At 45.7% G+C, this 71,145-nt stretch overlaps 2 protein-coding genes across 5 annotated transcripts; one reads left to right on the top strand and one right to left on the bottom strand.

Moving 5' to 3' along the window:
- Window positions 1-7,489: 7,489 nt before the first annotated feature.
- On the bottom strand, window positions 7,490-23,304 carry LOC111942877 (maestro heat-like repeat-containing protein family member 7). 4 transcript variants are annotated; one of them, XM_086898885.1, is made up of 17 exons: window positions 20,563-23,304; window positions 13,267-14,024; window positions 13,018-13,167; window positions 12,599-12,663; window positions 12,354-12,470; window positions 12,017-12,165; window positions 11,536-11,683; window positions 11,150-11,337; window positions 10,923-11,060; window positions 10,531-10,645; window positions 10,236-10,373; window positions 9,831-10,007; window positions 9,543-9,698; window positions 8,910-9,004; window positions 8,433-8,535; window positions 8,101-8,157; window positions 7,490-7,820 (listed from the first exon to the last, which is right to left on the bottom strand). In XM_086898885.1, the coding sequence occupies exons 2-16, from the start codon at window positions 13,394-13,396 to the stop codon at window positions 8,137-8,139; spliced, it is 1,890 nt and encodes a 629-aa protein (XP_086755011.1). In that variant the 5' UTR covers window positions 13,397-14,024; window positions 20,563-23,304; the 3' UTR covers window positions 7,490-7,820; window positions 8,101-8,136. The 4 variants fall into 4 exon arrangements, with proteins under 4 accessions (XP_086755011.1, XP_086755009.1, XP_086755010.1 ...); XM_086898883.1 differs by lacking the exon at window positions 20,563-23,304 and having other exon boundaries at window positions 7,603-7,820; window positions 8,903-9,004; window positions 13,267-13,485; XM_086898884.1 differs by lacking the exons at window positions 13,018-13,167; window positions 20,563-23,304 and having other exon boundaries at window positions 7,603-7,820; window positions 8,903-9,004; window positions 13,267-13,485.
- Window positions 23,305-30,276: 6,972 nt separating this feature from the next.
- LOC147652083 (uncharacterized) lies at window positions 30,277-31,192 on the top strand. Its single transcript, XM_086898012.1, has 2 exons — window positions 30,277-31,098; window positions 31,187-31,192. The coding sequence occupies exons 1-2, from the start codon at window positions 30,277-30,279 to the stop codon at window positions 31,190-31,192; spliced, it is 828 nt and encodes a 275-aa protein (XP_086754138.1).
- The last annotated feature ends 39,953 nt before the right edge of the window (window positions 31,193-71,145 follow it).

Here is a 71,145-nt window from a genome sequence, read left to right on the forward strand (position 1 = left end):
ACCCACTGTTGTTAAAATCAGTATGTCTCCAGTTTTGTTATTTCTAGTGAGCATTTTAAACACAAACAACCTCTGCCTCTCTGCTCACCCATGAGAGGCAGAGTTACCAGTTTCCCTGATTCTGAAGCTGTTTGGGCTCCACTCCCAGAAGCTGAGAAGGAGACTGCTTTGGCTGACAGCCCAGAGCCTGTGGAGGTGTGCTGGGTTATACAATGGGGCATTTGATACAATGGACTTGGGACAGTGCCAATTAGAAACTACTCAACTTTTAAGTGATAAGCCGTCCATTACATCTCTGGGGACCCCTTTCTTTATCTCTAGTGACCACCAATACTGGCAGTTAGAGATCTGTTTTCTCTTTTCTGGGTTTTTGTTAAGAGAACCAATGTATCTAACACCCTTTGCTTTCTCTGATTTTTCTTCTGGGATTTTTACAGGTCCATAATTTCTACTGTAATTAATTAGCTCTTTTGCAACTTTGTTCCATGTCCAAATTTTATGGCTCCTAGCAGGAGAGCGCAATTGTGAACCTGTTGGCTGAGAAGGGGTGGTGAAGGGAGCAAACCCAGGATCAGTGGAACCAGATCGAACAGTGGAACAGCTGGGTTCCCAAGAAATCTGTCTAGTCTATCCACAGGGGTATAGCTGCTATGGTTTTTGGAGAAAAAATTGCTGTAGGTTTAAGTGATTCTGGAAGGCCTTGACTTAAAGGGGTCATCATTTCAGTTTTCACAGGTAACAACATTGGTGATTCATAACCAGCAATTAATTTTCTTTTGTGTATCATTTGCAAGCAGGCAGCTTTGTGAATATTTTCCAGTAGTTGGTCAGGGGTACTCACTATAGCAGTCAAGTCTCCCCTTTCCAAGGGATTAAGCCCTGCTGCCCAATAAGCTGCGTGCTGAGTTAGGGACCATGGGTTACATCTGTCTCCTGTTGTTAAGAAGATTCCGTGTCCCCAGTACCCACTGGCTTCCCGTTCTCTCTACCAAATTTGATCTTCTCCGGTGAGAGACACTCAGAACACGTATTCTGTCTCTGTCTCGTGTGGGAGATGCCCAAACTCCTTTTTTAACTTAGCCAATTCAGTAGCAGTGCACGGGGTTTCTTGAGTGGTTATATGTGGATCAAGATCTTCATCATTGATATAATTATACTGTTTTAATTAGAGGTTTCAAGCTAAGACTGTAGTGTTCCCCACAATTTTTATCCAAGTTAGCTCCTTTTGAGGGTAAATTTGATTAATGAGAGGGGTTTCCCTCTCTTCTGTTTCTTTTAGTGAGACAGCATTTTTTGAATTTTTTTTATGGAGGGCTGCTCACAACAGACTGATCTTACTCCTTTCTTCACCCCATTGTTTTTGCAAAATTTTAACTAGGTTTTGGAGGGAGTCCATTATAGGTCTTTGCTCACTTCTTTGCTTAAAGTGAGTTTCTATAGCTGCTGTAAGACAAGCTCCCAAAACTGAGCAGAGTATAGTTTTATTTTTGCCCAGTTTAAATTTTGTTTCATGTTGTAAAAAAACATACTCTATCAATCACATTTTCCAAATTAAACCAATTATTAAGCGCACACTCTTCCCCTCCCAGAGAAGGTCTGGCACTGTGTTTTGCTAACAGAGTATAAAATGCAGCTTTAACTTCTGCACTGCCATTTTCAGTCATTTTTACAAAGAGAAAACCACTACAGGGAGGTATAAACTTAAATTATGCACAAATACACAGCTTTTTGCTTCCCTGAATGGGTGAAAAGACCAAATCTGCTTGGGAGGCACTCTCTCAGTTTAAAATTCTGGTTGTCTCTTTGCTACACCAAGCAGTCAAAATTCATACACACAACGACAACAAAAAACAATAGTCCCGCCCTTTTGCACTAAGAGATCTTTTGCAAAATTCTGCAGACAGATCCCTCAAGTGAGCGTGGGGTGCTTTTCACCTCACTGTGTGCAGTTTGCGGGAAATTCGAGTCGCCCCCCTTGCTTTCTAGACACCGCTCACTCTTTTGGGAGTGTCGGGCTGGGTGTGGCTGGAGCGAGAGGTCCTTCCCCTAATACAGACTGCACAACAAACCTGCAGCCCCTTCTGTCTGTCAGAAATCCTGTCCGTGACTCCAGTTTAAATGTCACAATTCACTAACACAAGTGGGAGTCATGAGAGGTTTGTTTGATCTCAGAGTGCAAAAAGGACACCAAGGGATTTCAGTTTAAATCACAACAGCAATAATGTACCTTTATTTTAGTGCCAACAACAAGGGTTATGTGATAGAGGAGAGGGAGAGAGAGAGGGAGAGATAAAGAAAACAAAGAAAGACAGAAGAGGTTATAGCTACCAACAGACGAGACGGGGTCACTGGGTTCTTTTTCTGTGGGGAGATCTCACCAAAATTAACTTAGCCTTACTTAATTCTTCCCCAAAGTTACCTTGTTTCCAATATGCTAATAAGTAGCCCAAAGGAGAAGTACCTGGAACAGGAGCATTGCTGCCCAAAACCCCTTTAATCTTCTCCATAATACAACTGCAATACACCATAAATGCTGAACCTGTGACGCTTTCGCAGTCATCTGACTGACGGCGCCTAAACAATACCACCAGGAATTCCTTTAGCCCAACCAAGCGTAGCTGTGTCTGCATCTTATTGGCAGGCACCCAAACCAAACCAAACCAAACCAAACCAAACCAAACCGAAGTAAAAGCACCTTACCTCTTCTCCCGGAGACGTTGTGAGCAGCAGAGATGGTTGTGGCTGATGGGCTCCCCAAGAATCCCTCGGTGCCGGCTGGAGCAGGATCGGGTAGTGAGCTCACTCAGCAGCACTCACAAGGTCCCACCTGGGTCGCCAAAATGTTAGAGTTCAGGAACACATAGTCACAGAATGATTATATGACGGTGCTTTATTAAGAGCTCTGGGTGTTAGGGGTACACATACCCAAATCTGACCTGACTTCGTTTTGAGTTGAACATGTTTTATACTCTATCGTTATACAACTTACATATTAATTATTAAACTTACATTGTTCCATTGTATGCATTGATTTTACCCAAGCATGGATTTCTTGTGATCCCCCCAAACCCCTAACATAGTTGCTCATGATTCGTTAAACAATAATTATATCTAATCCCATCTAACAATTATATCATTTATCATATACTGACTACACAGGTGCAATTTCACATGATCTTAGCAAGCACAAGGCCTAACATTTCCTAGGGCCTACTTTTAACACTTTACCCAGGGCTTGCCAAGCCTAACTTTCTTTCTAACTCCTGAATTTTCTATGATTTTGAAATCTTTCACTATCACCACATCCTCTGAAACCTGGATTCTCTCTTCCTTGTATTACTACCAAAAGATTTTGCTGCTGCTTTTTACTAGCTTCCTTTTCCCTGTTATTGTATACTTTCCAAGCCACTTCAAGTAATTTATTCAAATTCCTTAATTCCTCTCCTTCTAACCTCTGCAATTTTCTCCTAATATCATCCTGCGATTGCCCAACGAAAGTGAGAGCAAGCTGACCATTCACTTGTTCTGTTTCTAGTTGAAGATCTGTATACTTTCTCACTGCCTCCTTAAGCCTTTCCAAGAATGCAGTAGGGGATTCTTTCTTTACCTGTCTGATAAAATTTAGACCAATTCATAGTCTTAAGCATAGCATTCTGAACTCCTATCTGGACCCACTCTTGATATCTCTTCAGCCTCCATATGTGTCCAAAATTGGGACCCCACCCTGGATCCTCGGTCAGAAAGTTCTCACCTAAAGTCCCTGTCTCAGAACCCAGTTCTGAGATCTTTTTTTGCTCTCTCCTTGGCTGCTCTAAGCACCATCTCTTTCTCAGCAGAGTCCATTAAATTATCCAATATTATTGTATATCATCCTAATCCAGATTCTGAGTTTTCATAATCATTTTTACCACCCCTGCTACTTGATCAGGATTTTCTCTATAAGTTCCAGATGATTGTTTCCAGATTATCAAGTCTGCAGGGGAGAAAGGCACTTTTACAAACACCGGCCCCTCCACTCCTACTCCTTGTCTCAAGGGGGCAATCACAGTCCGCCTTTGCCCAAATCTTTTCCCATTCTACCCAGAACCGGAGCAAGCTGTGACCGAGTCCGATGGGATACCGGTGTCTCTGATTTATTATCATCACCCCTGCTACTGCTGTCTTCCCCCCCGCAGCATTTTTCACATTTTCTTGTATCACAGTTAGATTTTGATCACTTCCCGGAGAAGAAGAATCAGGTGTAGGCGGGAAAGGAGGGTAAAGAGGGACAGGTGAAGTAGGATTCAGTGCAATAGGGTTAGGTGAAATGGGATTGGGTGAAGTGGGGGCAGATGAAATAGAATCAGGTTCTTTTGGTTCCGCTAAAGCCACTTGTCAATCAACATCCATATCGTTCCCCCAGTGCAAACTTTCTTTTAATGCCAGGTGCTCTAAACAACTCTTTCCTTTTACACAAACCTCACATTTATCACTCATACGTGCCTTAGCTGCCATCAATCCACACTCAGCCTGCCATTCCGGCTTGTCATGCAAATAAAAGAACAAATCAACATACAGAACTTCATCCCACTTTCCCTCTGGCTTACGGAACAACATCAACTGTAAAATGGTGTTATACTGCAAAGATCCATTTCTCGGCCACTTTTCCCCACTGTTCAGGTCATATCCTGGCCACCATCTATTACAATAATCAGTCAACTTTACATAAATCTTGCCCAAAATTACCCTCTTTTCAATGTGCTAATAAGCACCCCAAAGGAGAAGTACGTGCTATAGGGGCATTGCCACCTCAAATCCCTTTAAGCTTCTCCATATTACAGTTACAATACACCACACACCACTGATGAGGAACCCTCAACGCTTTCGCACTTGTCTGACAGACGGTGCCCAGGCAATACCAGGAATTCTTCTAGCCCAACCATGCAAAGCTTTCACTGCATCTTATTGGCAAGCACCAGAGCAGACTGAAAAGCACCTTACCTCTCAGAGGGATGTCGTGAGTGGCGGAGACGGTTGCGGCCGGATGGGCTCCCTGAGAATCCCTCGGTGCCGGCTGGAGCGTGATAGGGTCATGAGCTCGCTCAGCAGCACTCACAGGGTCCCACTTGGGTCCAAATGCTAACCAAATGTTAGCATTCATTATGATTACATGCAGGTGCTCTTTATTGAAGCGTGCGGGAACTAGGGGTCTCAGCAACCCAAATCTAGCTGCATCATCTTTGTCCAAAGTGCACATATTTATACAATTTCAGCTGTAGCAGTAATCACTATAACAATCTTATTAATATTGCTTCATTAACATTGCTTCATTAACTTTATCAATATTGCTTCATAGAGTTAGCTCATCTTTGTACGAACATGTACGAATCTTATCTCTGAGTATCTTAGAGAGCCCAAGTACCAGTTCCCATTACCATAAACATTTTAGCTTGCTAAACTATCCCTAATAGCAAGCATTCTTGTGGCCTACTTCTACATGATTTTCAGAAACATTTAACCCCCATAGTAACACCAGTACAACCTTTATATCCCTCCTTCTGTCTGTGATAGGTCCATTCTTGATCCTCTCCCTGAGTGTCTTGTTTCTAGGGTTCTCATTGGTCCTTATCAAGGCGCATTCCAGACCAATCATTTCTCCTGGGCGTAGAGTGATTGGTTAACCCTTTCACCAATTGCTGTCCGAGGCATGGATGTCAAGCCTATGAAGTCATGTTCTGGAATGTTCCCTCGGTTTACTGAATCCTCCATGACATAAAACAGCACCCCATTTACTTTAAGTTAACCTTGATTCCATTAACGTATACCCACACCGATTACTAGACTTCACCCCCTTGCCCATAGGGCCACAAACCCACCAACAACAGATACCAACAACCAATTAGGCGCATGTATTAATTAAAAGTCAGCTTATAATTAAACATTAACTATTAACCAACTTGTTATAACCATTGATTTACCAATAACATTGTCACAGTACAGCTGGCCTGGACTGGACAAAGTAAATCTGATCGTAACACAAATCCAATTCAGCTATCCTAATTCATGCCTGAACATGTCCCTGGATGAGTTACAGGGGACCCTCAGCTGGCTCCATTCAAGATGAGAATTAAGCATACCACAGGCCAGGAAGCTGGGCAGGGAGAGAGATCTCAGACAATGGCCGTATAGCATGGGAGATTTTAATTGGATATTTAAGTTATGAATAATAAATGAGGTTGTTTGTTTCATGAGCATCTGGAGCACGAGCTGTGGAGTTTTCATCTCCCTACCCACGACCAGCACCTTATGTTATGAAGAAAAACCATTTTCAAGCAATGTATGTGTTATGATGTAATGTTGGTGTTGTAGTATAATGTTGGTTACAATGTCTACCACAAAGTTAATAATGCTGTTGCTGTTTCTACCCCGATGTTAATTGTATTGAGTTCATCTCTTACCCGAGTGTTCCAATCCCTTCCGGTCGGGTCTCTGCCGCTGCTCCCTGACACGGCGTAGCACCAGCCTCAGTGTGCAAATGAGGTGAAAAGGGTTAGGAGTGCTGAGAGAGCCCCTAGATCAAGTGGACCAGATGAAAGACAGACAAAAGAGCCTCATAACCCAACTGGCAGAGAGACCAGGATGTTCCTAGTCTCAACTCAGAGTCCGCGCCATCATCAGGGAAGAGCTTGACTGGGATGACACCCCTACACAAACAAGTCACGAGAGATCTTCCACGGATTCCTGTGAGGACGGAAGCCCCAGGCCTGTCGAGGGGCAGGACTGAAACACCTCCTTTCTGGCGACCTCGTGGGAGCAGTGGCGGCATGCCACTCCTGAGCCCCCACCCCAGAGCTGATATCTTCATAAAGGCACAAAAAGGACTCAGGTGTCCTGCCCATTCATTTCACCTTACACCCCACTGCAAGAGGAACAAGACTCAACACCCAGGCGATCGAGCTCATGGCCTAAGGCTGAGGGGTGGGGGGCTCCAGTCCCAAAGACAGGGATGGCACTTACCCAGCCCCACAACTTCTGGGCCCACATCTCTGAAAGGCCCAGACCAGGGTTACACACTTGATTACACAGGGTCCCTCCAAACTGAGGGAAATGCTGGCACCTGAGCAACCAGGTGTCACGGACAAGGTAGCTGCCTGAGAGCCTCTGACACCCAATTCCTTAAAGCTTCCCACAGCCCCTCAGGGTCTCCCCCAGCGTGGCCCGACAGCAGCGCCGCAGCCCCACAGGAGCTCCAGAGGAGCTGCATCAAGAGGCACCTGGGAGCCCTCAGCAACCCAGCCAGCACCACACGGGCACGAGGACACAGATGGCGCTTCCTGGCTGGGACAGGGCTTGTGCCTTCAGCAGAACTGCCAAAGGCCAAGGTCTTCTGGTCATTTTCCCTGCACCGCTGCACGCCTGGGCAGCTTGCCGAGCACAAGCACCCTTTCCCCCGTCTTCCCCCATGCCCTGCAGACCCTGGGCAGCGAAAGAAAGATCCTGGGAGACTGTCTATTATAACATATTATATATTTACATACTACCAAAAAAAACCCAAAATAAAACGAAAGACAATCTTAAAGAAAATAAAAGAAAAATCCCTGCTGGCTCTGGTGACCCCAGCAGACAGTGGCTACAAGATCAACTCTCAACAGAACTCCATCAGCAAAGCCAGGCACTGCTGCTGCACAGACGGGGACGTTTCTTCCATGCCTTGCAGAATTGATCTCGCAGCATCCGAAAGAAGGAGTAGGGAGCTCTCTGTACTGCCCGGAGTACAAACGCTACTTCAATTACAAGGTTTCTGATGGCAGGGCTGCTATTATCCACCATATTCTCAAGGGCTGGAAGAAAGACAAACAGAGGCACGGGCAGATCCCAGACCTGCCCGGGCCCACGGAGAGCCCCCTGCCAGGGCCATCCCAGCCGGCTCTTGCCATGGGCAGCAGGGAGCAGGGATCAGCCCGAAGCTGCTGGCCACGAATGCCCCACGTGCCCCTGAAGTCTCGGTGGGCTCTGCCCACGCTGCCCCTCATCCGCACATTGAGCAGAGCCCTCCGCAGCCAGGCCAGGGATTGCAGCTCCCCCCGCCAGCCCCGCTGACAGCCCGCTGCCCTCACTCACCCTCACAGATGAATTGCAGCTCTTCCTTCTGCCCCCTCATGTGCTCCCCGGCCATCCCTAGGAACACAGAGCCTTGTCAGGGCCCCGGCGGCACAGCTCCCTGCCAGCGGCGCTGCCAGCCCTGGGGCCACACGCCCTCCCGCCCCGGCAGGGCTCAGCCCCAGCCCTTGCCGCATCCTGACTCAGCCCAAGGGCACGGCTGCCAGAGGCCGGCAGCAGCCCCGAGGGCAGCCGGGGATCCAGGGCGCCAGGCCCGGGTGCCGCTGCCGGGACAGCAGCAGCCAGGCCCGAGCTGTGGCGGGGCTGGGAGGGAGCCCGGGCTCGTGGCTCACCCATGAACCTGATGGCCGCCGCTCGCAGGGACTCCTGTGGGCTGTCCAGATACAGAAGGGCCCGGCGCAGGTGCTCGGCCGCTCGGCTCTCGTCCTGTGCCAGCTGCAGAGAGCGGCAGGAGGGAAGGGCTGGCGCGGGCTCTGCCCCTTGGCCGGGCGCTGCCTGGGGCCAGCCCGGGCCTCCCGTGCCGGCCCAGCCCTGAGGCACCGGGCAGCAGCCGCTGGCGCCGGGCTCTGGAGGGGGCAGAGGGCCGGCTGCTGCCCAGGGAGCCGCGGTGCCGGCCCACCCCGCAGCCCCAGTGGCTCGGGGCTCCATCAGCAGCCGGCTCGGGGCCACAGGAGCTTGGAGAAGAAGCCGTGTGGCCCCGGCTGCGGCACTGGGCAGGGGCCCAGCTGCCAGCCCCATGCACCGAGCGCCAGGGACAGGGGGCTTCTCCAGGCTGAGGCTGGGCCTTCCAGGCCGTCCTTACCAGGCACTCGCCGAACCTCCATGTCTGGTCCACCTCCAGCATCTGTTCAATATCTCTCCTCCTCAGGAATCTGGCTGAAGAATGCAGAGTTTCCCGGGAAGCCTGGAGAGCAGCAGAGACCCTCAGATGGCCCCACAAGCCAGGGCACAGGACCCGCATTGGTGTGCCGAGGCCTGCAGGAGGCTGCAGCCGGCAAGGTGCCAGGCCTGCAGGAGGCAGCCGAGCCCCCTCCCCGGGTGACAGCAGCAGCCCTGTATGGATGCTAAATCTGAACCAGAGTGCCTGTAGTTATTACAGGCCACATAGCTCTCAGGCCTGACTGAAGGCTAGCCTGAGAAATTCATGAGAAGGAATTAAAACAATTCTCAGAGACACTAAACAGCCTTGCAGGTGTTGTTTTGCAGCTTCTTGTTTCTCCTTGCAGGAGAGAGTCAGGGGGGGCAAAGTGCCCCTGACCAATGATGGTGATGTAGTACTTTGTTAACCAATAAGAGTTTCCTTTCTGTACTTTCCACGTATCTGTCTATAAGACAGGGCTGAAGCAATAAACTAAGGAATTCTCGTGTTGTGACTCCCTTGAGAGTCCATTGTCGTTCTTTAAAGCCGTTCCCAATCGGAATGACAGCACTGGAGTCCTCACCTCTGCCACCTGCTGGTTCTCGTCGTGGCAGTGGAAGAAGAGTGGCAGCAGGCTCTGGTGCACGTGTGACTTCAGGGCCTTTCTTCCCTCTTCCATGAATAAATCTATCATCTTTTGAAAGACAAACATGGATACCAGCTGCACCTGGCTATCATCCTGTATGAAAGGAACAAAAAAAGACTTCAGCTTTGGCTGCTTCCCACCCACTTTTGACTGGCCTGCAAATCCACAGGGCACAAAATGTCTGTGCAGCACCCAGTGCCTGTGGCTAGAGACACAGAACCTTACATTGTCAAAAAGTGCCAGGAGCACCTCAGCCAGCTGCTGGGCGATGGGGCTGGCTATCAGGGTGCTATTATACAGGAACAAATATTTGAGAAGAACTATGGTCATCCTGACCACACCACTATCATCTTCCTGCAGGAGCTCCAGCAGGCTTTCAGTCAGGCTCCACATTTTCTTGGCCTGTGGGGAAGAGAAGTCTGTGAAATCCCACCCTGCTGCCACAGGGCCCAGAGGCCAAAGGCACTGGCTAAAGCTCATCTGCCCGAGGCTAAAGCACTCAGGCAGATGAGCTGGGAGGAAGGAGAGCTGGGAGCAGCTGCCTCGGTGCCCGAAGCCCAGCCAATCCCAACAACTGCATTCCCCATCCCTACGCTGCCCACATGGCTTCAGCCACTGCCCCCTTCTCACCATGGACGGATTCTTGGCAAGCACTAGGAGGCCTCTGAGTGCCAAGCAATGCCTCTCTCTGCACTCGCTCTGCAGATTCTGTGACATGATGTCCAGGATGCTGTCACAGCATTCACTCAAGTCCAGGTAGTCCAGGATCTGAAAGGCACAGGGCAGTGACAGGGGAGCTGGCCAGCAGGAAGCTGTAACCGCACAGAGCTGGGCCCAGGCAGCAGCACAGGGCATGGGCACCGTCCCAGACAGCTGCAGCTATGAGAAGGCAGAGAGGTGGAAGGCAGCTCGCCTTCAGGCTCACCTCTACAAGGAATGCCAGAGCAGCGAAATCCCACAATGACAACTCTTTGCTGAGCAGCCTGAGCAGGTAGAATGCTACTCCGGAACACAATTGTATGGATGAAGAGCACATTTCTCTGACAAGAGAAAAAAGGAAGGAAAACTCTGAGCCAGCGGCTCTCCCAGGAATGACTCACAGACTGACAGAGGGCTGATCTTTCCCCACCAGCCTGCAAGGGGACGTGGGCCCTTGGGGAGGTGGCTGCTCCTGGACACCCTCCTCTCCCAGCCTTTTCCAGTCTCCTTAGCCGTCCCTCAGTGATGAGGCCCTCTGGCCCACGACAATGAGGACTATGTGGGGCAACCTCAGCACGGGGCACAAATGCCAGAGGCAATGGGGAGAAGGGGTCTCACCTGGCCAGCAGACCCACAGCATGATGGTGGGTGTCAGCGCAGAGCAGCATATCCCAGCCACGCTTGTGTTCCATTTCCACCACTACATGCTTACACCGGAGAAGGCAGAGCAAGGACTTCAGGATCTGCACTGCAAACCTGTGTGCACAGCAAAGCCCAGGTCACGCTGGGAGCACTGGCTCCTGCCCTGGGGATGTGGCAGGGACAGGAGGAGTGGGATGGAGCACCTGTTGGGGCTGATGGCAAGGCCGTGTTGCTCCTGGCATGCCTTCCAGAAGGTATCAACCTCCTGTGGCATCTCCAAAGTGCTGAAGAGCACTTGAAAGACCAGATGCACAAAGAGGCGAGGGAAATACACATTCAGTACACATGGGATGCAGGGCATCCGAAGGAACTTCCACATCACCACTGTCGCCTACAGAGGACAAAGAACCCAGAGACAGTGCTCAGTGCTGAGGTGTCCTGGTGGCAGGGCCTGAGTGTGGCAGTGAGCTCCAGGCCTGGTTTCAGCCCAGTGCCTGAGGCAGGGAGATGCAGTGGGGGAAGGAAGAAATGGAGCTGCTGAAGAGGCGGTCGGCCATGGGGTGAGCAAAGGCCTGTTCCAGAAACTCACAGCCAGGGCAAAGACACCTGTGTTGTCCCCATCGGAGGTGCACGTGCTGTGCTCTGGCCAGATTCTCAGCACATCAAGGAGTTTCTGCACCACTGGCTCCACAGTCCTGCTCGAGCACATGATGGTCTTCCACATGGTCATTGCAGCTCTGTGGGGTGACAGCTCTGTCTCACGGGGGTCTCAGACACATCCCCGTGGCCTGGGCAGCAGTGGCGGGGGGAACTGAGCTGGCTGCCAGCTCTGCCTCTGCCTGCTGCCCCTCGCCGGCAGCAGCACCCAGGCAACCCAGCCCTGGGGGGAGACAGGGCCCTGAGGGGGCATGGCATGGCAGCAGGCTCGGGGGCCAATGTAGCAGGGCTGGGAAAGGTCCCAGGTAGGTACACAGGACCCTGGAACTCTCTGTTGCTCAGACACCTGGGCAGGGCTGTGCAGGCTGATGGGCTGGGGAGCCCTGAGCCCTCTGGGCACGTGGGCCCCGTACCTGTCACACGTTGGGGCCACACGCAGGAGAGCAATGACCACGTCAGTGGGCTGTGCCTCGCTCAGATCCAGCAGGGTCCTGCCCAGCCTGGAGTCAGCAGACTCATTGGCCATGAGCCACTGGTGGATGTACCTCACCACGGCAGGCACCTGGAGAAGGCACAAGGGGAGACTTGGAAAGCTGCCAGAGGGAGTCAGGAATGTCCCCAGCTTCTCCAGAGAAGTGCTTCCCTTGTCACCACGCTGCAATGGCCTCAAAGGCTTAGAGTGATCAGCAGGCGTGGCTTGGGAGGCCAAGCGATCCCTGGAGGATCAAACCACGGCCACAGGCTGCTTACTTGCTCTGGAATGGAAACACCCTCCTCCAAAATGAATTCCAGCATGGCAGCATTGGTGTCGCTGGTGTAGACGTCACCGTCTTCCATGGACCCAGTGCCCATGACGCTGGTCTCTTCCTGCCAAATGTGCTTGATGAATTTGCATGTTGGGTAGGAGAAGGAAGGGTGGGAAGAGAGGGATATTGCATGGAGTGTTCCAAGCATGTGCCAGCAGGCCCAGGCCAGTTGGGGATGGCTGCAGGTACCTGTGCTGTTCCATGGAAGAGGCCACAGGCAAGGTCCTGCTCTTGTGTCTGGTCCATGGCTGCATCTGGCAAAGAGCGAGAGCAGCCAGAGCTGAGGGGCTGCATGAGCAGCTGGAGAACGCAGCCCAGCCCTGTGATCCCCAGGCAGGGACAGCCCAGGGATGGCCCAGGGGATGGAGCACGGCCACTGCTGGGGGAACAGCCCCAGCTCCACTTGTATACTGTCCCTGGGTGTGTCTCCACATGATAGGGTGAGTGGGATGAGATAAGATGGAATGCAGTGGGATGCGATGGGATGGGATAAGCTGGGATGGAATGGGATGGTATGGGTTGGGATGGGATGGGATGGGATGGGTTGGGATGGGATAGGATGAAGCTGGTAGAAAGCACTAGTGCTGTGGCCCAACTCTGCCACTCACCTTCCTGCATTGGCTGGAACTGCTGCACCTCTTCCGTCTCCTGTTCTGGATCAGCTTCAGGGCCTTCTTCCTCTTTCTCCTCCTCCACCCAGGCCAGCTTGGTCACTCTTGGGGGTTGCTGCTCCAGATCTTTTCCAATACTCTCCCATCCTTTCCATTGGAACAGCACCAGGGGATGGCATGGAATGCAATGGGATGGGGCTAAGGTGGCAACAGGCACTAGCCCTAAGGCCGAGCTCTTCAACTCACCCTCCTCCAGCGGCTGGAACTCCTGCACCTCTTCGGTCTCTACTTCTGGGGCAGCTCCAGGGCCTTCTTCTTCCTTCTCCTCCTCCTCCACCCAGGCCAGCTTGGGAACTCTTGGGGGTCGCTGCTCCATGGCAGTGCCTGGATTTATCGTACTTGCAAGAGAGATGCCTCAGAAAAGCTCTGAGGCAGCAAGTCCTGCAGTCGTGCCTGGAAGGCACCTGCAAGACTCAAGTTCTGTCAAGACTGCAGGACAGCAAGTCCTGCACTCGGGTCTTGAGGGCTCCTGCCACAAGGACAGGAGGCTCCTCGTCAAGGATTGTGCCCTGGTCTCAAGGGCAGTGACTGCAGGGATGGGCGATGCCTCGGAAAAGCTCCAGGTCACCAGGTCCCACAGTCTGCCCTCGAGGGCACCTTAAGAAAAGAAGCCTCGGCAAGGCCACAGGTCACCAAGTCCTGTGGTCTGGCCTCGAGGTCACCTGCAAGAATGACGGCTCAGAGAAGCTCCGGGTCAGACACAAACGAGTGCGCTGTGCGGGGGCTCCTCACAGCACCGCTCTGGCGCGTCCTGTCCCGTCGCGTGCACCGAGCACTGTGGCGTGGACCTGTCGCTGTGGCCAGCTCCTCTGTCACCACGTGTCACAAAGGGGGGCTTCTGTGCCAGAGGGCAGGCAAAGCCTATGTGCACTGGGGGCTGAGCTCCATCCTGCAGGGGCTTCCTGGATCAACTCTTGATATCTGTCAGATGATGTTGCTCCTTCCTGAAATGAATTTTTTTTCTATAGAAGGGATTGGCAGTAGCACCAGAACACCATCAGTTTCTGGGTTTCCCCAGGCAATTCAATTGTACTGAGGTTCTCCCATGTTTCATTCTGCTTTTCTTTCTTGCATCCTGGAAAAAAAATTGAATCTACACAGCCTCTGATATTCTACATTCCTCTTGCTGCGTGTCTGGCTGTGGCAGCTCATGTCCAAACACAACTGCATCCCTGCTGAGCACGCGAATGGACGGCTACAACCAGGAGGTTCCCAGTGAACCTCAAGGCAGACCCATGGGGAAGTGCAGACTATTGGGATAACTCTGCGAAGAGAAGCTGTTCTGTGTCTCTGATTATGGTGCTGCTGCCCAGAAACTGGGCAAGGAAACCATACTCCTTAATATAAGACCTATGGAGCAGATATTTGTTTATTCGATTCCGAGATTTAGGGGCGTTGCTTTACCCATTCATCCATTCTTCATACCGTACTACCTTTTATACATTTTTTTAGTTAATGTGCACATGATACTTTCCTAACCTTCATATTGCAGCGTATTTTCCAATCACGTGGTTATGTAAGCCCTTGTAGCACATGTGCGGCTTCTGCACGAGAGGGTCCTCAGCCTCCTGGTGGTTGTTTTGGATGATGGCTCATAAGTCTTCCTCAGGCTTGAACTTTTCACCCCTCCTTCCAAGGCATGCTCTATAAGATTGTCTGCTCACACAGTCAGTGGTAAGTTTTTGCAGTTCACTTGTTCTGCTAAATTTGCTGATTTCTAAAAAGTGCTTAATTTACATACCCTGTTACAACACTACTACTTACTGCACAGCTCCAGCTTTTTGTGTAGCTCAAACATTATCTCATTGCCTTTGCAACAAGTCTGCCCTTTCTTTTATCCTTTGCAAATTCTTTTGCAGCTATAGTCTTGTTGTGGTCACAAAATATTTACCTGTTTTGATCCTGAATGTCATTTTAATTTGCTTCCATTTGTGATACGTGGTGACAGCTTGGCTACAATACCATATGAAACTCTGGCTCATCATGCAGGATCCTAAGATTATTATTCCAATTCCTAAAATTCCTACAAACAGTTGTGTTAGCCAATTCATATAAGGTAGCCAAGATGTTAGAGCTCCCCACAAATGTTTACTCCAAGACGTATCATCTTTGGTTACTTCAGGGAGCACCTTTGCACGTTGCCAAACGGTATGGAAATCCATTGCTCCTTGCCCTGACTGATCTATCGAAGTGCAACAACTGGTATTAATTAGAATACAAACTCTTCCCATTTGGGATGTTATCATCTCTAACACCATGTGGTTTTGAAAGACTGCTTCTTCTAGTGAGTTTATTTCATTTCGTAGTCTTAGTAAGTGTTGTGCTTTTAAAGCATTTACCAAAAAATCACTAGAGAACTTATTCATTTCTTGCTGTGAGATATGGATTAGAAGAAGAGCAAAACAGGCTTAAAACTTTAAAGGAATAAACAAAATGTATGAACAAAACTACAAGAATAAGAAACCAGAATAAAACTTCCAGAGCTCCTTTTTCCCCACTACTCAACCATTCTCTCGTTCACATGACAACACAGAGACAACAAACTTTGGTGGTTAAAACAGTCCCAACTTTGCTATAGTCTCTTCATCAGTCTTTGTAGAGAAAAAGAACTTCTCTTCTGCTAATCTATGGAGTTGTTCACAAGAAAACCATTTTCCTATTGTTTTCTATTGCTCTGATGCCAGCCACCTGGAAAACTCTGTCATCAGTTCTCTCCTCACATTTTTGACATCACGCTGAGGTGCGTTATGGGTCATGGCTCAAGGGGTGTCATTTTAAGGATGAGTTATTCAAAGGTAAAAGTTCTCTTCATCTGTCTCTGTGAGTATCTCTGGAAACAGAAGTTTTCTCTTTGCCTCCTAAGGCCACAAATTTTCAACAACTCTCACTTCTCCGTTTTTGTTCCAGCATCACATAAGATCACAACTACTTCACCATTTGCTTAAATTCACACTTTGAAATACTCTATTCCCCCAAAATACTCTTTCATGAATTAAAGGAGTTTTTCAGAACACTATTGTCCATCTCTATAGTTTTAGCAAAAGAATATTTCAGCTTATTAAAGCTTCTCTTTATTTCTCTCCCCCATATGAAGCTTAATTCCTTTCTTCACTGTCTTTGATAGTTTATGTTGTCTCTTTACCTGTTGATCACTCTCTCTTTTCCTCTCTCTCTCTGGAAAAAAAAAGGATTAATCTGCAAGTCTCAGCTGGGTAGCGAAAGAGTTAAAATCTTGCCCAGGCTTTGTAGATGGTTCTGTGATCTCTGCCAGAGCAGCTGCTGGACCTGTCTGCAATGGAAGACTTTTTTCATGGTTACTCTGGAAAGTGTAGTCTCTGTCTCAGCCCACTGCAAGTCAATGGCTTTCTCTCTCCTTACTCGGCAGTCTCTGATGAAACTCAGCAATGGCAAAAACTGCAGCTGAGCCAGGGACCGGCCTGGCCTGGCCAGAGCCCAGGGTGAAGCCCTGCAGGCCCCATCTCCTGGCCGGGAGCTGCAGCAGGCCCAGCCCAGCCCCTGCCCGGGCCACATGGTCTGGGCAGGGGAACGGGAAGCCAGCTGGAGCTCTGTTACCTTTCACAGCCAGGAAACAAAGAAACAAAGAAATTCCCAGGCTTAGGTCTTAAGGTGGTGTTCACAGGTTGATCTCACTTTTCAATGGTCAAAACTGCTGTCAGTTCTCAGAAATGGCCAGGAGAGAAACTCCCATCAGCCTCCAGCAGTTTTAACTTCTTTAGGTGTTTCTCTTTGTTTTCTTAAATGCCAGTCTGTCACAGTAAGGCATCTGCTGTTGAGTTAGCAACCCTGTTTTGGCTGAGATGTTTGAAATTGCCTTTTCCAGTTGTGCAATTCTTAAAATTGGGAGCCCTAACAAAACTGTGAATCCTAGTGCTGCATCACACCAGTGGGCTATTGGGTGTTCTCTTAGTGAGTCTGTTCTTCCATAGTCCTTGAATAATAACTGTCATTTCATTAGTTTGATTTATAACCTGCAACTGAGGGATAAGGCATCCCATGGGTACATTGGCCAGTGCAGTCACCTGGTAATTGCTTTAATGCTATTCCATTCCCACAAAACCAGCAAGATGCATCAGTAAGATCACAGCTGGTATCAATTCTCACAGACTCGTTTCTGGTTTGTCTATCAAAAAGACAGGTTTTCCACCTTGGCTGAGTGACATGGACCCACCCAGCTGTGTTACCGGAAAAGTTGCCGAGATCTGTCCCAGACTTGTTCAGCCCTGTGTATGTGACTGACTCCTTGATAGGTAGTAATTGGAAAAGGGGCTTTCCCAGGGAAGATCCTGCCTGCCTACATTGAGCACTAGTATTGTGTAAGCTGTAGGAGTTCAAATATGACCAATTGCTTGATGGTATCCCTGTTAAGGGAAGGTTCCATTGGTGCACCTCTCTGCAAAGACAGAAATCCCTGAGTCCTGTGTAATTAGCTGTGGCCCCTTTCAGTGTTACATAGGTGTCAACATTGAAGGCAGTGACAGTATAATCAATGAAAAAGACAGTGAAATACAATATTAATTTAATGGTTTATGAATGAATTTCCATTTTAGTCTATGATCCCCAACAGGTTTGGTCATCCAGGGTTTACTTGGTGATTTCTTCACTGGGGTGTAGTGAATCGAGGTAGTCTTTCCTTTACTCAAACGGATGTAAAGGCAGTCAGGAGCACTTGGAACAGTCCATCCCACTTTTCTTGCAGAGGATCACCTGTAAAATTCTTACCATACACTCAGTCACCAGGATCAATTACATGCAATTTATGATCTGGCTGCTTAGATTGAATCTCAAACACAGTGTTAAACTTCTGGAGCAATTGTTTGTTTATAGCCATTAAATAGTCATAGATATATTGATTACCAACTTGCATCAAATTTTCATCACAAGGAACATGTCATCCATAAGGTCTGCCATAAAGCATTTCAAATGGGCTAACTTCTTCCTTAGATCTAGGTTTTATTCTGAGTCTGATAAGGGCAATAGGTAAAGCTTGATACCAATATAAATTCATTTCTTGACCAATTTTAGCTGTCTGTTGTTTGATCATATGATTCAGCTTTTCTACTTGACCACGAGCTTGTGGTCTATAGGGCGTGTAAAGCTGCCATTGGATTCCTAATGCTTTGCTGAGAGCTCGCACCATTTGTGCACAGAAATGTGATTCTCCATCAGAGGATATTTCTCTAGGTGCACCAAACCTAGGTATGATCTCATTCAACAATGCTTTTGTCATTTCTCTAGCTTTATTTGTCCTACAAAGGAACGCTTCTGACCACCCAGAAAAAGTATCAGTAAGTACCAGGAAATATCAAAATCACCCCCTGCTTTCTTGGGAGTTCAGAAAAGTCTATCTGTTACAAGTGTCCAGGAAATGCTCCTCCTAAAAACTCCTTTTTCTAGCCTAACTGTTGGATTTGGATTATTCTTCAAACAAGTCACACATTGTGATGTTACTTCTTCAACACTTTCCTGCAAGCTTAGGCCTGCAATTTCTTCCCTTAGGTATTGGTGTAAGGGCTCTGCTCCCCAGTGAGATTTCTCTCCCCACGTTCAGACTTCACATAATGTCTCATAAACTTTTCTGGTGGTAGTAGTTGACCTGTTTCTAATTTTCCCCAACCATTTTCTAGAAGTTTTCCTTTATTTTCATTAATCCATTTATAATCAGAAGGTTGGTATTTTACAGGCTGCTTAGTTGATACTGCAGTAGGTATTAGAGCTGCCACAAGTGGTTCATTTCTTTTGGCAGTGATTCCAGCTTCAGAATCTGCAAATTTTTTGTTGCCTGCTTCCGGGAGGCTGTTACCTTTAGAGTGCCCTCAGCAATGTATAATTTCCACTTGCAATGGGAGTTCCACCGCCTCGGGGAGCCTGAGGATTTCAGCTGCATGTTTGACAATCTCCTTTGGTGAATGTAGTCTGGAGTCCCCTTTCCCTCCTTATGGCTCCGTGGACATAAACAATTCCATAAGCATATTTGGAATCAGAGCAAATAATATTTTTCTTTTCCATTGCCATTTCTAATGCTCAAGTGAGGGTGTCCTGGTTTAGGGCAAATTTGGGAAGAAACCTCCAAATGCGGTCCCTCTTGCAAGCAAATGCAAGCGGCCCTTCCCCCAATTGGTTTGGGAAAAGATTTCTTTGGAGAAAAATGGACAAAATGTTTATTTAGCAGCCAAGTATTCACAAGTATAAAAAATGAATAATATTAAACAATAAAACTTTTCACAGTTCTGAAGAGATGGTAAATTCAGAAAGTCCTTTTTGTGGAGTGTAACTCGGCTCACTCAGTCTCTTATCAGTCCCTCTGGTGCTGGAGTGCAGAGTCCCAGGCCCTGGTGGGCCACAGGCATGAGCTCCTGGTATTTCTCTGCGTTTTCAGTTCAGAGCAGGTTTAAACCATTCCAAGGAAAAGAAAAGCCACAGTCCAAGGGACTTCTCTGCCTCAGCTAGCTAAAAAAACTAACTAAAAGCAAAGGAGACCTGTCTCACTGTCCATTCATAATGCAGACAACACAGTCCAGGAGCAGGATGCAGGGGAGTGAGGGCAATTTCTGAAAACAAACTGCGTGCTTCCTTTTTTCCTCTCTTTGCTCTCAGAACCAGTCTTAAACATGCGGAAATTAATATCCAGCGTCAACAGTACAGACGACTGGGGGTACAAGCATCATAAAGTCACCCCAGGACAGAGGGCTATTAGCTCAGCCTTTTGTGCTGAGGCTCCTGCTGGTCACGGGTTTGACTCGATTACCTCCAAGACTGTAGTCACAGTGTAGCCCACCCTTTGCACTCCCTGTCTCACAAAACTGCTGCCAACAGTGAACCACTTCATGGCACCTGGGAGCAGCTCCTCCTTTAGATCTGGGCAGCTGGAATACACAGCTCTGATGGTCTCTAGGCAGTCACGTACTACAGGTTCAGCTTCAGACCTTCCTTGCAGTAAAGAGGCAGGGTTAATAATATTGGTCACTTGAATTTCAGTATCATCAGATTCGGCCAGGACTGCTTGGTAGTTTTGGAACCTCGAGGAAGACAACCAATGGTTCCCTTTCTGTTCTAATACAGGTGGCACTGTGTGTGACACTAAGACAATCGTCTTTTGTCCTAGTGTAAACTTCTTTGCTTCTTCAATGTTTGTGATCACTGCTGCTGCTGCCCTAAGGCAGGCAGGCCAGCCTTTGGCCACAGTATCAAGTTTAGAAAAATAGGCTACTGCCCTTTTGTAAGGACGCAGGTGTTGTGCCAGAACTACTAAAGCTATTCCCTGTCTCTCATGGGGGAATAACCAAAATTACTTCCTTCACACAGCTACAAAGCAGGGACCCTCATGAGTTCAACGCTTCCATTTTTCAAAGACCCTGTTTGCTTTGGGTCTTTGCCATATCACGGCATTTTCAGAGATTTTCACCAATTCATATAAAGGTTTCTCGATCAATCCATAGCTGTACACCCACAGTTGGCACCAACCTGTCATTCCAAGGAAGAGTTCTCTTAAGGTTTGTGGTTGATGTGTCTGGCAAATTGCTTTCTTCTGGGCAATTCCCAAGGACCGTTGTCCTTCGGGGGCCTCATATTCGAGTTAGGTCACTTGTTGCTGTTCCAGCTGGGCTTTCTGCTGAGATCCTCAATAACCATTCAATCCAAGAACATTCAAACTGCCCATTCAAAACATTCTTTAGTACTTGCAGTGGCAATCAACAAATCATCTGCATACTGTGGGAGTGTTCCTTCCCCAGGCAGAGATTGCTATTGCTCTAATTCTTTAGCCAATTGATTCCTGTTATAAATGACTCAGACCATAAGCAGGAATGAGTAAATAAAATTTAGTTAGATCCTGTTCAAGTTACAAAGCAAAGTGGGGACAGGGCTGGGAGCATTGTGAGACTCTTCCTGCTCACCAGAGGCTCAGCCCACAGAATGGTGTCTCTACCTTTCATACACTCAAGGTTGCACCAGCTACATTAATATTCATAAGCAGTCCCTATATTTCCTCCCAGCACCTCCCGCAGTCAGTGGCTTTGCCCATATATGTATACTTGGCTCCTCCTAGGGTCCGTGGCCTCATCCCTAGAGGTAGATTTGGCTCCTCCCAAGGTCTGTCAGTCAGTCCTCTGTGCCTTTTTTCGGTGAAGCCCTTCTTGCATCTTGACTGGTGGTGAGCTGTTGGCCTGCCAAGCCTCCCAGCACCCAGTGTCCCCCACTCCCTGCCACCTCTTGCCAGGGACAAGAGTACGCCCACCCTGACGTGTTTTGACAGCCCTGCCGGCCAGAGCTGCCAGGCAGTAACCACAGAAAGGAAGGGGAGGATTGAGGGGACAACGGAAAAGGGTTCAAAACCAAACTGGAACAACAAGAGTACCTGTCAAAAGACCTATAAATCTTAACAGAATTTCTTCCCAACATACTTAATAACTCCTCCTCATTTGTGTGGGTCAATCACTATACCTTATTCATTGCAATTCCCAAAAACTTTGGGAATTTTTTTGGACCCTTGAGGTAATACCCTCAATGTGTCCAGGTAATGTTGGTTTTTCCTGCCTGTGCTATGATTCTCCCATGCGAAAGCAAATGTATTTTGACTTTCTTCTGCAGATGGAAGACAGAAGAAAGCATCTTGAAGATCTATCACTGAAAACCCCTTCCAGCCCTTGAAGACATGATGGATGACATCAGCCTGGCAGTCAAAAGCCTGGGAATTCAGACATTGTGCTGCTGAGGGCAGGAGACCCCACTCCGATCTCCACATTCCAGAGGCTGCGAGATCAGCTCCGCAGGGCATGGAGATCATGACCTTGTCTGTTGGGCCTCGGCTGGCTGCGCTGCTGGAGCTCTGCAGAACTGATCTGGCAGGCTCTTTCTGCTGGGGCCACATGAGCAGGCGAAGATTTCCCTTTTCTTCAAGATTGTTTGTTTCTTTTTGTTTTTCTTTAGTATATAAATATAGGATATATTATAGTAGACTCCCAGGAGCTTTCTTTTGCTGCCCATGGTGCACAGGGCATAGGGGAAGAGGGTGAAAATGGTGCTTGTGCTCAACAAGCTGCCCAGGCGTGCAGTGGTGCAGGGAAAATGGCCAGAAGCCCTTGGCCTTTGGCGGTTTTGCTGAAGACACAAGCCCTGTCCCAGCCAGGAAGCGCCATCTGTGTCCTCATGCCATGTGGTGCTGGCTGGGTTGCTGAGGGCTCCCAGGTGCCTCTTGATGCAGCTCCTCTGGAGCTCCTGTGGGGCTGCGGCCCTGCTGCCAGGCCACACCAGGGGAGACCCTGAGGGGATAGGGTGGTTGGAAGCCATGAAGGGATGAGGGACTGTGGTGGCCATGACAGGACAAGGCTGTGGGAAGGCACGAGGGGGATGTGTGGAGGCTGGAGGCTCCAAGGGGACAGGAAGCTCTTGAGGAGCTGGGGCAATAGGAAGCCCTGAGGAACTGGGTGTCAGAGGGATAAGCAGCCCCCGGACAGCCGCCTTGTTCCTGACACCCAGCAAGTCTGACGCTTCCCCAAAGTGTCTCCCAGACCTGCAGCAGAAGCCATCAAGGCTGGGCCTCACCAGGGTGACGGGGACACCCCGAGGTGCACAGGCTGGGCTGGCTGGGGACAGGGAGGGCAAGTCCCTCCTGCTGGAGTATGGCACAAGGTAGTGGGGAGTCAGATAACCTGGTATTTTACTCCCAAAATGTTCTTCCTTTCTCCTAAAATTTATCTCAGATTTTGTCACAAAATTATCTCAATGTGCTCTCTAGCTATTACCTGACTTTTCCTCAAATATAATTTTGTCTCTTCGAGGTCACCTCTAATTATCTGCCAAATGTCCACTAAATGTACTCCAGAGATTGCTTCCAATTTCATAATTCTCTCAGCCCAGTGATTACCTCAACTTTAACCCCCAAATGTTCATTCTGTGCCCTACAGGTGACACCAGATAATGCCAGCATTCCTCTGCTATGAAGTTCTCTCCCTCTGAGCCACTCCAGGTTTACCCCTCACAAACTGAAACACTCCCTAGTCCTGAGACAATCCTGCCCCATTCTCCTCTACGTGTATCAGCGCTGGGCTGCCCCAGGGCACCTCCCACACCGCTTATGGAAGGCCGCCCAGTGCGTGGCCCGGAGGGGCAGACACAGCGGGCTCGAGTTCCCGCTCCGCGGCTGAGGGGAGCGGCGGGCCGGGGCCGCCCGCGCCTGGGCGGGAAACGCCCCCTGCGGCCGGGAGCGGCGGCGGCGGCGGCGGCGGTGGCTGCGCAATGGGGATGCGCCCGCCCCTCCCGGGTCCCTCAGGGAGCGCCCACGTCCCCTCAGTGGCCCTCAGGTACCTTCAGCGACCAGCATGTGTGCGCAGCCAAACCCGGCGTGCCCAACTCCCCCTCAAATGTGGCCCACGTTCCCTCGGTGACCCCGACATTCCCTGAGGGATTCAACAGACACCTGCCTCTGCTCAGTGACCCCCCATGTCAACCTCAGTGCAATCCTGAGCACCTGCCCCCCTCAGTGACCCTCATGGCCCCAGAGTGGCATGCAGGGCACCTTCATGACACCTCAGCAACACAAAGGGCATCCGTCTTCCCTCAGTGACTCATGAGGCACTTATGCCAGGAAAATTAGTCCACAAACACCAGAGGTTTATATCCAAAATAAAGACAGAGGCGTCTTGTTACTTTATTTGAATAAAGGGTCTAATAAAATATGTTTGTTCATTAAAGTATGTTGCTTGTTGAGTAGGATTTGGTTACTAATGGAAATGTTTGTTCGTTAAAGTCTGTTCGTGGTTAGCTTTTTGTAAAGGTTAATACGTTTATATGAGTGGTACTTTCCTGAGTGGTACTTTCCAGAAACCAAGAGAAACAGAAGATGCCCCGGCAACAACCTTAAAGCATGCGCAGAATACTCCAGAAAAATTGCAACGATAGGCTCGTGAGCGGCTTAAAAGGACCGACTGGAACCCCAGTCGGCGCGGCAGTTGGAAGGACGGAGTTCCCCTGTCGCCCAGCGCTGCATTGCCTCTTTGTTTTGCTTTTTCCAATTAATAAAAGTCTTTGTTTGGCTTTCTCGACTATTGTTAATTAATAAAATCTATAACAATTGGTGCCGTGACTCGGATGGGATTATTGGTGAGACACTGAGGTTTGGGGAGGGTGCCCCCACCGAAGTCGGCAGCCCCGGCCTCTGTTACGTGCCCTACTCCCACACTCCCACCGACGAACCCAAATTAAAAACAGAGAGGCAAGGAAGAACCGGTTAACCCCTTAAATTTTGTGCACAGAAGTCCGGACGAAGACGCGGGACGCGGACGCGTAAGTAACTGCCCGTTTGGCAGGGGTATCCGTTCGGTCGGGGTTGGGTTCCCGGAGTGTGGCAATTCTGTGTGTTTGAGAGGGGAACCGGTAGCCGGATTCCCCAAGTGAGTGTGGACCCTCAGTAGTGCATTTCCCATTGTCCGCGAGGACGTGGGTCACGAACCAGGGGAAGCGAGTGAAATGAGTGAGACGCACACACGATCGAGAGAAGGCACTCCGGAAGATGGGACAAGGGAAAAGCAAACACCTTTTACCCATGAAGCGATCCCCAGTACCCAGGGACTCCCCACTGGGATTTATGCTGGAGATGTGGAAGTATTATCCCGGGACTGGGAATAAAGATAAAGCAAAAATGATTTATTATTGTGTAGAAGTTTGGGGAGGAAAGCAAATTGATAAGACAGTATGGTGGCCAAAATTTGGTTCTACTGAAGATTGGGTGCAGCAAAAATTAAATATTTGGGTGAATACTAAAGTTCCTTTGAATCAAGAGGAGAGTGAATATGCTGCAGTCTGGGTTACACGCCCAGGGGGACCAGGGGTCCCAATTTTTAAACTGTCAGAAATAGATCCGGAAAGTAAAAAACAAAAGCCCCGACCAGAGGAGGATCTTCCCGTTGGACCCCCACCATATGTCCCACCACAACCTATGGCTCCTCCACGGCCACAGTTTGAGCCAGAAGTAGATAATCAGGAAGATCAAGGGTTACAAGAGAGATTGGATGGCCAGGAAGCTGGCCGAGGACACGGACCCAGAACTAGGAGCCGTGCGCAGCAGCAAAACTTGTTTCCGTTACGAGAAGTTCCCATGGGGGATCCTAACCCACAAATGGGATTTATTTCGGTACCTTTAAGTTCAGGGGATGTTAGGGAATTCAAAAGGGAGATGGGAAAGATTTTAGAAGATCCTCTGGGGGTTGCTGAACGAGTAGATCAATTTTTAGGTCCTAATATTTACACTTGGGACGAGCTGCAGTCCATTTTAAATATACTATTTACCACCGAAGAAAAGAACATGATTAGGACTGCAGGAATGCATATTTGGGATGCCCAGCATGCACAAGGACCCCAGGCGGATATTAAATGGCCCCTACAGAGGCCCCAATGGGATCACCAGAATGTAGAACATAGGATGCACATGCAAGATTTGCGTACAATAATTATTCAAGGAATTAGGGAAGCGGTTCCCAGAGGTCAGAACATCAATAAGGCCTTTAATGAAAGGCAAAAGAAGGAAGAATCCCCCAATGAGTGGCTAGAAAGATTGCGTAAAAACCTGCAAATGTATTCTGGGTTAGATCCAGATACACAGCTAGGCCAAGCCTTATTAAAGACCCAGTTTGTTGCTAAGGCCTGGGATGACATACGGAAGAAATTAGAGAAAATTGAAAACTGGCAAGACAGAGGGTTGGATGAACTTCTTAGAGAGGCACAGAAAGTTTATGTTAGAAGAGAGGACGAGAACCATAAGAAACAAGTTAAGATGATGGTGGCGGCCGTCAGAGAAAGTAGGGAATTAGATAGACAGGGGAGGCGGCCATTTCGGAGAGCGCCCCCGAGCCGAGAAGGAAACGGAGGAGTGAAAGAAGGAAGAGAGGAAAGGAATTGCTTCTATTGTGGAAGAAAGGGACATCTAAAAAGAAATTGCAGAGTTAGGATGCAGGATGAGAAAATGTTCAAGGAGGATTAGGGGGGTCAGGGGCTCTATTTATATTTGTTGGGGACCCAGAAACATCGTGAGCCCTTGATAAAATTAAAGGTGGGTCCCCACCGAGAGGAAATAGAATTTTTGGTAGACTCAGGGGCTGAGAGGTCTACCGTACAAAAATTGCCCTCTGGATGTAAACTTTCCAGAGAGACAGCCCTTGTAGTGGGAGCGAAAGGGGAACCTTTTAAAGTTGGAATCGTTAAAGATGTAGCCGTAGAAACGAAGTTTAAGATAGGATTAGGGAACCTTTTGGTAGTACCTGAAGCTGAGTTTAATTTATTGGGTCGGGACTTGATAATTGAACTAGGGATAAACTTAGAGGTGGAAAATAAAGAAATAAAGATAAAGCTCTGCCCCCTTAGAGTGGAAGATGAAAAAATGATTAACCCTGAGGTCTGGTATACCCCAGAAACTGTGGGACGACTAGAGATACCCCCCTTTACGGTAAAAATTAAAAACCTGGACTTTCCGATTAAAGTCAAACAATACCCTATTTCACTAGAGGGTAGAAAAGGGCTGAAACCGGAAATAGAGAGACTCATAAATCAGGGACTATTGGAACCCTGTATGTCCCCATTCAATATTCCTATTCTGCCGGTTAAGAAGCCAAATGGAACATATCGATTGGTGCACGATTTGCGGGAAATAAATAAAAGAACTATTTCCCGGTTCCCCGTAGTGGCCAATCCTCATACATTATTGAGCAAATTAGGCCCCGAGAATTTATGGTATAGTGTGATTGATTTAAAAGATGCATTCTGGGCCTGTCCTTTAGATGAATCACGCCGGGATTATTTTGCATTTGAATGGGAGGACCCTGACACTGGAAGAAAACAACAATTAAGGTGGACGGTTTTACCCCAGGGCTTTACTGAGTCCCCTAATCTATTTGGACAAGCGCTAGAACATATCTTACAGGAATAGAAGCCCGCTTCAGGTATAGCTCTCATCCAATACGTGGATGACTTGTTGATTGCAGGTAAAGAAGAAGAACAGGTTAGAGAAGAAAGCATTAAACTTCTTAATTTCTTGGGGCTTAAAGGTCTCAAAGTGTCAAAAATCAAATTACAGTTTGTAGAAGAAGAAGTAAGATATTTGGGACATTACATTAATAGAGGAGAAAAGAAAATAGACCCCGAACGCATAAAAGGAATCTTGTTATTGCCACCCCCTAAGAGTAAAAGGCAAGTCAGACAAATCCTAGGTTTGATGGGATACTGTAGACAATGGATCGAAAGCTATAGTAGAAAAGTTAAGTTTTTATATCACAAGCTGACTATTGGAGGTTTAATTACTTGGACTCAGGAAGACGAGGAAAACCTTCAGGCATTACGAGAAGACCTAATAAATGCCCCAGTTTTAAGCCTGCCTGACCTGAATCGGCCTTTCTATTTATTTGTAAATGTGGATGACGGAACAGTGTATGGAGTCCTGACCCAGGAATGGGCTGGGAAAAAGAAGCCTGTAGGCTACTTGTCAAATTTATTAGATCCTGTAAGTAGAGGATGGCCTACTTGTCTGCAAGTAATTGTAGGATGTGCTCTATTAGTAGAAGAAGCTAGAAAAATTACCTTTAACAGCAACATAAAGGTATTATCCCCTCACAATATTCGAGGTGTGCTGCAACAGAAAGCTGAGAAATGGATATCAGATTCCCGTCTGCTCAAATATGAGGGTATTTTATTGGAAGCTCCAAATTTAACTTTAGAAACCACTAGCCTCCAAAATCCTGCACAATTCCTATATGGAGGGTCTGAAGAGTCAGAACTAACACACAATTGCCTCCAAACCATGGAGGAGCAGACTAAAATTAGGCCCGACCTGGAGGAAGAGGAATTAGATGATGGAGAGAAGATCTTTGTGGACGGATCTTCCAGGGTGATTGAAGGGAAGAGAAAATCGGGATATGCGGTTATAGATGGGGAGACGTTTAAGACTCTAGAATCAGGACCACTGAATAGTTCCTGGTCAGCACAAGCTTGTGAACTATATGCTGTACTACAAGCTCTAAAGAGATTAAAGGGAAAAGTCGGGACAATTTATACGGACTCCAAGTATAGTTATGGGGTAATACACACCTTCGGAAAAATTTGGGAGGAAAGAGGGTTAATTAATTTGCAAGGGAAGGATTTGATTCATCAAGAGCTGATAAAAGCAGTTTTGCTTGCTTTGCGGGGGCCCATAAAACTAGCTGTAGTACATCTAAAAGGACACCAGAAGGGGATAGATTACAAATCAAGGGGAAATAATGCGGCGGATCAGGAAGCCAAGCGGGCGGCATTACGAGAACTGGTGTTAAAGGAGAAAAGAGTGGAGTCACCAGCGCCCAAATCGGAAATTCTTGTATTCACTCCAAAAGAGGAGCAAAAACTTGCTCAGATGGGGTGTACTAAAAATAAGGAAGGGAACTGGCATTTAACCGGTGGGAGAGAAATGTTATCGAAATCAGTAGCTTTTCAAGTCTTAGACAATCTACATAAGCAAACACATTGGGGTAGCCAGGCTCTAGTAGACCATTTTGCTGCTAAATATATGTGTATAGGGCTGCATGACCTGGCCAAATATATTACTCAGGGATGTTCCACGTGTTTAAAAGTTAACAGGGCTGTACAAAGACAAATGCCAATGGGACGAAGACCCCTAGCAGTAAGACCATTTTCTAAAGTCCAAATTGACTTTACAGAGCTCCCCAAGGTAGGAAGATATAAATACATGCTAGACCTACATTGTAGAATAGATCTACATTGTAGACCATCTTACACATTTCATAGAAGCCTTCCCGACCACCAGGGCCACCGCACAAACAGTGACAAAAGTTTTATTAGAACATATAATTCCTAGATATGGAATAACCGAAATTATCGATTCGGATCAAGGACCACACTTTACGTCCAAAATAATACGAAATCTAGCGGAAGCCCTGGGAATAAGGTGGGAAGAACACACTCTGTTGCATCCCCAAAGTTCTGGCCTAGTAGAACGAATGAATGGAGAACTTAAGAAGCAGTTAACAAAATTGATGCTTGAGACCAAACTTTCATGGGTTAGATGTGTTCCCTTGGCATTGTTAAATATTAGAACCCAACCCAGGGCCGATATAGGAATATCTCCTTTCGAGATGTTGTATGGAATGCCATATGATGCAGGGATTCCCATGAATCACCCGGGAATCTCAGATAGGATCACCCACGCGTACATCCATAAACTGATGCAATATCGTCAGGAGCTGTGGAAAAAAGGGCAATTAACACAGAGACCTCCTCTTGATATTACATTACATCAGGTCAAACCAGGAGATTGGGTTCTCATAAAAACGTGGAAAGAAACTACTCTACAACCTCACTGGGAGGGACCTTATCTAGTGTTGTTGACCACCAACACGGCTATTCGAACTGCTGAGAGGGGATGGACTCATGCCAGCCGTATTAAAGGACCAGTGAATAATAAAGAATGGACAGTTACTAGTCCTGCGGGAGACTTGAAAGTTAAATTGTCTAGAAAACCACGACAATAAGAACGGACATTAAGGGTCCTGGAGTTTGATGGACAGAAGTGATCAAAATAGAACTTTTAAAATTAAATATCTGTTTAATGTACTTAAGTATGATGAGCAAGGAAACTTTTATAACAAAAATGTGAGTATAATATGTACTGATATTAGTTGTGGAGGAAATTGTTATCCCTTTGTTTGTTTTATTTGCTTAGTTTGCAAAGAAAAGTGGTGGACCCATTGCAGGAACGGACATCCCCCTCGAGGGGTGTGCCGATCGTGTTGGACACTCCAGAGAGAAATAACCGATTGGGTACTAGCTCAAAGGGTGAAAGCAGGAAATCTAGAAAAAGGGTCGGCTGAGTGGTGGAATATATTTACAAAAGGGGTAAATCCGGACCTGTACTGCTATCACCCAAACGAGCCTCGACCCTTTGTGGCCCGGCTAATAGCAGGACTGTGTCGCCAAAAAGTGGCACCAGTAAGCTGCAGGGCCCCGGAGGTGAAAAATCGTAATTGGCAATCATATAGACTAAGGCTCACTCAAACAGAGAGAAAGTTTCCTCCTGAAGAATATCCCTGCTGCCGAGAAGATGGTTCACCCCGTGGCTCGAAGCAACCGAGTCGACGGGCGAGGCAGAGGAGTAATGAACAGTGGAGGAAATTCTCCTGTTGTCAATGGGATCTCGATGTTATGGTCCAGGAGATGCCTCAAAATGGGAATAAATTCTTTGGAAAATGGGATCTCCGTTACTGGAATGGGAAAGCCACGGGTTTGTTGTTAACCTGGATATTGTCCTGGAATTTATTGGAAGTTTACGGAAATGATGAAGTTACGCATGAACCCTTTAAGTGGTCCCTAATTAGGGAAGAAGAACAGAAAGTAGTTCAATCGGTAATCACTTCAGGGGTGCCCACCTTCAAATGCCGGTTTCTTGAGTTAATCTTGATAGATCAGCCAAGACGACCAGTTTATATGTGCCCAGCCTCGAATCCTGGGAAGGGATATTGCAATTACCCCGGGGAATTCTACTGTGGATATTGGGGCTGTGAGACCATGGCATTAGGATTCACACCCGGAGGGGGCCCAGATCCATATATTTCTGTAAGGTGGGGAATTCAACCCTGCACAGTCACCGATTTTGGGAGCATAAATGGAGACTGGGGAGACTGGAGAGAAGCAGGCACTTGTGATGGGTTAGAAATTACAGTGAAATCTCAAACACTAGCAGATCTCGGTTGGTTCATTGGGAAGACATGGGGAATAAGACTGTGGGAACCTAGAAAAGATCGAGGGGGACACTTTCTTATAAAGAAGGAGAGAATTCCTCATGATTTACCAAAAGTAATAGGACCCAATGAAGCTTTAAGAGAAACCGAAAGAAAAGCCAAGAAAGAGAGACCTGCATTTAGTAATAATACCCACTATAACATATCTAAAAAAAATGAGATCATGATGCTACCTACAGAACATTCACCCCCTGGAGTATATGACACTTTCTGGAAGATTATGCAGGCAAGCTTCAATGTTTTAAATCAAACCCATCCTGAATTAACTAAAGAATGCTGGTTATGCTACGACATTCATCCTCCATTTTATGAAGCAATAGGGTCAGTAGCTAATGTGAGAAGGAGGAATGGAACTAACCCTAGGGAATGTTCATGGAATCGGGAAAGAGGGACCACAGGGATTACAATAACTCAGGTCACTGGACAGGGGCTCTGTATAGGAACTGTTCCCTCAGAGCAAAAATACCTATGTAATAGAACTATAAAACTACCGGAAAAGAGAGTTGTCAACTGGCTGGTGCCGGCTCATAATAATAAGTGGATATGCTCCAAGCTGGAGTTAACACCGTGCTTATCCACCACAGTATTCAATGAAAAATATGAATATTGTATACAAATAATCATTGTCCCTCGAATTATATATCATCCCAAAGAGTATGTAATAGACCATCAAGAAACAGAAAAACATCATTTAGTAAAGAGAGAACCATTCACAGCACTCACGATTGCAGTATTGCTAACGGTAGGAGGAGTTGGAGCAGGAACAGGTATAACCTCTTTAGTATCCCAAAGAGCTGGACTAACAACCTTGAGACGGTCCGTAGATGAAGATCTGCTAAAGATAGAGAGAGCCATTGATGCCCTTACTAAATCAGTACGGTCTTTATCTGAAGTAGTCCTACAAAATAGGAGAGGATTAGACCTTCTGTTAATACAACAGGGAGGACTATGTATAGCCTTGAAGGAAGAATGTTGTACATATGTGGACTCAACGGGAGTAGCGGTAGACACCATGGCTGAGCTTAGAAAGCAACTCGAACAAAGAGAGCGTGAAAGAGAATCTCACCAGAGTTGGTATCACAATTGGTTCAATCATTCTCCTTGGCTTACCACCCTCTTGTCAACAATAGCTGGGCCAGTCATCTTACTTATCTTAGTACTAACTTTTGGTCCCTGTATTTTTAATAAAATTATAGCAATTGTTAAGGAGAGACTAGAAGCAGCTCATCTAATGCTAATACGAGCAAGGTACGAACCCATCAACCCAGGCCCAGATGAAGAAGAGTTAGAATGGAGCAGACAAGAACTAAAAAGGTTTAATGAACAAAGCAAAGAATTGTCCTAGATAAAAAGGGGGGACTGTAATAAAATATGTTTGTTCATTAAAGTATGTTGCTTGTTGAGTAGGATGTTACTAATGGAAATGTTTGTTCGTTAAAGTCTGTTTGTGGTTAGCTTTTTGTAAAGGTTACGGCTCGCACCTGTTCGTGGTTAGCTTTTTGTAAAAGTTAATACGTTTATATGAGTGGTACTTTCCTGAGTGGTACTTTCCAGAAACCAAGAGAAACAGAAGATGCCCCGGCAACAACCTTAAAGCATGCGCAGAATACTCCGGAAAAATTGCAACGATAGGCTCGTGAGCGGCTTAAAAGGACCGACCGGAACCCCAGTCGGCGCGGCAGTTGGAAGGACGGAGTTCCCCTGTCGCCCAGCGCTGCATTGCCTCTTTGTTTTGCTTGTTCCAATTAATAAAAGTCTTTGATTGGCTTTCTCGACTATTGTTAATTAATAAAATCTATAACAAAGGGAAAGGCCATGGGGCATTCCCCTGGGGTCTCTCAAATTTTTAGAGGATGCAGCCTCCTTTTTTTCCTAATTTCCCAGCTGCATTTCCCACTCTCTTTACCCATTGGTGGAAGTATTTGAGAGGTACAGGCTTCCCAAATCGCCTAATAATGTATACCAAACCGCCCTTCTAATGTATACCCCCCCCCCCCCCCCCCCTTTTTCTTAACCTATGGATCTGGTGGTTCCATGCATTGCTTCTTCCATCTCTCAGTACCTAGCTTTACCCACAGTTTGTTTGTAAAGAGAAATCTCTCCCATTCCTTTCAACTGGATATCTATTCTGGGAACCTAGTATCAGTTCAGTGACCCGCATGTCCCCTTGACATCACTTGGGTTGAAACAGAGAAATTCAGAATCAGGAATCATTTATGAAATTGTCTTGTGTAAAAGAAGGGGCTACAAAACCCATGTGAAATGCTGACTGCTCCCATAATAGCAGGAAGGCAATAAAGACTACAGGATGATATAAGGAGCTGGAATACGTAAACAGGATGCAAGCATAAATGCGCCATAGGATGAGGGGTTCCTTGGATTCTTTTGGACCCCTAAGCCAGAAGAAATGGAAAGAGGAGGGGGTCAAAAGAACTGAAGGGAGCATGCGCAAGAACACAAGGTGAAAAGTTCAGCTGAAGGAAAATTGCTGACTTCAGCCCCAAAGACCCCCAGAAGACCACCAGAGTGACCAACAAGGAGCAGTGCGCAGCTGCAAGTAGGCGTGGAACTAATTTTAATAGGAAGCGAGGAGAAAATGAATATGTGTTAGGTGTACTGTGTAACCTTAGTTTATAGAGAATAAAAAGGGAGAAACAAGTCTCGAAGGAGTGCATGCCTTTGGAGGAGATATCCCCCATGCAGCTCAGTGCTGAATAAGTTCACACCTCCTCTTATGACTACTCCGTGAGTTATAGAGTTCTTTCTATCCGCATATCATTTTGGCGAGCCAGGCAGGAGGATCTCTGTCTGGTCCTGGGAGCAGCTGAGGAGAAGATTCCCTGGTGCGCCCCCAGGACCTTCCTGGGAGAGACCTCCAACCTCGGATCACTCACCGCAGGGACAGACAACAACCTGCTGGCCTTGCGGATAAAGATATGAATTAAATATCAAGGAAGGGGCTGCTGATAAGCCGTATAGAGACGTCTGATGCACAGCACAGTCCCAGTGGGCCTGCAAGCACCTGGCCAGGAGGGGCCGGAGACAGAGAGAAAGGGATCGATCCTGGCCGATAGCGCAGCTGACTGAGGGGTTCTCGCTGAGCTGATGGAGCAGCCTGCTAGCGACTCTGGAGGTGAGTCGAGCGAACCCTTGTTTTGTGTGAATGCTAAGTCCGGACACGTTGAGTCACTGAGTGTGTTTGGTGTGTGAATGAGCGAGTGAGACACACCAGAGGTGCGGAGCGAGTGTGGAGCTCTGTCCGCGGTTCCAACCTCGGGCGACTGAGGCGGCCGGAGAAAAGTGAAATGACTGGGGTCAGTGTGGAGCAAGCCCTAGTGTAAATGAGGAGTGTTGTGCTTGAGTGTGAAATGGTTAATATTTGTTTTAACCGTGGGTAGATGCCGGTATTGTTGCTTTAATAACCATCGGGGCATATGCTCCACATGCCAAGTGAAAACTCTGAGGTTTGTGTGTGGAAAGTCACATTGGGTGCCCACAAATTGGAATGGTGTGTGAGAAGAATATTGGGAAGAGACAGTGAAATTGTGTGAGGAAAATTTTGGATGGAAATGGGACAGGACAAGAAGGAGGAAATAATGGGCACTAGGCAAAGTAAAGAAATCCCTAAAGTGAGCCCGCTAGGTTGTATTCTTGCACATTGGAAAGGTATTGCTGGATATTGTGGGGGAACTGAGAACAAGAGGGATTTAATCAGGTTCTGTAAGGACTGGTGGCCACTATATAAATTGGCTGAGGGAGCGAGGTGGCCACCTAGTGGAACTTTGGACTATAACATGCTATTGCAACTGGTGCTCTTTCTCAGGAGGGAAGTGGACAGAGATATCATATGCTGACATGTTTTTCTCCCTTCGAAATCACCCCGAATGGCAGAGGGACTGTGGGATCAGGGCTCCCTCTGACCCTCTGGCATTGGCCCTGGAGAAGGAAAATAAGACTAAGAGGGGAAAGCTTAAGTAGTGTTGTTCAGTGTGTAGCATAGGGCAAAGATGCACAAAATCAGATAAGGTTTACCAGACTGTGGCCCAAGAACAAGATCTGGCAGACGAGTTGCTTAAGCTTCCCCACATAAGACCAGAAAGGGATGAGGATGAGGATGTGGACTCAGGGGATGTAGACACCCCTCCGATTGCACACCGGACTAGACAACAGACACACATAATACAGGCACCTCTGCATGAGGCAGTGGCACCAGAGGGAGGAGTGGTATTGGTTAAAGTTCCCTTTTCCACAATCGATTTGGAGGCATGGGAAAAGTTGCTAAAAATTACTGCAGTGATCCAGGTAACACAGCTAAACGTCTGCAATATATAATAAAACAACACAATCCAGACTGGAGTGATATGCAATTATTATTGGATGCACTGAACAAGACAGAAAAACAATTAATTATAAAAACGGCAGGGGATCTGGCAGAAGATTATTATAAAACCCAACAACTGGATGTGAAAGATTATTTCCCACTCCAAAACCCACAGTGGGATCCAAACAGATTAACAGAATTGAAAAAAACTGGAAATGTATCAGGAGTGGATTGCAAAGGGGATGGAAAGAGCCATCCCCAAAACTATAAATTGGTCAGCCTTATTTGCAATGAAGCAGGGACCCTCTGAGTCGCCATCCGAATTCCTTGAAAAATTAAGAGATGCCATGCATTGTCACACATCACTGGACCCTGGGTCTGAAGTAGGGATACAGCAGTTAGTTCATTTATTCCTGGGGCAGTCTACGGGTGACATAAGAAGTAAACTCCAAAAGCTTCGGGGGGCAGATGGGAGGAACTTAGAATCTTTGTTGGATGAGGCATGGAGAGTCTTTAATAACCAGGAAGAAGGATATAAACAAGGAATGATTTAGTTTGTAGCTGTTGTAAGTGAGGGAGGGAGAGGAAAACGTGGACAGGGATCACACAGACAAGGCCTGAGCAGAGACCAATGTGCAATCTGTAATAAATATGGTCACTAGAAAAATCAATGCCCAGAGTGGAAATGGGGTGGCTTTCAGGAAAAGGGAGCCCGGGAAAAAGGGAAAATGATTGCATATGTGAAAGAAGACTGAAGAGGACCAGTAGATCTCACCCCAGAAGATCCACTGGTTATAAAATTGAAACAGGGGGAAAAAGGGAAAGAGGTGGAATTTCTGGTTGACACATGGGCAACATATTCAGCCTTGAATAAGACTTTAGCACCTGTGGGGAAGGATTATGTTACAGTAATAGGAGCAACTGGTCAACCTGAAAAAGCATATTTTTGCAAGCCATTAAAGTATAAGCTTGGAAAGCAATGGGGCATTCATAAATTCCCATATCTGCCCAGCTCCCCGAGACACCTTTTGGGGAGAGACTTGTTAGAACAATTACAAGTAACTATAGAGGAATGGCAGGCTAGCAAAGGTCATGTTCCCATGCAGCAGTTAGCTGAGAAAGAATTAGACAATAGAGTACAGTTGGTGTGAGATGTTGCAAAGTCAGGAAGACCTTAGTGATAACTGTGAACTGAGAACAGGACGCTGTGATCAGAAGAATGTGAATTCAGCATAGATGAGTGATCACAGGAATGTGGAACTAGGTGGAGTTGACCTTTGTTGGGAAGGTAGAATTAGAAAGAAATTATAAATATGATTTTGTAGCCAGAAAGGCTAAGGAAGAAATACAAATGATAGCACGGTTTGAATAAGTCAAAGAAACCAACCGGGCTGGTATGCCAGAACACATTCTTTCCTGCAATAAAACCAAGCTGAGACCCCTCATCCCAGCCTTATAAGGAAAGGTCTGTAGGACCCTGAGATAACTAAAAATATGCAAAAATAGCGATTTCTATAGGTTGTACACAAATGTTACTATATTAGTATACTTAGAAAGATTGGTTAGTTAAGGAATAGAATATTCAAAGGTATAGGTTATATAAGTAGTGGTATAGAAGAGCTCGGTCTCTTTTTTTTGGGCTCTCTTTTTTGTCTTGCTTGCTTTTTTTTCGTCTCTCTTGCCCTCTCTATTGCCCTCTCTTGCCCTCTCTTGCTCTTTCTCTCTCTTTCTACCCCACGCCCTGAAATAAACTTCTAACACTTAACTCGATTATAGAGGTCTTTGCCGTGTCTCTGACCGTCCCCAGAAAGCGTCTCCTACAGACCTTAAATGAAAATATCCAATAATGAGCTTGCTTTTGCACTATGGATGAGCCTAATTATTGATGCTATATAAGTGGCTTTAGAGTTACCAATAAATGAGACTTGCTGATCATTCATATTGAGTGCTGCTTTTCTCCCGCCAAACTCATCAAATGGCGCCCGAACAACAGGGACTTTTGGGACCCTAGGGACCTTTGGGACTTTTGGAACCTTTGGGACCTTTGGAACCTTTGGGACCTTCAAAAGGAGTCGGCCAAGGGAGTTGGCGACAGGGGACGGGTCCTCTGCAGCAAGGACGGCGAAACGCAACAGCTGTGCTGTGTTCCAGGCAACTCACAGGAGAGTCCTGATCACACAGCAACGGTGCCGCGCCCCAGGAGGAGAGTCCTGGCCGTAACGTGCTGCCGAAACCTTGTAGGGGCTGCAACAGCGCTGACGGTAAGATGGAAAGCAAGCAGCATACGATTTATTTACCTGCTTTTTAGAAAAGTGACAGGTTAAAGATTTTGATTTGTGCAAGGAGCTTCCTGGACTTCTTGCTTATGGGTATGCTCAGGGTTGTTTTCAGAATCCCCATACAGTCCATGAATTAAGTGAGTGGTGAAAATTTGGAGATAAATTGTGGGAAGCTGTTTTTAATGATGATAAAACTGCTATAAAATTGGAAAAACTATGGTGGACAGTTCATAATGCTGTCTTGCAGTATCAGGCTGAACAGGCAGCTGCCACAAAGGCATCTGCAGCTATGTCAAAAAATAGATTATTAGAGGGAGTTAATGAGTGTCCATTGCCACCCGCCATGAATACAGTAATTTTGACTCCCCCCCGCACAGTCACTGACCCCTGCCGCAGCTGCTAATCCTTTTGTGCCATCTCCAATTCCTTCACCTACTAACCTTGATTCTGGAACGGAGCCTTCGGCACCGTTACCATCCTCCCCTATGGGAAATAAATCTGTCCCTGGGATAGGGCGTGAGTTAGGTGAGGCTATTGCACGGGAAAGAAAGGAGACATGGGCTGCGTTGGCACGGAATATTTTGCAAGAGGGAGATCAGGAAATAGCAGATGCTGTATTGGAAGTAGCATGTCCCGTAACCTTTACACCGATTCAAGGATTAGTGCAAGCTGCATTTGACCAGATTAAAGAGCCAGGAGGTATTCCATCTTATATGGGTATTAAACAAGGGCAAGATGAGCCATTTGGAGCATTTATTGATAAAGCGGCTGCAGCTATAGAGCGGGCAGGTGCTCCTGAATATATGAGGGGAGCATTGTTAAAACAATGTGCATTACAAAATTGTAATCCAGCAACCAGGTCAGTTTTAAATTCCCTAAATGCTAACTGGACTATTGAAGAGGCATTAGAGAGGATGTCTAATTTACCAGTGAGCTCACAAGCAATGTTAGTCCAGGCAATTAAAGAACTAGGGCAAGGGTTAGAGAAGCAGGCTGCATCTGCTCGGAGTCAGGTTTTAGCAGCTCTTGCACCCCTACAAGCGGCTACAACCAACAATGGCAGGATTCCAGCCTCCCGATTCAAATGTTTTCGCTGTGGCAACCTTGGACATATTTGGAAGGAATGTTCCGTACCATTTGTTTTGTGCAGTCAGTGCTGGTCTAATACCCACACTGATAGTATTTGCCACCGGCGATCAGGAAAGGGGAAGGTCAGCACAAAAAGCCGCCATGCCACGCCACAAATAGCAGCTGCCAGAACATCAGTGCAACTTCCCTCCAGCCTGCCACAGCAGGGAGCCTGGGCCTGGACCTGGCAGCCTCAGTGACTGTGGATTTATTGACATCTCAGCCCTACAAGATTCCCACGGGAATTATTGGACCAGTGATAATAAATGGAAAAGCTATGGGTTCAATAGTGTTGGGACATTCATCTGCTTGTTTATTTTACCTGGAGTAATTGATGTGGACTATTCTGGTGAAATATATATCATTGCATATACACTGGCACCACCAGAATTGATAAAGGACAGTGAATTGCACAATTGGTGCCACTACCGCAATATACCCATCAATTGACACCATTGAAAAATCAATTACGGGGTACAGGTGGATTTGGTCCTACAAGAGGACAATGGAGCCAATGGGGGCACTACAACCTGGTTTGCCCAATCCTGCAATGTTGCCAAACGATTGGCCCTTGTTAATAATTGATTTAAAGGACTGTTTTTTCACTATCTCACTGCATGAACAGGATACTTGCAGGTTTGCTTTTACCTTGCCTTCATTAAATCGAGCAGAACCAGACAAGAGATTTGAATGGACAGTTTTACCACAGGGTATGTGTAATTCTCCTACCTTGTGCCAGCTTTATGTTAATAATGCTTTGCAACCACTGCGGGTTCAGTGGCCTACAACTATTATTTATCATTATATGGACGATATTCTTTTTGCTCAGTCACAACCTTTTGCAGATAAACAAGTTAAAGACATTCAAACACAACTACTTCAGAATGGACTGATTGTTGCACCTGAGAAAATACAGCAGTCATCCCCATGGAAATATCTCGGGTGGACTTTAACTGAGCAGTATGTTACCCCTCAGAAACTGTCATTAAACATGTCACTTCATACTGTTCATGATGCTCAGCGATTGCTTGGAGATTTACAATGGCTCAAACCTGTTGTGGGTATTCCTAATGAACTTTTAAAACCTTTACGAGCTTTCTTAAAAGGTACCAAACTTACAGCACCCATACAGGTCACCAGTGAACAACAAGAAGCTCTCAATAAAATAATGGACTGTATCCAGACAGGTGTTGTTCGTAGGCGAGATCCAGACTTGGACATTAATCTTACTATATGGTTTGGACCTCAACGTCTTATCAGTGCCTTAACACAGCAACAAAAGAAAACAGGGGAGATATGGGTATTAGAGTGGTTGTTGTGTGTTCACTGATGCTGGAAAGAAATCTCACACAGCTGCTGCTACATGGCAAGATTCACAAGGACAATGGAATCATCATATTATTCCAGCTCAAAAGGAGGACACATTACAAACTCTGGAATTAGTTGCTGTTGTTTGGGTTTTGGTGCAGTTTAAGGGTCCTGTTAATGTGGTAACTGATTCTTTATATGTTGCAGGAGTAAGTGAACGTATTGAAAATGCAGACATTAAGGAAGTAAAAAACCCTCGTTTATATGAACTGTTTTTGCAGTTTCAAAGAGCAGTAAAGTTGAGGACTGCTGCCTTTGCTATTATCCATCTTCCTAGCCACAAATGGGATGTGGGTTTAGGAGAAGGAAATGCTAGGGCAGACCAATTGGTTTCATTGTCACAAAATAGCCCTGTCCCACCACAGACATTAGCCAGAGAAGCTCATGCCATTTTTCACCAAAATGCAAAAGGTCTCCATTGGGAATTTCAGATACCTTTAGAGGAGGCTCAAAGCATGTCCTATTTGTAGTTTTCATAATCAAGGCAGTGGATTGGGTCTTGGGGTAAACCCTAGAGGATTACAGGTTAAAGACTTGTGGCAAATGGATGTTACTCATGCTACAGAGTTTGGGAGAGTTAAATATGTGCATGTCACCATCGATACTTATAGTCATTATATCTGGGCCACAGCTCAATCTGGTGAGAAAGCACGGAATGCTGAGCGACATTTAGTAAGCTGTTTTGCAGTCATGGGAGTTCCACGTTCTATTAAAACAGACAATGGACCTGCTTCTTGTAGTAGTAGAATTAAGCAGGTGATGCAATCATGGGGAATCAAACACATAACAGGGATTCCACATTCCCCCACGAGTCAGGCAATAGTAGAACGAGCAAATGGTACCTTAAAACAATATCTGAATAAATTTAGGGAGATCAAAGATCCACAAGAATGATTATTGCGTTGTTTATTTGTTTTAAATTTTCTGTGTATTTTTGGAAACAGTGATTTGCCTGCAGCAATATGTCATAGTACACCTGAAGCAGAGAAAACTCAAAGTCCAATATGAGTTCGCTATAAAGATCCAAAAACAGGACTGTGGGGAGGTCCTAGCAAGGTACTGTATTGGGGACATGGTTATCTTTGTGTGTCTACCCCCACAGGGCCTGTCTGGGTGCCGAGCCGATGGACTAAACCTGCTGATCCCAGTGATTTACCTTCAGCTGATCCAGAAAATTTAGCAGATACTTCTCGCTCTCTACCATCAACATAGAGACGGACCTGATGAACTCTCACATGCAAATCTTGTGTACAGTACCAAATTGTGAATGTTATCCTTTTGTATGTTACTTTTGTAAAGTGTGTAAAGAAAAGTGGTGGATACATTCTAAGTGGGGTCCATCCCCAAGAGGGATTTGTACAGAGTGTTACAACTTTGAAAGAAATTTGACTGAGATTGCATTACAGGAAGGTGTGCAAACAGGACAATTTGAAAAAGGATCTGATAGATGGTGGGAGATTTTTGCTTTTGGGATAAATCCAGAAAATTATTGTTATCATCCTAATACCCCTTTACCATATATTATTGAAATAACCACAATACGTTGTTGCAAGACACTGACACAAGTCAAGTGTGATATTCCAGGGGTAAAAAATAAAAATTGGGAGTAATTCTTAAAACAGCAGTCTCGAGGAAAGGGGTCTTTCCCTGAAAGTTATCCCTGCTGCCGAGAAGATGGAACACCCCATGGTTCGAAGCAACCGAATCGATGGGCGAGGCAGAGGGGTAAAAGAAAAGGGAAGCAAGATCTAACATGGGATCCAGCCAAGATGCTGACTGAACTGCCACAATCCTTTTAAAGTCCTTAAAGGACTATCTCTGATCAAGTTGTGGTTTACCATGATAAAGGGAAATGAAGGGTTTTTGACTGACATGGATGAGAGACAAAATATGTGGGTAACATGGGCTAATCAAACTGGACAGGATAATTTTTGCCTTTCAATGGCTACCCCTTCAGATTCTTTTCGAACTTGTTTAGTGGGCGCACCTTTAGATGATTCACTCAATGCCACAATGTTTAAAAACTGGACAAGGAGTTGGAAAACACCCAAGGAAGCAAACAAAACATTATGTGAAATTCCATCAGGTAAATTCATGATCAATATCTGTGACACAGGTTTAATTCCAGCAAATCCCATTGGTGCTCAGAATTGGTACATTGCTACAGGTTTAAATGTTACTGGGTCAGAACCACAAGAGTTAAGAGTGTTAGGTTCAGCCCCTAGCAATTATTGTTTAACTTTTATCAATTGGGCTAGGAACAATCATGCGAAAAAGTCTCATGGGCCAAATAGTACAAATGTTTCTCCACAAAATTTGTTATATTCACAAAATAATGATGCATACTGTGGCAATTGGTCTTACAAAGTAAATTCTAGCAATACACCTCTACAATTACCACCTGGTATTTTTCTAATTAGTGAAGATCGTGCATGGCAAGGACTGCCAGCAAACATTTATAGAGGGCCTTGTTATTTTGGAAAATTGACATTATTTGCACCCACTATACAGCCATTATTAGGAGCCAATAGAACCAGGTTATGAACAAAGAGAAGTGTGTTTCAATTGGGGCCAGAATGCAAAGATAAGGTTGAACTTTGGGAACGTCCTACAGTGATTGTGTCATCTATTTTTACTGGAGTATCTAGTGCCCAAGCCTTAACACAGTTACGACGACTGGCATGTTGGACAGGAAAACAGTTTAATATTACATCAAAGGTTTTGTCTGATTTGCTTTTGGATATGAACAGTGTTAGGCATGCTGTATTGCAGAATAGAGCTGCTATTGATTTTTTGCTATTAGCACAAGGCCATGGCTGTGAGGATTTTGATGGGATGTGTTGCATGAATCTTTCTGACCATTCAGTGTCTATTTATGCTCGTCTTCAACAACTAGAGAACAATATGAAAAAATTAACCATGGAAACAAATCCATTAGACGAATGGTTTCAATCCCTAGGTCTCACAGGATGGTTAAAAAATTTGGCACATATGGCAATTGTTGTTATATTGATCATTGTGATTGTGTTACTGTTTATTCCTTGCATACTGCAATGCTTGCAAACCATGGCAAAGAAGGCTACTTCTACAGTTTTGTTAGTACAAAAAGAAAACAGGGGAATTATAGAGGAATGGCTAGCTAGCAAAGGTCATGTTCCCATGCAGCAGTTAGCTGACAAAGAATTAGACAATAGAGTACAGTTGGTGTGAGATGTTGCAAGGTCAGGAAGACCTTAGTGATAACTGTGAATTGAGAACAGGACGCTGTGATCAGAAGAATGTGAATTCAGCATAGATGAGTGATCACAGGAATGTGGAACTAGGTGGAGTTGACCTTAAATGAAAATATCCAATAAGGAGCTTGCTTTTGCACTATGTATGAGCCTAATTATTGATGCTATATAAGTAGTTTTAGAATTACCAATAAATGAAACTTGCTGATCATTCATATAGAGTGCTGCATTTCTCCTGCTGAACTCATCATTTTAGGAGGAGCATTTCCTAGACACTTGTGGCAGATAGACTTTTCTGAACTCCCAAGAAAGCGGGGGGTGATTTTGATATTTCCTGGTACTTACTGATACTTTCTCTGGGTGGTCAGAAGCATTCCTTTGTAGGACAAATAAAGCTAGAGAAATGACAAAAGCATTGTTGAATGAGATCATACCTAGGTTTGGTGCACCTAGAGAAATATCCTCTGATGGAGAATCACATTTCTGTGCACAAATGGTGCGAGCTCTCAGCAAAGCATTAGGAATCCAATGGCAGCTTTACACGCCCTATAGACCACAAGCTCGTGGTCAAGTAGAAAAGCTGAATCATATGATCAAACAACAGACAGCTAAAATTGGTCAAGAAATGAATTTATATTGGTATCAAGCTTTACCTATTGCCCTTATCAGACTCAGAATAAAACCTAGATCTAAGGAAAAAGTTAGCCCATTTGAAATGCTTTATGGCAGACATTATGGATGAAATGTTACTTGTAATGAAAATTTGATGCAAGTTGGTAATCAATATATCTATGACTATTTAATAGCTATAAACAAACAATTGCTCCAGAAGTTTAATACTGTGTTTGAGATTCAATCTAAGCAGCCAGATCATAAATTGCATGTAATTGATCCTGGTGACTGAGTGTATGGTAAGAATTTTACAGGTGATCCTCTGCAAGAAAAGTGGGAGGGACTGTTCCAAGTGCTCCTGACTGCCTTTACATCCGTTTGAGTAAAGGAAAGACTACCTCAATTCACTACACCCCAGTGAAGAAATCACCAAGTAAACCCTGGATGACCAAACCTGTTGGGGATCATAGACTAAAATGGAGATTCACTCATAAACCGTTAAATTAATATTGTATTTCACTGTCTTTTTCATTGATTATACTGTCACTGCCTTCAATGTTGACACCTATGTAACACTGAAAGGGGCCACAGCTAATTACACAGGACTCAGGGATTTCTGTCTTTGCAGAGAGGTGCACCAATGGAACCTTCCCTTAACAGGGATACCACCAAGCAATTGGTCAGATTTGAACCCCTACAGCTTACACAATACTAGTGCTCAATGTAGACAGGCAGGATCTTCCCTGGGAAAGCCCCTTTTCCAATTACTACCTATCAAGGAGTCAGTCACATACACAGGGCTGAACAAGTCTGGGACAGATCTCGGCAACTTTTCCGGTAACACAGCTGGGTGGGTCCATGTCACTCAGCCAAGGTGGAAAACCTGTCTTTTTGATAGACAAACCAGAAACGAGTCTGTGAGAATTGATACCAGCTGTGATCTTACTGATGCATCTTGGTGGTTTTGTGGGAATGGAGTAGCATTAAAGCAATTACCAGGTAACTGCACTGGCCAATGTACCCATGGGATGCCTTATCCCTCAGTTGCAGGTTATAAATCAAACTAATGAAATGACAGTTATTATTCAAGGACTATGGAAGAACAGACTCACTAAGAGAACACCCAATAGCCCACTGGTGTGATGCAGCACTAGGATTCACAGTTTTGTTAGGGCTCCCAATTTTAACAATTGCACAACTAGAAAAGGCAATTTCAAATATCTCATCCAAAATAGGATTGCTAACTCAACAGCAGATGCCTTACTGTGACAGATTGGCATTTAAGAAAACAAAGAGAAACACCTAAAGAAGTTAAAACTGCTGGAGGCTGATGGGAGTTTCTCTCCTGGCCATTTTTGAGAACTGACAGCAGTTTTGACCATTGAAAAGTGAGATCAACCTGTGAACACCACCTTAAGACCTAAGCCTGGGAATTTCTTTGTTTCTTTGTTTCCTGGCTGTGAAAGGTAACAGAGCTCCAGCTGGCTTCCCGTTCCCCTGCCCAGACCATGTGGCCCGGGCAGGGGCTGGGCTGGACCTGCTGCAGCTCCTGGCCAGGAGATGGGGCCTGCAGGGCTTCACCCCAGGCTCTGGCCGGGCCAGGCCGGTCCCTGGCTCAGCTGCAGTTTTTGCCATTGCTGAGTTTCATCAGAGACTGCCGAGTAAGGAGAGAGAAAGCCATTGACTTGCAGTGGGCTGAGACAGAGACTACACTTTCCAGAGCAACCATGAAAAAAATCTTCCATCACAGACAGGTCCAGCAGCTGCTCTGGCAGAGATCACAGAACCATCTACAAAGCCTGGGCAAGATTTTAACTCTTTCGCTACCCAGCTGAGACTTGCAGATTAATCCTTTTTTTTTTCAGAGAGAGAGAGGAAAAGAGAGAGTGATCAGCAGGTAAAGAGACAACATAAACTATCAAAGACAGTGAAGAAAGGAATTAAGCTTCAGATGGGGAGAGAAATAAAGAGATGCTTTAATAAGCTGAAATATTCTTTTGCTAAAACTGTTGAGATGGACAATAGTGTTCTGAAAAACTCCTTTAATTCATGAAAGAGTATTTTGGGGGGAATAGAGTATTTCAAAGTGTGAATTTAAGCAAGTGGTGAAGTAGTTGTGATCTTATGTGATGCTGGAACAAAAACGGAGAAGTGAGAGTTGTTGAAAATTTGTGGCCTTGGGATGCAAAGAGAAAACTTCTGTTTCCAGAGATACTCACAGAGACAGATGAAGATAACTTTTGCCTTTGAATAACTCATCCTTAAAATGACGCCCCTTGAGCCATGACCCATAACACACCTCAGCGTGATGTCAGAAATGTGAGGAGAGAACTGATGACAGAGTTTTCCAGGTGGCTGGCATCAGAGCAATAGAAAACCATAGGAAAATGGTTTTCTTGTGAACAACTCCATAGATTAGCAGAAGAGAAGTTCTTTTTCTCTACAAAGACTGATGAAGAGACTATAGCAAAGTTGGGACTGTTTTAACCACCAAAGTTTTTTGTCTCTGTGTTGTCATGTGAGCAAGAGAATGGTTGAGTAGTGGGGAAAAAGGAGCTCTGGAAGTTTTATTCTGGTTTCTTATTCTTGTAGTTTTGTTCATAAATTTTGTTTATTCCTTTAAAGTTTTAAGCCTGTTTTGCTTTTCTTCTAATCCATATCTCACAGCAAGAAATGAATAAGTTCTCTAGTGATTTTTTAGCTAATGCTTTAAAAGCACAACACTTACTAAGACTACGAAATGAAATAAACTCACTAGAAGAAGCAGTCTTTCAAAACCACATGGTGTTAGAGATGATAACATCCCAAATGGGAAGAGTTTGTATTCTAATTAATACCAGTTGTTGCACTTCGATAGATCAGTCAGGGCAAGGAGCAATGGATTTCCATACCGTTTGGCAACGTGCAAAGGTGCTCCCTGAAGTAACCAAAGATGATACGTCTTGGAGTAAACATTTGTGGGGAGCTCTAACATCTTGGCTACCTTATATGAATTGGCTAACACAACTGTTTGTAGGAATTTTAGGAATTGGAATACTAATCTTAGGATCCTGCATGATGAGCCAGAGTTTCATATGGTATTGTAGCCAAGCTGTCACCACGTATCACAAATGGAAGCAAATTAAAATGACATTCAGGATCAAAACAGGTAAATATTTTGTGACCACAACAAGACTATAGCTGCAAAAGAATTTGCAAAGGATAAAAGAAAGGGCAGACTTGTTGCAAAGGCAATGAGATAATGTTTGAGCTACACAAAAAGCTGGAGCTGTGCAGTAAGTAGTAGTGTTGTAACAGGGTATGTAAATTAAGCACTTTTTAGAAATCAGCAAATTTAGCAGAACAAGTGAACTGCAAAAACTTACCACTGACTGTGTGAGCAGACAATCTTATAGAGCATGCCTTGGAAGGAGGGGTGAAAAGTTCAAGCCTGAGGAAGACTTATGAGCCATCATCCAAAACAACCACCAGGAGGCTGAGGACCCTCTCGTGCAGAAGCCGCACATGTGCTACAAGGGCTTACATAACCACGTGATTGGAAAATACGCTGCAATATGAAGGCTAGGAAAGTATCATGTGCACATTAACTAAAAAAATGTATAAAAGGTAGTACGGTATGAAGAATGGATGAATGGGTAAAGCAACGCCCCTAAATCTCGGAATCGAATAAACAAATACCTGCTCCATAGGTCTTATATTAAGGCGTACGGTTTCCTTGCCCAGTTTCTGGGCAGCAGCACCATAATCAGAGACACAGAACAGCTTCTCTGCCCAGAGTTATCCCAATAGTCTGCACTTCCCCATGGGTCTGCCTTGAGGTTCACTGGGAACCTCCCTGTTTGTAGCCATCATTTCCCGTGCTCAGCAGGGATGCAGTTGTGTTTGGACATGAGCTGCCACAGCCAGACACGCAGCAAGAGGAATGTAGAATATCAGAGGCTGTGTAGATTCAATTTTTTTTCCAGGATGCAAGAAAGAAAAGCAGAATGAAACATGGGAGAACCTCACTACAATTGAATTGTCCAGGGAAACCCAGAAACTGATGGCGTTCTGGTGCTACTGCCAATCCCTTCTATATAAAAAAAATTCATTTCAGGAAGGAGCAACATCATCTGACAGATATCAAGAGTTGATCCAGGAAGCCCCTGCAGGATGGAGCTCAGCCCCCAGTGCACATGGGCTTTGCCTGCCCTCTGGCACAGAAGCCCCCCAGGGGCACAGGTCTCTGGAGCAGGAGAAGGGCACCAGCACTGCCAGGGCTCGCTTGGGGGGGCGGCAGGTCTGCCTCAGCAGGGACTCTGCCACACCTGCTGATTTCAGTGCTGGCCGGGCCCCAGGGCTCAGAGCAGCGTTCGTGGCCTGGCCCACACGTTCCTTGTCTGTGTCACACCCTGGGCAGGTTTAGGATGGCCACCAGCCGGGCCGTGTCCCAAGGAGGCCGTGCCAGCTTCTGTGCAAGGCCCCGTGCCCTTCCTGCTGCGGCTGCGTCGGCAGCCCTGGGGGCTCCTTCTGCTGCCCTGAGCCTGCAGAGCAGGGCAGCGTTTGCTGCTGGTTTGAGGCGTTCCTAAAGATCCCATCGGGCTGTCTTAGACACTTTGGGCAAGGGATTCCTTCCAACCTGGGCCACTCTGGGGGGGATGGGGGAGGACCAGGGCAAGTGGTGAGCTTGGCCCCATCCCATCCCATCCCATCCCATCCCATCCCATCCCATCCCATCCCATCCCATCCCATCCCATCCCATCCCACGTGGTTCAAGGTCAAATTTATGGTCCACTTTGGACTTGAAGTCCAAGGTTGGATTAGGTGGGCAAAGGTTGGATTTGAAAGTCCAAAGTTGGATGTGAATGTTGAGGTTTGGTGTTGATGGGGAACACCGGGAAATCATGGAATAGTTGCTTTCCATGGGTAATTTAAACTCCTCCAGCTCCCCTCCCAAAATTCCCATGGAATAACAGCATTCCAGTCATCAAGAATTTTGAATGCTCCAGTTTCATTCCCAGATTCTCATGGAACGGCATTCTGTGCACTGAGGATTTGGAATCTTCCAGCTCCCATCCCAGATTCCCTCCAAAACCACGGAATTACAGCAATCCAGGCATCAGGAATTTGGAATCCTTCAGCTCCCCTCCCAAAATTCCCATCAAATAATGTCATTCTGGATGTCATGAAGTTTGAAGCCTCCAGCTGTCCTCCCCAGTTCACACATCATTTCCATGAAATAAGAGCATTCTGTGCATTGAGAATTTAGAATCCTCCAGCTCCTCTCCAAGATTGGCCCCAAACCCATGGAATTATTGAATTCCAAGCAGTGGGAATTCGACATCCTCCGATTTCCCTCACAAATTCCCACAAAACCATGGAATTACAGCATTTCGGTCATCAGGAATTTGGAATCCTTCAGGTCCCCTCCCAAATTCCCACAAAAGCATAGAATTACAGAGTTCCAAGCATTGGAAATTGTCTCCTCCATATGTCCTCTCAAATTCCCAATTATTCCTTTGGAATAACAGCATTCCAGGCACCAGGAATTTTGAATCCTCCAGTTCCCCATCCAAATTCCTATGAATAATGGCATTCTGGGTGCTAGGAGTTTCAAATGCTCTAGCTCCCCTCTCAAATGCCCATGGAATAATGGCATTCCAGCTGTAGGTAATTTAGAATTCCCCATATGCCCTCCCCAATTCCTACCACATTCCCATGGAATAACAGCATTGCAAGTGTCAGGAAATACATATTCTCCAGTTCCCCTCCCACATTCCCATGGAATAAAAGCATTTCAAGCTTCAGGAATTTCAAATCCTCCAGCTCCCCTCCCAAATTCCCATAGAATCACAGCATTCCAAATGTCATGAAATTTGAATCTGCCAGTTGTGCTCCCAGATTCCTATGGAACAATGGCATTTTGGGCATCTGGAATTTCGACTCCTCCAGTTCCCTTCCCAAATTCTCATGAAATACTGGCATTCTGGGTGAAGAGAAATTGGAATCCTCCGGCTCCCCTGCCAAATTCCCATGGAATAACAGCATTCTGGGTGTTGGGATTTTTGAATGCTGCAGGTCCCCTCTCAAATTCCCATGAAATAACAGCATTCTGGGTGTAGAGAATTTTGAATCCTCCATGTCCCCATCCAAATTCCCATGAATAATGGCATTCCTGGCATCAGGAATTTCAAATCCTCTACCTCCCCTCCCAAATTCCCATGGAATAACAGCATTCCAGCTATTGGGAATTTAGAATCCTCCATATCAGCTCCCAAATTCCCATCAAATTCACATGGAATAATGGCATTCAGGAATTTGGAATTCTCAAGCTGCCCTCCCTATCTTGCCATGGAATAACAACATTCCAAGTGTCAGAAATTTTGAATCCTCCAGTTCTGCTCCCAAATTCCCATGGAAGAATGGCTTTCCAGGTATCAGGTACTTTAATCCTCCAACTCCCCTTTCCAAATTCCCACCAAGTTTCCATGGGATAACGGCATTCCATGTATTGAGAATTCAGAATCCCCCAGTTCTATTGAGAAACCGCCAGACTATTCAGCCGAGTCTTCACAGAAGTATGGCGAACGTCGTTTATTTCTATCTCTAGCACACTTTTATAGGGTCCCACAGGGTCTGCGGGCTTAGCAAGCTACTACTGGCTAATACATATGGTTTACATTCTTTCCCCAATACACAAGGCTATTGTTTTTCTTTCATTCTTGCTGCTTCAGGAGAGTTTCAAAGACACTATCTTTAATACCATGGCTTATACCAAAGGCTGGCTTGTGCAGACAGGCTTTTACTAAAATACCATGCTTTTACTCTCTTAAAATGTTTTACTACAATTCCCCATTTCTCTTTTTGCATAAGCCAGGCTTTAGACACGATTCTGTTTACACTTTTACAGAGACAAGATAACATACAACTGAAAACTACTATCCTTATTAATACTATAAGTAAAATTTGTCCTCCCTTCAGCACAAGAGACTTAAATCATCCAGCAATGCCCCAGCTGGCCAACCAACTTCCAATGGGGTCACTGTCTTCTTTCAGGGCATGGAACCCATTCTGTAGCTGCTTTAGTTGTTTGTGGATTGAAACCTAATGATCAGTAAGGTTCAAACAGCACATGCCTTCAAACTCCTCACAACTATGTCTTTGTGCTAAGAGCAAGAAATTAATTGCAGTTTGATTTTGCAATACAGCGTGGTGTACACCACTCACATCAGCTGAAAGTTCACTTAACACTGTTGATGTTAAATTCAGTTCTTTCCTGGTCTAACAAGCTAGCTCTTTTGGAGTTGACAAGCTTTTAGCAGCAGCTGCTCTTGGAGTAAAAGGGAGGCTAGCTATATTATACCACGACCCCAAAAATCTGGGTCTCTAACCTCATCACATTGTAATTCATTTAGGTTTCACTTTGACCATTTTGATGTGGTTGGATAGGGAAAGATGATCGGAAGATCTCGCTATGTACGGGAAGATAGGGGCCCTGTTCTCCAAAGTTCTCTAACCCATAATAATATGGTAATGACGTAATCATAACTCGGTCATATAAAACCATGCACACCGGAAATAAACGCTCTTCACCATCCACCACATTGGTGTTCACATGTGATTAGCCCAACAGGCCTGTAAGTTAGCCATCGTGTCACTCACGAACCGGGTCGCTGCGCCTCATCTGAGGCAACATAGTGGTGCCGAAGCCCGGGACCGCTCCCCGATATACGGGTTCGATTGGCCGGATTTTGGGAGTCTCACCGGACGCTGAGGGATGGCTGGAGCGGAGGGACCGACTCCAGCGGGGAGGACTCTCCCATACCGCCGAGATGGAATCCCTCGGCAAGGTAGTTTCACAGCTGCATAAGCAGTGGGGTATTGACTGCAAATCAAGGGACTTCAAATGCGCGGTTGCCAGATTACTAGAATTATGTGCTATTGATCATCCCGTAGATATACTTCACCAGATTGCTGGGATAGGTGTACTAAGGTGCTCACAGATGACATGCTGTGCTTTAAGTCCAGCAAGTGTCTTAAAAGCTGGGCGCGAGTTATGCAAGCGCTGTGAAAAGTGCTCCAAGAGCAGGAAACTTGGAAGGCAGCTCAAAGCTGTTTAAAAGTTACACCACGGGTGGGGGTTGGAGCTGCTACTCAGACCACATTTATTGATTGCCCCACTGATTCTAACTGGCCATCCAATGATGACAGGCGACCTGAGTTGCCGTCCCGCCTGCCTGGTCCTAACGCGGGTTTGGCCGCGGAACATAATCTGCCACCAGCGGGTAACGATGCCGCGGAGCCGCGGGGCACGCCCGACACCGCGGGCCCTGGAGATGTCGGGGAAAGGCCTCCGCCATACGCGCCGCGAAATGGTGTGGGGTAGAGGAGCAAGGGGCGGAGCGAAGGGTGCCTAACATGCACGGACATACGCGATCGGGAGTATAAAGGGAGGTGGGAGGACAGCGCCGATGGTGAAGGGGAGGAGAGCTCACAGTCCAATCAGAGAGCGTGCTCTAGAGTATCTCCTTGTAAGGAAAAGAACCTGCTGGAAGGAAGGTGGAGAAAGGGAGGAGAGAAAACCGCTCCTGGGGAAGGGAGAGGGCAGAGTCCCACCAAAAAGCATCGCAGCCCAGAAGCCCACTACCACTCGGCTTCCACCTCCGATTCGGAAGGGGACTGGGGCCACAGACGGCACGCACGGGAGACAGAGCAGCACACAGGTAAACATGCATCTAGCTGAAGCTCTGACTCAGACTCAGACTTTGAAAACATGCAAATAAATTTCATTAAGCCTAAAGGATCTGTGGCATCATTCCCACGAGAATCCATGCCACTCACAGACTGGAAGGAGATCCAAATGGCATGTGCTGAATGGGCTTCTCCCACAGTGCTAGCATTTCCTGTAAGGGAAGTGAATGGTCAAAAGACCTATTCCGCTGTTAACCCCAAGGACGTGCAAGCAATTGTTAAAGCCATTTCAGAGAGAGGAATAAATTCTGCTATGGTTTCTACTTTAATTGATGAAGTCTTTGGTAACGATGACATGTTGCCTTTTGATATCAAACAAACATGCAGAATGATTTTTAATGGCGCTGGAATGATAGTATTTAGGCAAGAGTGGGAGGACAATTGCGCAAAAGAGCTAGCAAAAATAGCAGGGGACAACCGTCCACTACAGGGGTCCAGCTTACAACAACTGACAGGCAGGGATCCAACAATGGTCACACCTCAAGCTCAAGCCCAGAACTTGAGAGCCCCAGAGGTTGCAGCCACAACTCGTGCGGCCCGAGAAGCCATTCGCACGGTCTGCAGGGTAGTTGCCAAACCTGCCTCATGGTCTACAATGAGACAGAAAGAAAGCGAAAGCTTTACTCAATTTGTAGACCGGCTCCAGGCTGCCGTAGACGCTTCCAACCTGCCGGCAGAGGCCAAAGGCCCAGTCGTCGCCGACTGTCTATGCCAGCAATGCAATCTAGCCACCAAAGAAATTTTGCGCTCTCTGCTGCCTGACTCAAGTATCGTGGCGATGATTAAACATGTGGCAAAGGAGGAACGCCCAGGTTCAGTCCACGCTGCTGTAGCGGAGGTCATGGCTGTTCAGAGCCAACACAACTGCAACCAGCCAACTTCGGGCCCGTCACCCCAAGGCAAACGCAGAGGACCGTGTTGGGTCTGTGGCAAAAAAGGTCACGTTGCCCAAGAATGTAGGTCTAGGAAGCAGGGAAACGGGCAGGGAGGGGACCAATGGGCTGCACAAGGCCCCCTCCCAATTGGGACATCCAGCAGCCCACTTAAGGGAACCCCAAATGGGGCAAACACCTTCTGAACCCTATGCCTCCACGAGAAGCAACCAACTTTATGCCTCAGCCAGTGCCCATTGCACAAGGATCAACAATGCCCACAGGACAACAGAGCAATGCGGGGAAAGGAGCCCTTGGGTGGCCCTGGCAGTGGAATGCAACAGCCCCCCGATAGTATGGGGAATCTGCCAACAGCTTATTTGCTCCACGACAGGCTCCTGGAAAAACCCATCGAACCACCTCACAATCAGTGTCCCTTTCCTGATAGACACAGGTGCCGATGTAACTGTTATCACACAAATGTATTGGCCTCCAAGCTGGGAGGTAGAAGAAGCCCCAGCCGGAGTCGGAGGAGTCTCAGTCACCAAAAGGAGCGTAGAATTCATATCAATAACCCTGCATACTGAGGAAGGGCCTGAAAAGACTGTAAGCCTTCGTCTCTATGTCCTATCAAACGTCCCACCTCTGTTAGGATGAGATGCTCTATCCCAATTAAGAATTAGGGTGACAAATTTACCCTAAGGGCCACTGCCGCGTACTCACCAACCCCAATCAAGTTAACTTGGAAATCGTCCGACCCAGTGTGGGTCAAGCAGTGGCCCATCCCTGAGCCTCGAATGTCAATCCTTTTACAATTGCTCCAGCGAGAATTAGAAAGAGGACACATCGAACTATCCACCTCTCCATGGAACACACCAGTGTTCGTAATACCTAAGCGCAGTGGTGAAGGCTTTCGTCTACTCCATGACCTACGTGCTGTCAATAGAAAAATTCAACCTATGGGTCCTGTACAGACACAGCTACCTGCTAACTCTTTTGTCCCGATGGATCAACCATGTGCAGTACTCAATATTAAAGACTGCTTCTTTTCCATTCTCCTGCATGACCAGGACAAGGAGAAATTTGCCTTTTCTGTCGTGTTCCCTAATGGTCAACAGCCCAATCTGCGCTTCCACTGGACAGTCCTTCCTCAACTCTCCAACCATATGCCAGATCATTGTGAGCCGAGCCCTAGCGCCCATTCGATCCGCGAACCCAGAAGCCACTATCATCCAATATATGGATGACATCCTTGTTGCAGCGCCGATGCTGGATCGTGTGGACAATCTTGTGTCAGCCATCTCCAAGGTTCTAAAGACCAATGGCTTTGAACTAGCAGAAGCAAAAATAAAGAAAGGTCCTTCTGTCATGTTCCTAGGAGTAAAAATCACCAGCTCCTATGTGACGCCCCCAACAGTCAAGATTCATTGCAACCTCAAGACGCTGCACGATGTACAACAGTTAGTGGGATCCTTACAATGGTTGCGAAATGTCATCCTCATCCCACCAGAAGTCATGTCTCCGCTGTATGCGCTACTTCAAGGCAAGCATCCATGGGAGCCCAAGAGCCTCTCAAGGGAAGCCATGCGCTCACTCAATTTCATCGAACAACAGTTGTCCACGACAGTCCTCTCTAGATGGAACCCAAATCTATCTTTGGACCTATAAGTACATTTTACCAGAGAGGGGGGAGTAGGAGCATTGGCACAAGGACCTCCCGATAAAGCGCAACTGGTACAATGGGTACCTCTCGGAAGAGCCTCACGTGCGTTTACCCCCGGAGTGGAATGTCTCAGAAGCCTCATCATGAAGGGCAGAAGGCTTGCCCTGAGCTGCTTAGGTCTCGAGCCTGCAAAAATATACTTGCCCTTCCAGAAGCAGATCTCGACATCATCGGTAGCAATCTCAGAACATCTTGCTTTGGCACTTTTTGGATTTGCAGGAAAGCTCTGCTATGCCGCTAAACCTCCGTGGACTCAGCTGCTAGCGATAGCAGACGTTGACCTCCCACAGAAGGTCATGGACCGGCCATTCCCTGGACCAACCGTTTTCACCGATGTATCCTCAGCCACCTCTACCGCAGCAGTGGTGTGGCAGACACAAGAACAATGGCAATGCGTGAAAATGAGAGACAAGTTGCTCTCTGTCCAACTCCTGGAAGTCTCCGCTGTGGTATTGGCATGCAGGTTGTTCCAATCAGAGCACCTTAACATCGTAACAGACTCCATGTTCATTGCCAGGCTCTGTCAAGTGATGTCTGGACCAGGCATTTCAGCATCCTCTGCTGCTGCCATGATAGAAGAAGCACTTTCCTCACGTCAAGGCACCGTATCCATGATACAAGTCAACAGCCATAACCCTGTTAAGGGATTCTTTCAAACCGGCAACAACAAGGCTGACGCTGCAGCGAAAGGGCTTTGGACTTTACAAGATGCACGACAACTGCATGAGTCACTCCATGTTGGAGCCAAAGCACTTGTCAAGAAATGCAACATCTCAATAGCAGACACCAGGCACATAGTGGCTACTTGTCCTCATTGTCAGAAAGCGCCCTTGTGGTCCAGTGGGATCAATCCTAGAGGCCTCAAGGCCTCCGAGATCTGGCAAACAGACTTTACCCTCTGCCAAATATTGAAGCCTCAAGCTTGGCTCGCTGTAACAGTAGACACATGCAGCGGCATGATCATTGCAACCCAACATGTGAAGACAAATTCCAAGGCAACGATCCAGCACTGGCTAATGGCTATGGCATGGCTTAGCATTCCAAAACAAATCAAAACAGACATCGGTACAAACTTTATTGCCAAGTCAACTCTAGAGTTCGCTACTAAGTGGAACATCACCCTAAAGCAGGGCATTCTGTACAGCAGCATGGGTCAAGCATCGTAGAGAGAGCGAACCAAACCTTGAAATCTAAGTTAGAAACCTTAGCCAAAGCAGAAGGGTTTACCAATAACATCCCTCCACCAGAACAGCCATGCTTGCTAGCCACCGCCATGCATTTGTTGAACCAATTTCCCAGAGGAGATCAAGCATAAACCCCTTCCCAAAAGCATTGGGCCACTGAAGCACTGAAAGAAGGCCCACCAGTAAAAATTAGAAATGAATTGGGAGATTGGGAATCAGGATGGAAATTGGTCCTGACAGGTCCGGGGTATGCCGCAGTAGAGAAAGATAGCATTATTAAGTGGTGTCCATTAGAATCAATAAAGCCTGTGTTGTATAACTTAACTAATGAAACCTCTGAGTTTCTCTTGACTGGTGTGTTGAGGGTTAGGTGTCCTTTTTTTTTTGTTTTGTCCTTCTGGCCTGCCCGGGGAATTTTTACCCATTATGTGCTGGGACAACCTAACTACCGGTACTTAGGGGTGCTCACAACGGACAATGAGTGGCCGGGCCCAGGGGGGGAAGGGGGCAGAAAAAGGAGGGTGGGGACAGTTTTTGGGCTGGCTTCTTCTTCAGTTTTCGGGGAAGGACGTTGGTGTGCTGGGTCGCAGAGCTGCTGCGGTGGAGAGAAGGGAATTCGCCATCACCCAGGCGGAGCTGCTGCTTCTTCTCCTTCTCCCCTCTTTCTTGGCGGCCTCGCACCCCCTGCCCTGCTGGGACGTGTGGCAGCCACCACTGTGGAGCTGCTGATACACCTCAGCCACCGGCCCAGGATCTCAGCTCATCCCTGCTGTTCCAGCCGACTGTTCCTTGGAGCCCAGGAGCACCGTGACTGCCCGCCCGAGGGGTTTGTGAAAACAAAGCCTCTCCTCCATCCCATCTCAGCTGAGAAGGCTGTCCCGGGGTCCCTGGTTCTGTGTTCTTGTTATTGCTGTAGTTATTGTTTGTTTGCCTGGTTATACTAGTAAATTATTCCTATCCCCAGATCTCTGCCTGAAAGCCCCTTGATTTCAAATTTATAATAATTCGGAGGGAGGGGGTCTACATTCTTTCATCCCAAGGGAGGCTCCTGCTCTCCCTAGCAGACACCTGTCTTCTAGAACCAAGACACACTATAATCTTCCATGTCGACCTCACTTCTCGTCCTTGACATGGACATCGGCAGTTTCACAACAGCCTCTGTGCCTTTGTGTTTTCCTGTTTCTAAGCATGCCTCACGTTGGACAGGGAGAACTGGATGTGCATCCTTACCGACCGTGCACCTGGACACTCCGCAATCCCGTGGATGGTAGAGTAATTGCCCAAACTGTGTCTAATGCCCCTAGTTTCATTGTTCACATCAGTGAAATATTTAACACCGATGGAACAGGAATTGACCCAAGTCAGGGAAAACCTTTCACCTATGTTAATTGGGGAACATACTGGTGCCCTAGTGTCAACCCCGGTAAAAGCTATTGCACCTATCCTGGGTACAGGTTTTGTGGGTATTGGGGTTGTGAAACCATCATCACCAGTAACCAGTGGACACCAGCTAGGAGAGATAGTTTCCTAGATGTGGGTTTTTGGCCTAAAGGCTGCAAGTGGCCCATGTTTGGAAAAAGCGGTATGATCACTGCTAAAGGAAGCTGTTCCCACCTAAATGTAACAGTCCTGCAACCTCAGGACACCAGCTGGTCGCTAGGACAAAAGTGGTCAGTATTCCTTCATAGCTGGGATACAGATCCAAACACGATCATACAAATTATCAGAGCTTCACCACCGCACCACACTGCTCTCGGACCCAACAGAGTTGTAGCCCAACAATACAATCACATAAACAGCAATCCCACGCCTAGCCTCACTAGTGCCACATCAGCACTTCATGGTGCGCTCGAACTGACATCTCATGCCCTCTTTCATTGCATGCTAAATGCCTCATTTCTATTGTTAAATGCAACAAAGCCAGACTTTACCCATTCTTGTTGGCTTTGCTATGACGCCAACCCGCCCTTTTACGAAGGGGTAGCCCTTAACACCATGTTTAGTTACTCCAAAGCAAATAACCCCAAGCGATGCCTATGGAACACCCCTCGCAAGGGAATTACATTAGAGCAAGTTTCAGGCAAAGGTATTTGCATAGGCAACAGACAGGCAATACAACGCCATGAAGAAATTTGTGGCACTTCTGTGACTCTGGATAAGGCTGAGTCCTGGGTAATTCCAGCAACCTCGGGAATCTGGGCCTGTAGCTCCACAGGTATTACCCTGTGTATCTCCATCAAACACTTTGATGAAGCTAACAATTTTTGTGTCCAAGTGGTTGTTATCCCTAGGATCCTGTACTTTCCTGGAGATGAATTGCCTTACCACCAAGAGAGAGGTTTCCCACACCAAAAGTGAGAACTCATTACTGCCGTCAGCCTCGTGGTGCTTTTGGGCCTACGAGCAACAGGCTCAGCGACAGGTGTCTCAGCACTAGTGACTCAAAACCAAGGTCCAGCCCAACTGCAAACTACAGTTGATGAGGACTTGCACAGAATCCAAGAGTCTATCTCCAACTTGGAACGATCCCTCAACTCCCTTGCTGAGGTCGTGCTGCAGAACAGACGAGGACTGGACATCTTACTCATGCACCAAGGAGGTCTGTGTGCTGCCTTAGATGAGAAGTGTTGCTTCTACGCCAATTAGTCAGGGCCAATCAAGCAGTCCATGGCAGAGCTACAACAGAGACTTGAACAGCGTAGCTGACAACGCTCTCAACAGAACTGGTTTAACACAATGTTCAGCCAGTCCCCCTGGATTGTTACCCTCATATCCACGTTAGCAGGACCAGTTATTGTTGTTGTGCTTGTACTTATTTTGGTCCTTGTCTTCTTAATAAGTTAGCCCAGTTTATAAAAACCCATTTAGATAAAATTGACATTTTATATTTAGAACAAAGACAGTTAACCTAAGTTTGCATGATAGTTCGTACTAACACACCGCGGTTACGTTTAATGTTCATTACTAACAAGTTCACAGTTTGTTGTTAATTACATATTTAGTTATAAAGTTCTGTTCATGGAGATGATGTGGTTAGATAGGGAAAGCCGATCGGAAGGTCTTGCGATGTACGGGAAGATAGGGGCCCTGTTCTCCAAAGTTCTCTAACCCATAATAATATGGTAATGATGTAATCATAACTCGGTCATATAAAACCATGCACACTGGAAATAAACGCTCTTCACCATCCACCACATTGGTGTTCGTGTGTGATTAGCCCAACAGGCCTGTAAGTTAGCCATCGTGTCACTCACGAACCGGGTCGCTACGCCTCATCTGAGGCAACACCATTTGATGTTTTTTATTTTACCAGCTATATTCAGCAATGGGTGTAAGTTTGGATGGAACAAGGTAAGTTTCCCAAGGTTACAGGGTCCTCTATGTGGGCTAGCAGGAATTCCATTCCATGCTCTATCTCCACAAATTAAGAATATTGAACTAGGTAATTGCTTTGGTGATCGTCCTGTGAGACTGCATCGTGAATAAAAAGCTTTACTTTTGATGTTAATAATGAGATCAACTACAGGGTTAACTGTAGCTCAGCGTTGCACCACTTTATTGGAGTGGCTTTTTGTTAGGGGTTCAAACATCATCCATCCACCTGAGGTATTGGTGGAGTTTAACAAATCCAATTCTTCTACCATAGGGGCCCTATGGTAACATTGAGAATTTCTATCATTTTTTCTTACCAACAGGCTTCATGTTGTCTTGACGTGAAGCCAACAGTGCGATGGCACTCTCATAACATTGCTAATGGATTCAGTCGAGTCTCATTACTAACTAAACCTTTAAATGCTTGAGGATCCCATTCAGGGACACCTATGAGACAGGTGCAAAAAGGATCTCCAGGTGTGGCTAGGCTTAGACACATTGATTTTTGGCCTGGTAAGTGTGCCAGAGTGACCCATATGTTCTGTTGCTTTTGGATGTTAGTTAGCAGACAGTTGGAACTCTGCACAGTACGATTACCATAAGCAGTTTGTTCCATGCAAATGACACCATGCTTTCAGAATTACAGCTAAGGTTTTAAGGTTAAATGAACTTTCAAATATGCTCACTTTAACTCTTCAAGGGGGAATACTTATACTTTATACTAATATCTTTTCTAAACTTAGCAATAACTTACAAATAACAATTATCACACAAGCTAAACTCTTTATCTAAACTATTATCTAATGTGCTCTAGTATTTATGCAATCTAAGCGTGAAAGCAATTTGCTTAAAGGGTAAAATACAGTTACAATTTGCTTTTATATACATTTAGATGGAATCTCTATACTCTTCTAGATCTTCTATAAAACTCTTCTCACAAACAATGATTTAACGTGATTCAGTCTTGGAACACTCGCTGCTCTTGTGATGTCAGCTGGCAGCTGATCAGTGACTGATTGAAGGCATCAATGTTTGGATTGTTCTTCACATCCTTCTAAATCTTGAAACAGAGAACAACTGAAGAAAATTGGTACAGACACAACATCATGATAACAACATAAAAGTTCTGTTGGCAAACTGTCTGTGTAGTTTTCAGACACAACTGTGTCCTGGCAGCTCCACTTCTGATCTTGTTTGGAGTACCAAGGTTGTGTGGTGACGTCTCCGTTCACTGGATCTCACATTTTCAGAGGCAGACAGCCTGGTCAGATGAATAGGTGACCTTTTTGAACTTGTTAACAAAACACAGACACTTCTTCCCTTGAAGTTAATGAATCATTTTGACTTAGCTGTGGCACACCCAATTGTAAATTTAGATTATATGATCTTTCTAAATTTTGATTTACATATTTCATTCTTGTGGTCCAAATCTCTAATGCACATATTACACTAATCAAATGCTTCTAGGGCATCAATTCCCCCCCCTTTTTTTTAAAAAAAAAAAAAAGAGATGTACTTCCGTCATGTGCATCAATATTAACACAAAACCATATACACAATGACTAAAAACCTATAGCAGTTAAAAATCAATCAAATCATAAACATTATTAATAACATATGTAATATAGAACTACCATTAACCACTAAAACACTGTACCAGCATCTCATAGTCTGCAAACAAACAAAAAAAATCAGTGAAGGATTGGATAACCACCTCTGGAAATGATTCTCCAAGCCCACTTCAAAATTGATTCAGCTGTCATATTAATAGGGTCAAATTGCTGAGTCAAAAAGCGACTCAAATACTGATTTGGTACAGAAAACATCTGGATCTGTTGGCAAACATTCTATCCAGGTAAAGTCAAGGCTTGGCCAGGGCCTTAGGCTTTAAACTGGAAAGATGTCTCTTAAGTCATTTTCAAAACACGGTTCTCAATAGTAGCAGCTATGAGATGCTTACAGCACAGCAAACTGTTAAAATGCATTTGTACAGAGCAAATGATCAGAAGCCTTAGGTACCAGACCAATTAAACCATGCAGCAGTTGGTTTAATCTGAAGCCTCTCCCATGGCAGCCAGCCCTCAGCAATGATACATTTCTATTGAGAGTCCGCCAGCTATTTACCAGCCTTCACAGAAGTAAACGTGAACGCCGTTTATTTCTATTATTAACACACCTTTTATAGGGTTCTACAGGGTCCACGGGCAAAGCAAGTTACTATTGGCTAACACACACAGGTTTACATTTTTTGTCCTACACACAAGGATATTGTTTTGTTTTACTCTCTCTTCTGCAAGAAGGTTTCAAGGACTTTAGCCTTTAATATCAATACTTATTTCAAAGACTGGTTTCTGCAGACAGGCCTTTACAAATATATAAAATATATCAATACATTTCCTTGAAATTCTGGAAACACTGAAAAATAATAAAGCAATAAAAAACAAAAACTGCAGAGATTGCAACAAACAATAGAACTCTTGATGAAACCAAGGGTGTCACAGACTGCATTCACTTCTATCTACAAGCAGGTGTTCATCAGCATTCTGTCACAGCCGTTTCAGTTGTTGTCATCTTTATCTCTCCAGGAAAATAACTATACTTTGCAGTTTAAACAAGTGTCTCCAATAAAACATGAAACCATTTAAATTAAACAATATTTAAACCTGGTAAAAATTAATTATAACAAAAGGAAATAACAAAACTTTAAAAGAATATCCAAGTTATAAAACTTAACTTAAAAACATTCAAATTTAAACATAATACAACTTAACTTTGCTTAATTCTATTAACACAAAATCTCTATCAAATAAAAGCATGACTTAATCTTACTCTATTATTATAAAAAGGCAGCTGAAAGTTTGATATATACCTTTTGAACACAGTATAACAGTAATATGGATTCACTATAAAAAATATAAAAATGTAACAAATACATCACAATTTTATGACATCTGGCTTTGAGAATAACTGACAATAACTGACAATGTTACTAAAAGTACTTATCCATAACAGGAATTTGCCTAGTATATGCTTAAGTTGGTCAGGATTTTTAAAGTGCAGTTTTAATAGAGAAAAACCACAGCACAGGATTTGGCAAGTTGCCACTCAGCTTTTGTAGCACTTTCCAAAAACATCAAATCTAACTTTTAATTAAAATCCGAAGTTCAAATTGATATATATGCTGTTATACATGTCTTTTATATCAAAAGGACTCACATTAAAATTACCTTATTAAAATTGTAAAAAAAACAAGCAAATGGGTAATATATGGTTACCTTAACTTTGTCTTGTGCAGTAAAGATCTCCTAGCTAATTACTTTTAAAACCATAAATATCTTTTGTAGATAACATTAATTGGAAGCTTGTTTCATTAGTAGCTGTAAATCATTCAATATTTTAACATTAACTTTTAAAACTAATTATTGCAAGGTAACTTTTACTTCTGTTAATATTCACCTTAAATATTTTTTAAAAAGGGGCTCTTTGAACTTTCAAAGAATCACAATAAATTCTTAAGTAAAACTCTAAAAAAACTGCAACTACATAAAGTCATAATTACTTAAAATACACTATTAACTCTGAAAGGATATATAAAAACATTTAAAAAACCAAGGAACTATGACTTTTTAACAAACTGGGTACTATCCCAGTGCCTCTTGTTGGAGAGGGAGCAGTGGGGGTGAACTTCCCACTTTGCGGCTGCTCGGCTGCTGTTATCTTTCTTCACATTCCTCCACATACTCTCGCAGAGGGGAAAAACGGAGAGAAAAAAACCAAAAAACTCACAAAGTTAACTTGAATAAATGCAGTTCTTTCCCTCAGTATTTCTCTCGTTGTTCACAGATAGAGGGAAAAGGGCACGATTTTACAAAAACAGGCGATGTGACACGAAAAGCCTCGGAGGGCCAGGTGGTAACAACGGAGATCATTGCAACTTATTAACTTCTAATTACAGTGATGAATTTCGAACTAGATACCATATAGTTAGCAATTTTTGGACTATTTAGTCTCCCTTTGAAGCTGTTTGAGCCACCTGTTTCTGATCAACTGTTTCTGTAATTGCTGATATTTGCCCAGCGTGGCCTTGGAGCTGTTTCTGCACTGCCTCTGCCTTGGGGGTGCCTTTGTTCTCTGCGCACACTTCAGCGCTTTCCTCCTACACCTCCCTGGTTCTGGTGGGAACCAATCTAAATCTGGACTCTCTTCTTCCAGGGGAGTAAAGCTGGGACTTGAATCAGATTGTGGTGTTGAAAGTGTCTCCAAAGGTGGAGCAAATAGTTCAGGACGCATCACATCCTGCTGTTGCTGAACAGATTCTGTTCGTTGTTTCGGTGTTTGCTGCAGGGCTGCTTTCTCTTGATGACGCTGAGCTCCACTTCTTCTTAATGACTGCTCAATTGAGAATATGAGCATGTAGGTGTTGCACAAGTTTCTCTATTTGCTGTTGCCACCCTAATAGATCTTTTTTTGATGCATCATTATAATTTCCTCATTCTTCTCCTGCCGGTGGTTGCCTGTCTGCTGAATGCATTTGTAATAGACAGAAACTCTTTTGTTCGCCTAAATATATAGATATGATAGGATGCTTTGCAAAACTGTGCTTTGTGTATAAAATCGGGAAGAAGTTGAAGGCCGCTAAATCGCTGAGGCTCGCATAATAATTAACAGCCTAGCAGAGAGTCCTGGAATGCCAGGACAAGATAAGCCTTAAAGGGAAAACAGTGAGAAAAGGTCAGCAGAGTAAGATTGAGGAAGACTTGGAGCCTTCATCCTACGACCACCAGAGAGCAGAAAACGACCCCCTAATAACTAGAGACGCATGCGCAGATACGCCGGAGAAAGGACACGTAACCTGGAAGCCGAGACACATAAAAGGAGAAACACGGAAGCGGGAAGCGCGGCAGTTTCGCGGAGAAGAAATTTTTACCTTCTCCCCTGTCGCCTGGCGCTGACTTTTGCTTATTGCTGGCTTGCTGTAATTAATAAAACCTTTCCTTATATATCTCTCTCTAGTGCATTCACAACAGCATTGACACGCCTTGGGGGGAGAGGGACGTCCTGCAGCTTGCCCCAGTGAACAGTAGAAGGGGACTGGCAATCTGGGGCTCTGATTTCTGATGATGTGTGAGGCTCCACCTGCCTGGGGCTGGTGCCATCTCCTTTTGGAGATGTGCCATTTCCAGATTCGTATTTGGTGGATTAACTTCTGGCTTGGTCTCCGCTGACGTGGTCCTGCCTGCCCCGGCACACTCCTGAGCTTTTAAAAGTTCCGAGAGTGAGCCACATCGCTACTCCGTGAGCCTTGTCACAGGCAGAACGTGCCCAACCCCAGAGAAAGCACCCAGACGGCTGATTTTCTCCATGATTGTTTTTTTCTACAACAAATCTCCTATGTCTTTCCATTCTTGCGCTGCAAAAGGCAGCAGCGGGACCTGGGGGCGCCCGTACCTATTATCTCTAGCCCATAAAACGAGATTTCCAAGGTCCATATCCTTGACTGCTTTGTTTCATTTAACGATAATGTTTAGAAGCAGTTTGTGCTGCTGCAAACCCATCCATTCTTTGTGACCACGGGCAGGGGAAGGGTCACGATCCCTCCTCACCTCTTCTGCCCTTGGTCTCCCCCAGCAGCCTGCCTCCATTCCGCGTCTCCCTGCCCACAGGCTCGCCTACCCGGCACCGATCCGCATCCGCGTCTTCCCACGCATGGATCCGCTCCACCGGCTCTACCACCGAATCCCCTCTGCCCACAGGGGGTCCCTGTTCAGGCACCAGGTATTGAGGAACCGCCAGACTATTCAGCCGAGTCTTCACAGAAGTATGGCGAGCGTCGTTTATTTCTATCTCTAGCACACTTTTATAGGGTCCCACAGGGTCTGCGGGCTTAGCAAGCTACTACTGGCTAATACATATGGTTTACATTCTTTCCCCAATACACAAGGCTATTGTTTTCCTTTCATTCTTGCTGCTTCAGGAGAGTTTCAAAGACACTATCTTTAATATCATCGCTTATACCAAAGGCTGGCTTGTGCAAACAGGCTTTTACTAAAATATCATGCTTTTACTCTGTTAAAATGTTTTACTCCGCAGCTTCCCTCCCAGATTCCCACCAAAACCATGGAATTACAGCATTATGGGCATTGAGAATATGGAATCCTCCAGTTGCCCTCCCAAATTCCCATGGAATAACAGCATTCTGGGCATTGGGAATTTCAGATCCTCCAGTACTGCTGTTCAAAATGCTCGCTCGCGGTGAGAGACTTCTCCAGGGTCAAGCTGTTCAGGTATAAGCAATTTATTGTAAGGGCAAAGAGAGGGAGAAACCCGTGTCTGCCACCAGCCTCGGCGTCCGCGTGGCCCCTGGGGGAGGGGAGAGAGTGTGGGGAGAGAGGAAGAAAAGAGGTTAGAGATGAGGAAGGAGGGAACAAGAGCAACAGAGGGAGAGCGGGGAAAAACAGGGAGGCTTAGGAGAGAGGGGAAGGACAAGAGAGGGGTAAGAGGGGGAAAGAGGGAAAAACAAGAGGGAGAGAGCAGGGAAAGCTAGAGAGGGGTAAGAGCAGGGAAGGGCTAAGAGAGGGGGAAAGGCTAAGAGGTGAGGAAAGGGGTAAGAGCTAAGAGGGAGGTAGGAGCAGGGAAAGCAAGAGCTGAGAGTAGGGGAAGGCTATGAGAGAAGAGCTAAGAGTAGGGAAGGAACTAAGAGCTGAGAGAGGGGTAGGAACTAAGAGAGGGGTAGGAACTAAGAGAGGGGTAGGGAAATAAGAGAGAGGTAAGAACAAAGAGAGCGAAGTTCTTGTTACAATCCAATGTATCTTTTTCTATAGTGAATATTCTAATTCCCAGTAACCAATCACTACGAGATACACCCACTAAAGAATTTGCATACAGACTCTGAGCATCCCCATATTAACATACAGTGTTGCATTTTGAACTCTAAAAGCTTTACAAGTTCTTTCATTGCTTCTTGACCTTTGGACTTCCTGTCAGCAGAAGGACATTGTTTTATCAACCAGGGATTCTCCTTTAGCTGGCTAGGCTATTGTTCTTTGGTTATACAGTAACTAGTACTCAGCTTCATGACTCAGAGCAGGCTTTCATTTCTACTTCGATTCTAGGCTTCATATTTTCAGAATCTTCTGCCAAACAATCACATTCATAAGGTTTCCCTGTTTCATCCTCCCCAACACTCCAGCTCTCCTCCAAAATTCCCATATCATAACAGCATTCCAGGCATTGGGAATTTCAAATCCTCCAGTTGCTGAACCAAATTCCAATGGAATAAAAGCATTCTGGGCATCAGGAATTTGAAAAATGGCACAGTTATTGCTACAGAGCAGTCAAGTATTTGACGGCCTTGGATACTACAGGTGGGAAGGAAAACTGGGAATGGCTCCAGTGGCTGTGGAATCTCTGCCAAGCTCAACATCATGTCTGGACAACTCTACAACTCAGGAACACACAAAAAACATGGAAACATCAAGGCACTCAGCCACACATTGGAAACCGTGTAACTGGGTTTTTCTGTTTATTTTTTATATTTTCAAGAGATTTTTCCCTTTTAAAATCATTTTTCCTCCTTTTTTCAGTTTTTTTTTTCTTTCCCCCCCCTTTTTTTTTTCTTTTTTAAATCTAAACCCTTTTCATTTTTAATCAGAAAAATTACAGACAACTCAAAGGCAAAAAAATGAGAACTCCAAGAAACCACAATAGTTTTCTTCTCCAGAATAACACATGGCAAAATAATGTATTTTAAATAGTAAAATAAAGTACCAAAATTTAGTCCCTAAAAAAGCTATAAAGAAGAAATATTCAGAATATTGACAAGCTACTAATATTGTTGTTGATGATGCTATTATTGTTATTTCTTCCTTTTATTTTTTTTGTGGGAATATTTTTAATGGAATAAGAAAGTGAAAAATAAGCCAATTTTTTTTTACTGCCTTTTTTCTTATTTCTTTAATCTACTCAGGGTGTCCTATGATTCTGTTTGATAGCAAAAAGAGCACTAGACAAATGAAGCTTTATAACAAATAGCCAGTTCCCTATGGCAGCAGACAGAGGCAGTCAAGGTCAAGGAGCATTTTTGAGCATGGTGTCCTGGGGTGACTTTATGATACTGGTATCCCCAATCGTCTGGTTTATGTTATATATTAAGTTCTGCACCTTTAAGACTGGCTCTGAGAGCAAGAGAGGGGGAAGAAGCAGCGCGCAGTGTGTTAAGGAAAACATCACTCCCACACATCCCGCTCCTGGACTGTGGTGTCTGCAGCACGGACAGACAGCGGAACAGAGCTTCTCTCTGGCTTTTAGTTAGTTTTAGCTAGCTGAGGCAGAGGAGTTCCCTGGACCTTTGGTTTTTTCTCCAATTTTCTTGGATCTGTGCAAGCCTGCTCTGGACTGAACACCCAGGCAAACCCCGGGAGCTCACGCCTGTGGCCCACCGGGGCCTGGGCTTCGGCACTTTTCCAGCGCCGGAGGGACTGATAAGAACCTGAGCGAGCCAAGCTACACCACATGAAAAAAGACTTTTCTTCCTAGACTTACCATCCCATCGAACAGCAAGAGGTTTTATTATTTAATATTACTCAATTTCTGTTAAATAAACAGCTTTTTCCACTTCTCTCCACGGATTTTTTTTTCCTTTTCCCGGACCCGTTGGTGGGGAGGGGCATTTCCCTGTGGAGATCCCCATTTGGAGTTTTCCTTCCTGATTTGCCCTAAACTAGGACACATGGTTTTATCCCCACAAGGAATAAAATCCTTCCTGGTTGTAACCATACTATTTGGAACGCTGCACATGGTTCACCATCTGGGCTGGGAAAAACCAGGAAAATCCTGGATTGCACACCTGAGGGAGGGGTCTGTTAATCCTGACTCATCCCAGGAACTTCTGCTCCTCAGTCAGGAAAGGATGGCTTAGGGAATTCTCCGGTCCAGGAGCACCTATGGCACCTCCCGAAAAACCGTTTCCTTGCTTTCCCAGTTCCAGAAACTGAATTATTGGATTATTTTCCATCAGGAAATTGGGTTCTTCCCAGCATCCTAGCCCTCAGCTCTGAGAAATGGAATTGTAGAAGATTCTCAAAGCCTGACTGAAAGCTCACATAGTCTTGTACATTTGTATGCAAACTCTGAGATAAGGTTTGCTGACTTAGCTAGGCCATGGAGTAGAGAAGACCTCGAAGAGAACGAGATTGAACGGGAAACGAGTTTCAAACAATGGCCTTGCAAACAGACCAGACATTTTGGAGAATCCAAACTGGGAAAGATGCATTGTATCAAGATCACATGGGGTCAAATCAGAGGTGATTGGTGTTAGAAGTATTAGCAGCATTATACAGCAAAAGATAATAGGCTGAAAAACATCAGGTATTGTAACCAGGAAGTAAGTTGGCTTCTGATGTCATGATGGCGTTGAATGGAACGTCTTAAATAACTGTCATGGAGTTACTGTACCTTTAAGGGAGTTGGAGTTGCTGGGAAGTGCTTGGAGTCTTTTCTCCTGACCAATTATCAGTCATTGCTGGGAATTGACAGCAGTTTAGGCCATTGAAAAGTGGGATCAACTTGTGAACCCTACCTTAAAATGTAAAAGCAGAGTTCTCTGGGTTCTCTTTGTTTCCTGGCTGTGGAAGGTGGCGGAGCTCCAGGCCTCCCGTTCCCTGCCCAGGCCATGCAGCCAGGCGGGGATGGGGCCGGGCCTGCCCCGTCTCCTGGCTGGGAGATGGGGGGGCCTGGGGAAGGTTTTCTTCGGGCCCGGGCCGGGCCGAGCCGATCTGTGGTTCGACTGCAGGTTTTGCTGTAACTACATTCACTAGAAACTGCCCAGTGAAGAAAGAGAGAGGCCCTGGACTTGCAGCGGGTTAGAGCAGCGACCACACGCTCCAGAGCAGCCATGAGGAACCTTCCATCGCAGACGGCTCCAGCTCCTGTTCGGCAGAGATCCTCGAACCATCTACAAAAGCCTGGGCAAGATTTTAACTCTTTCATTACCCAGATGAGACTTGCGGATTAATCTTTTTATCCAGAGAGAGAGAGAGAGAGTGATCAACATGAAAAGAGACTTTATAAACTACCAGTGACAGGAAAGAAAAGAAGCTTCAGGAAAGGTAGAGAATTAAGAAGATGCTTTAATTAAGCTGAAATATCTCCCTGTTAAAACTATGGAGATGGACAATGAAGTCCTGAAAAGAACTCCTTTAATTCATGATACAGGATCTAGAAAAGAATAGTGTTCAAAGTGTAAATTTGAGTAAAGAGTAATTATAGTATAGTGAAGTGCTGGGAGATTTGAAGCCTTGAGAGGCAATGAAAAAACTGTTGGGAGATTTGAAGCTTTGAGAGGCAATGAGAAAACTGTTTTCTGGTGAAGCTCACAGAAACAGATGAAGAAGACTTTTTTGCCTTTGAATAACTTATCTTTAAAAATGCTATCTCAAGACTCATGGCCCATACACACTTCAGAGTGATGTGAAAATGGGAGGAGTGAACTCTAATAATAGCAGCTCTGAGCAGCTAATATTAGGGCAATAGAAAACTATAAAAAAAATAGTTTTCTTGTGAGAAACTCCATAAATTAACAGGAAGAAACTTCTGTTTCTCTATAAAGACTAGTAAAAAGACTGTAGCAAGAATGGGGACTGTTTTAACCATCAAAGTTCCAGAGTTTTTGTCTCTGTTGTCATGTTAATAAGGAAATAGTGGGTAGATAGGGGATGGAAAGGTTTTTCTGGAGGTTTATTCTGGTGTTCTTATTATTGTAGTTTGTCAATAAACTTTCTTTTTTTTTTTTCCCGTTTAAGTTGTATGCCTGTTTTGCTCTTGTTCTAATCCATATCTCACAGCAAGAAGTAAGTAATTTTCTTAGTTATTGGTTTAAAACCACGACAATAACTTACCCTTCCATGAGACTGATAATGGAATCAAATCTTTCCAAGTACCTCTCAGTTACCACATCTCTGTACAGCTGGGATCTTACAACCATCGGCATTCTGGTAATTCCGCTGATCCCTGTTCAGGACGTGATTGAGAAGGTTGGAATATCCTGAAAAGGGGGATTTGTGGCTTCTTCCTTGCAATCCTGAGATCTCCAGTGCTGGCACATGCCAGCATTCTCAACCCCGTCAGATAAACCTGCTTCAGTTTGGAGCTCTGGGGAAGCACCAGAGAAGCTGGGTGTCAGGAACAAGGCAGATGCTGGGGGTTGCTTATGGAGCTGGATCAAGAGGCACTGTTGCACTCCTTCTCCCCGATGGGACCCCTCTGTCCCACCCCCTGTGGTGAGAGCCTGCTCTTCTCAGGGCATAGGCCGCGGAGGGGGTCCTGGAGTGAATACAACATGGACTCAAACTATCTAGACACAGAAGGCTCAAACTTGCTGGAATAATCCCGGGTTTATTGTCTGTTGTCCATCCAAGGCAAGAGAGAGACCAAAATGCTCTGGGTCTTACCTCT

This window comes from Cyanistes caeruleus, chromosome 7, assembly GCF_971803275.1.
Source record: "Cyanistes caeruleus chromosome 7, bCyaCae1.hap1.1, whole genome shotgun sequence".
In the NCBI taxonomy this organism is placed as follows: Eukaryota; Metazoa; Chordata; class Aves; order Passeriformes; family Paridae; genus Cyanistes; species Cyanistes caeruleus.

Bases quoted from the DNA above. Each gene is read 5' to 3' on its own strand.
- LOC111942877 (XM_086898883.1), bottom strand. From the start codon at position 13,396: ATGGAGCAGCGACCCCCAAGAGTTCCCAAGCTGGCCTGGGTGGAGGAG. The intron at 10,374-10,530 runs GTGAGCCTGAAG...TGTGCCTTTCAG, and splicing joins CTCTGGCATTCCTTGTAGAG to ATCCTGGACTACCTGGACTT. The intron at 9,005-9,542 runs GTGAGGACTCCA...GCTGCTCTCCAG, and splicing joins AGAACCAGCAGGTGGCAGAG to GCTTCCCGGGAAACTCTGCA.
- LOC147652083 (XM_086898012.1), top strand. From the start codon at position 30,277: ATGGTCCAGGAGATGCCTCAAAATGGGAATAAATTCTTTGGAAAATGG.